This window comes from Coenobita brevimanus, chromosome 77 (assembly GCF_032717465.1).
Source record: "Coenobita brevimanus isolate Jiangsu-jjx chromosome 77, ASM3271746v2, whole genome shotgun sequence".
Classification (NCBI taxonomy): Eukaryota; Metazoa; Arthropoda; class Malacostraca; order Decapoda; family Coenobitidae; genus Coenobita; species Coenobita brevimanus.
Window position 1 is genome coordinate 4,726,904 of NC_137030.1, and position 52,345 is coordinate 4,779,248.

General features: G+C 40.0%; 1 protein-coding gene across 1 annotated transcript; it reads right to left on the minus strand.

Annotated features, from left to right (window-relative positions):
• Nucleotides 1–24,202: 24,202 nt before the first annotated feature.
• On the minus strand, nucleotides 24,203–51,125 carry LOC145408430 (testis-expressed protein 2). The gene is made up of 11 exons (XM_080279159.1): nucleotides 51,096–51,125; nucleotides 48,104–48,251; nucleotides 46,834–47,978; nucleotides 45,410–45,524; nucleotides 41,964–42,087; nucleotides 36,681–36,814; nucleotides 35,998–36,187; nucleotides 35,573–35,723; nucleotides 31,320–31,328; nucleotides 27,023–27,205; nucleotides 24,203–25,195 (listed from the first exon to the last, which is right to left on the minus strand). Exons 1-11 carry the CDS (start codon nucleotides 51,123–51,125, stop codon nucleotides 24,203–24,205), a joined length of 3,222 nt encoding a protein of 1,073 aa, XP_080135285.1.
• Between the last annotated feature and the right edge of the window lie 1,220 nt (nucleotides 51,126–52,345).

A 52,345-nucleotide genomic window follows, 5' to 3' on the forward strand; every position in this document is an offset into this window, starting at 1 on the left:
CATATAGTACTGAGAACTTAAATCACAAGAGGGGTTGGGATACTTTTGGCTGGACCTTAAATGCTAAAACTGCAAAGCATCATAATGCAAAAGTTTCAAAACAATGAAAATACATCACAATATCAGGAAACCTAAGACCAACCTCCTATACTTCAATGAGAGCAACTACACAATGAAAACATGTCATAATTTAAATTTAATCATATATATAACTGCCATACTTCACACCAAAAAGTCACAAATTGAAAATAAATAATAATTTCATGGCAAGCCTAGACATACGTCACAAAATAGCACATATTTTAAATGAAAACAATCACATACTGTAAATAATCAATATATACAGTATAAGGAAATATCAAACTTAACTCCCTGATAATGCTTCATTGCTAAAACAATCATACAATGATAAGTAATCATAATTCCAAAGAAATGCCAGACCCATCTTGAAAAAAATCCCAAACTTCAAAGCTAATGCACACCACACTGGGCAACATAAGCAAACAAGAAACACATTCCCTAGAAGTGAATGGAATGTGGCAGGCCCAATGGATGTACAGCAATTTTATTAAACTTTCTATATCTTTCCAGGTGAGCAAATCAATTTTAACTTCACAATAGTTAAGTCAAACCATCAGTGTATTTTTGAGCAAGTAAATCAATATGAAAAACAGAACTAAGTTAGCCCTTTATAGTCCTCACACCTTCTCTGACCTGGAAAGTACAAGTTTCACCTCTGCTACTACTCCTACCCTTGGGTGGAGAGATGCTGTAGTCAGGGTTTCACAAAGAATGAAAACCTGTTGTCTGGTATTGTTGCTGTTGTGGCTCCAGGCTCATCTGCATGTGAACCTGGTGGACTGGAAGCTGAAGCTATCCTCCTCCTGCAGTACACCATCCTCCTTCCTATGGGGTATTTCACTCATGCTCTCTTACGTCAGTTCCCTTCCGTTATCTTTATTGCAATGTTGAATACCGTGTATAAAAATGCTTTGTCAGAAGAGATTATGAAGAACTAAGTAAAAATCTGTTAAACTATTGGGTACTGGAAAAGTCTCAGTGCATTAGAGGCAGTGTAAGGTTTGACTGTGAGGTGTATGTATGAGTATGTCTGTGTATGTGTGAGTAATTCTGCCTACCTGTTCTTACCAATCTTTTGTTTTGTGTGTGTTTGGCTGTCACATATTACAATATGTTTGGAATCTGATGAAGATTTAAGAGAAATGAGGACAAATTATGAACATGTAACTAAACAAATGACTATACAAAGAATCACACACATACATCCCAATGAAAAAGTATCAATAAACAGTAAAAAGGGAAGAGTCTGAACCATTACTGTACATCTCAGTACCATTACTCAACAATTAGACCTAATGAAACACAGATAACCCATTCTAAAGTGCAAAACTACCCAACCAATTCTAACCTGTATTGTATAAGACTCTACCACAAGTGATAACGAGCGCTCGGTGCATTGACAGATAATGCTACATACTGGTACGACTATAATATACTATTCTGCACAAAATGTATACCAAGTTACATATTCAGTACAGAGACTGAACAGCAGAGACACATAATCATCACCACCACCATCATCATCATAAATGCTCAGATGAAGTTGCATCCATTGCGCCACCTCTCCATGCCTTCCCCCGTGCTACACGGGCATCTGGTAGTACTCATGACTGGAATGTCACACTGTCATATTGCAGAACTTCTGCCCATCAGAAATATTTCATTTCCCAAACTGTATCTCTTTGGAACTCACTTCCCCAGAGTTGTTTCCCCCTTAACTTCAAGCCACAGCTGTTCAAGCCCAACTGTTACAGATTTTTTATGAATGGAGAACACCAGTCATCTGGTGTATGGATTATTTTTATTTAAATTTGTTTTTCCTTCTTCTGTTCTGTAAAAAAAAAAAAAAAAATGCTAATTCATACTTAAAGAAAAAAAGTGTGTACAGGTACACCATAACAGAGTACATCATCATAACCCTAATTCTCAGTAAAAAGCGGACTGGGTATGAATCTTGCTTATGGCAAGGAGCTGAACAAAAGCCTGTTCATAAAACAATGGCCCAACAAACTTACATTCTAATCCCTGTTGTTAGAAAGCTTTGTATCCACTATAGTAACATTAGATTCATTTATTGTGGCCTTCCAAAATTAAGACATTCCATTATTCAGTCTTTGGCTTCTCAACACATATTAGAATTTAGTGCCTGTGTCTTCCTGATGGGTCAACTATTTCAGAGGGAATAATTACTATTACCTTTTTTTTACCTTGCTATTATCAGGAACTTCAGGTTGGATAGTCAAAAGATTAGAAACATCATCATCATTATAATCATCCAAACTACTTTTCCCACTTAAAGATGAGTTAATTTCCCTTGGATCATAAACAACCTTCATTAATTCTATCAATACAGTGAAATCTATTATATCTTCATCTTGCTTAAGGTTAAGAAAGACTCCATCTATTGAGGAAAGATTTACGCCTTTCACTATAAGAGGTTTCACTGAACCAGAGTATCATTATCTGGTGGTACCTAGGGTAGTATAAATAAGGACATCATCATGGCGAATAGGTTAATGTATGGATGAACTTGTATGTACATCATCATGGTGAATAGGTAAATGTATGTGCGAGTTTGTATGTATGTGTACCGGTGAATGTATACATAAGCATGTATGTATGTATACTGTTTTTAACCCCCTTACAAAAGAAGTCTATCCTAAGGTAAATAAAGCTGACTGATGGGAGCATGATGATATTAAAAAAATTATTTAATCATTTGAATGGGTAAATAAAGATTTGGTAAGTTCTTCACTAGAAATCTATCCAAAGCTGAATAAAAGTCTGCATTGCTTCTGTGGCTTTCTAGACAATTTAGACATAAAATTAAGCATTTTTTCTTATCAACGGTATGTTTAACTAAGGAAACAAACAAAATAAGTTCCATAACACTGAAGAAACAAAATTTAATCACATGCCTATTGTCAATATTATAGATTCTTCCACTTTCCAAAATGTATTCTTCTTGCTGTTGTGGCCCTAGGCTCACCTGGATATGAACATCCTACCTGTTTAGAGAAATTAAACACAATACCCTGTCAAATCTTGGTATCCCATTTACTCTTTTTAAAAAAGCTAACCATTCTGAGTTAGAAAAAAATATTTAAATTTCTGTAGTTGTATGACCAACTAATGTACCCATTTTCCTCTTGTTGAAGAACAGAGAGAGAGAGAGAGAGAGAGAGAGAGAGAGAGAGAGAGAGAAATATGTAGTCTCATCAGCAATTCAAGTACTGTACATGATATCTAACATCCTCTTCATAAAAACTGTGCTTTCCATTACAAAAATATATATACTTACAAAGCCTCTAGTGTACAAAGCAATAAAAAAATAAACAAACAGAAAAGTACTACAAGTAGGAGTTTTTGAGCCCTCTAAAGTCCAAAGGTAATGTGGTGTGCGAGATGATGTGGTGTGGTGTGATGTGGTGTGAAAGGGAGGTATGATGTGTTCTGGTGTGGTGTGAAAGGATGGTACAGTGTGCTGTGGTGTGGTGTGATATGATGTGGGAGGATGATTTTATGTGGTGGTGTGAGAGGGAAGTATGTTGCGTTGTGTAGTGTGATGTGGGTGGGTGACTTTGTGTGGCATGTTGTGAGAGTGCAGTATGATGTGGGTGAGTGAATTTGTGTGGCATGGTGTGAGTGCAGTATAATGTGTTGTGTGGTGTGGCTCTGATAAGTAGCTCAAGTCCATGTGGGAGTGAAGCAACTCATGTGTGAAAATCTTAAGTGAAAGACAGATGGACAGAGCTGCTTCTAGACATGTTCCTCCATCTAAAAACCAATTTAAACCATCTTAGCAAGCCAGATTATAAAACTAAATCTATGAAAAAGCATTACCCAAGAACCAATAACTGCTACATTGGGTAGGTATATTAGTTTTTCTTCAAACTGTAAAAATAAAAGAAAAGTTTAAAAAGCATCATGTATTAAAAATAAACATATCAATATCAAATGAATGTAACAAAAGGAATACATGATACAAAAAATTACACAAAGTGGAAAGCAACTTAAAAAATATTTGGATATACTTTGGGTACATGACCAACAAAAAGCAGTGCAAAGAAAATGGAAATAACAAAATCAGTAACTGCTATAAAAGAAAAAGTACAAATTACAAAAGAGCTTACAAAAAGAAAATCAGTATGTGCTATCAAAGAAAAAGTACAAATTACAAAAGAGCTAACATAAAACTTGGATAAACTCTAGGCATGCAAATGAGAAAAATGGTAAAAGAAACAGCCAATTCAAATTTATCCCTTTAAGGTGTAGGGGCTCGAGGTTGGCTGAAAGCAAAAATACAGTAAGCTCACTATAACGGACTAACAGAGCCCAAGCCATTCCGAAAAATACAAAACTCCAATAAAAGCAACATCCAGACTTTTTCTGATATATGAGACATTAGTCCGGATTGCACGAATGGTTTTTAAACTGTTTTGACTACCACTGTGGTACTGTATTGTGTTATAACTTCATTACATTAATCAAATGGTATAATATATATAATAATACTGTACTGTACAATGATAAACATGTCTTTTATTTACCTTATTGTGGTGAACATAACTGAAGTGGTCAGGCAGTCCGGACTGCATCTGGCTTTATCACTTTTTCTGATATACTGTATAGTAATTTAGTCTGGTAGCTCCTCGATTCCGCTAAAAGCGAATTCCGGTATACTGAAGTCCGTTATATCGAGGTTTTACTGTAAATGGTGCCTGATGTGTCTGTAATCTACATGCAGTACCTTCTAAATAACTACTGTACACCCTTGATAAAGTTGTACACCAGGTGGGTATCTGCAATGTTTATTTACGTTAAACTCTTCACTACTATGATGCCCATGTTTTTCTTCTTGTTACTGAGATTTGGAGCATCGCTTTGTAATGATGGAGTTTGGAACAGTCTTCATCAACCCTTGCACTACGACAATTTTTTTTTTTCCTTGGAACTGACAAATAATTTTGGTCATATTACTAGACACCCTGGTAGTAAATGAGCTTCAAACACTGGCAATACTAATAAGAATAAGTGCAAACAGTGCTCTTTCTCTGCAGTCTACAATGCAAATGCATGTATAAGGGCTTGTTAACTTCAACATAACAATGTCATTTTTTTTTTCCTTACAATTTTACTTAGCTCAGGGAAGATTTCTTGTAGTGAAGAGTTCAAACTGTCTACATTTACCCATTCATTAAATTTTTCTGGACACTTTCACATGACTATTTAATTCTTAGCTTAGGGAGGACATTCTCTAGTGAGGGGACCGATGCTATGCAAATGGCATTAACTATAATATCCCCCTCTGATTACAATACTATTCTAATCATAACTCAAAACAAAGAACATCAGTGTAAGGTTCTGAAAGGAAATGTGAGTGCAAGACGCATCATACTACATTATTAACCCATTCATTATGATGATGCTTGATTTTTATTTTCTCTTGCTAAAATCAGATAATTCTACTTAGTTATGGAGACTTTCTGCACTGGATTGATCAGATACAGCCTTCATTAACTCTTCATAAAGAGATGTCTACCCTAAGTTGAACAGAATCAATTGTTGGCAAAGACAAAATAAAAACGATTTCACTGTAATGGAGGTGCTAAGGCAATTTGGATCCAGAGAATAGTACAATATGTTAAAGGTCACTGAACATCTGCTCCAAAGTACTCTATTTAACTCTTGGGCCATAAAAAAAATATAAGTACAGCGAAGAACTACATATTCCATACATTAATCCCTTTAATACAATGTCCTTGTACCTTATCCTTATTAATGCCAGATGCTTTTACTGATTTTAGGGGAAACTTCTTGCCCTGATGAAGCCAAAAACAACTACCAATGACCCCCTCAGAACCTGGATGTCTTTTACTTCATTGCTGCCCCTGCCTAATGGCTTTATTCAGCTTTGAAGAGACATCTCATAGAATACAGTATCAATAGTGTACGGGGCTTGTTAACTTCAACATAACAATGTCACTTATTTCAATGTTTTTTTTTTTTCCCCTTAAATTCGTAATGGTTTACAGAAAAACAGCCTATTAAATTCCACTGCTACCTATAAAGTCAATTTTCCAGCTTCCCCAATGTACGGATCAAGTTGTACAGAAACAGTAATGATATACAGTACTACAACACATCACTGACATATAATGGCAAATGCTGTATTGCCCTTTTACATGCAGTCCTAATCATAAACCAGGGATGTGTTTCAAAATATACAAGCGTTTTTCATACACCTGGTGCTGTAAATGTGAAACTGCAATTCAGCCTTACAGGTGGCAACGGAAATTTATCATGTCATTGTCTGTAGCTTCCTGTGGACTTAACTGCACAGCCAACATCAAAAAGGGTAGCTTACGACTGGGATTTACTGTATTGTAATCTTGCCATAGCCAGATAATGCTAATCAGTCTTGCAGTGAAGGAATCAACAGCTACACACAGTGCATCCCACACATTTTTTATTTTGTTTATTATTATTATTTTTCTTTTAGTTTTACGCCATGTCCCTAGGCGCTGCCCCTGAGCAGAGGACTTAGGTTTGGAGCGAGTAGCACTTTATGACTGGATGCTCTTCCCGATGTCCACCAATGACCCTTGGGTGGACTCGAACCTCTGACTCTTAGGCCAGAGTGGAGTGCTCTAACCCACTGAGCCACAGCTGGTCCTATCTCATACATTAGCAACTACAAAAAAATCCCTAGTGCAGAGACGAGAGCCGACTCCACTAGCTACTACCTCCCTCGCTACTCACCACACTTCTCAGATTCTACGAAGCGACTATGTTCGGAAAATCACAGGAGTTGTAGCAAAGCGTATCAATAGCTGATGCTGGCAGGAGATGAGAGGAAATCACATTATTATTATTTTTTTTTTCACCTTGTCAACTTTCCTACTAACAGCATCACTGAAAGCTACTTCCTGGTATATACAGAAATAATTTCTAGTATTACGTTTAGGTTTTTCTACAGAGTATTAAAAAAGTTACTGTGCAGCAGATGACACAGCTACAACTCACACATATACACCTCACAGTCATTCCTCAGTCACAACACACATTCCCCTACATCCATACCAGTACACCACATACTGTCACACCTCATACAGACACACAACACAGTCACAACCCACAATGCCACACAACATGCCATCACACCAGAGAATCACACACCACAATGCCACCTCATATACTGTACTGTCATAGCACACACTGCTGAATCTCACAAAGCCACACCTCAGTCACACATCCTGTATCCTACTGCACAACAGCTTTTCTAGCACCCTTTATGACTCAACATCATATCACATGACATGTTCTCTCATTATTTTTCACTCTATTTACCCTCTATTCCTCACCAGAATCATGATTCTACATAATTCACTTACAAGAATCTCCATTAATCATAAAGAATACAGCATTTTTATCACATGTTTTCCCTACTCCAATTATCGTCTACTCCTCACCAAAATAAAAATTCTACAGATCAGATAGCTTATTCCACTTACAGTAAAGGGATCTCTGTTAATTATAAAGAATATATCCTAATTTACCTCTACAGCTGTCACCCCCCACACCTCCCATTATAAAAAGACTAATAAGTCTAAGTTCGAGTAGTGAAGAAAAGAGGAACTCATTACACAGTTAGGTGACTTATGATACTCTTATGAAATGATACAAAAACTAATCTACCACAAGCTGTAAAGACATCAAAGTTCTTCATAATTTAAAAATATACAATGAGCAGTGACACAGTCTCCCCAAGTCCCTTATTACAAGCAGGCTACAAGTTTCATGAAATATTTAAATCTAGACATTCACTTTCTTGTCACATCTTGTAGTTCATTCATTGTACAGTAACTTGGCCCAAATTTTTGTCATTTTTAAGCTTATTTCACAGATCAGTAGCAGAAAAAGACAATACTATGGTTCTACATTCTTTCCATTCATTGTGACTAGCATCATGGTCTTGTGTTAATCTCTTGTTACAATTCAGCACTAAAGATGGAGAGAGAATAATTCTAGGCCAAGTTAAAATGAACAGAATCTAGTGATCTATATTACATACTACAATTCCTATAAAGATGTCATCTCATTGAATGTAAAAGAACACATGCCATATTGCTTGAAACAGGAACCCTGCCTGTAAATGTGGAACTGGATGTGACTCTACATAGTACGGTACCTAGGTAATTAGCTTGACCTGCAGAAAGACTAAACACCTCATTACTAGCTTTCAACAACCCTGTTCCTATCACCTTGGTTAATTCAAATCTTTTATCTCGTCAATGTACGGATACCTTTTGTATAATATTCTTGCTTTTCTAGATAATTTTACTCAGCTTAGAAGGTCAAATTGCAAGAGGAGATAAATACAACCTTCATACTACCTTCTTACTACTAGGTGGCTCCTCTAAGCTGAATGTAAATTGTCTATTAGCAGCAAGAATAAATAATAAAAATACACTATCACAATGAGTGGATTAAAAGTTCTACTGTGTACTCAAATTTATCACCATCCACATCCTAACCCATTATCCCATTACTTCAAAGGGATGGGAAGGATCCAGGAAAAAAAACAAAAAAAAAGCACAATTAAGAGAACTGACAAGGCAAGTTATCATTTTGTGTATCACTTCAAACCCCTGAATGTACAAATTTATGAGAAGCTACAAAGCAAGTTTCAAATTCCACAAAAATTCTTCATTCCTTTATATATAAATTTCTAAGTTGTACCAGAAGTTTAGGTTAAGGCATAAATTAAGTATATGGACATTACATTACAACTAATGACTGGTTTCCTGACTGCCAAAGTAACCAAGACTGTACTACTGTCATCCTCATTAACGGTAAAAGAACCAACACATTACGTGTCTTTTGAATCTGATCAAGTAATTTCCCACTCTAAATAGCTTCCAAATTCACACCTCTAAATGCCTAAACGAACACAAGAGTTACAAAGGTACTTCCTTTGTGATTTTGTAGAATTAACCTTGTTTCTACATCTTACACCACTGCTACAAGCTCAAAAGAAATTCTAAAGCAGGTACTATACCATCAATTCTAAATACAGTTTGTCGTCATTTTAAATCAAGACTACTTTCTAAACTACACTTTTCTCACCTTTACTTGGCCCACATTTTCATCCTTCTGCAGCTTATCCCACACAGCTCAATGGTGGAAAGTTACGATTCAGTCAAGCTTTTCATCCTTTTGTAGCTTATTTCATATCACTCAATGGAAAAAAGAATGTTATGGCTCTACATCCCTTCCATACTGTTTCTTCATGATTAGCACTACAGTATATTCTAGTGCTAATCTACTGTTACAACTCAGCATTCAAGATAAGTAATGTCAATTTTAGGCCAAGTGAAAGTGAAAAGAGTATAACACAATTTTTTCCACATAACTGGTACTGTGAATTGGAGGACCTGACAAATCAACTTTATACATAGCTACAGAAAGACAATAGGCAATTGTCATATAACTTACTGTGGACTTTATAAAAAAAAAAAAAAAAAAAAAAAAAAAAAGGGGGAAGATTTATAAAAAAAAAAAAAAAAAAAAAAAGGTACAATATTCAAATGCTATCCTACAATCCCAAACCAACAACTACTGTGCTTTCTTGTTGATTTCTATACCTGAACCCAATTACCACAAATGATGCTACACCACCACCACTGCCACCACAAATATAAGTGTTCAAGGAGGGACATAAAGTGTTCAATCGCTCCAGGTAATATAGTATTTTTCTAGTTTTCACATTTTCAAACATGACCAGCACAATCACCAAAAATTATCATTACTTTTTCGACTTTACATTTTGAAACCTGAACTGTAGAGTCACTTGAAAATATATTATAACTATGTACTGTACTTGTTCTCTCTCTCTATTCTGAAACAGTGAATGCAGTTCCTGAAAATATCTATGTGAGTGCCAGTTACTTTTACCAATACAATTAAAAGATGTTATTTTTACAAAACTTTATGTATACTACTGACTGGGAAATATATGCCTTATTAAAAACACAAGCATCAACCTTGAATCACCATGACAACGACACATTTTGGAGCGGACGTTGCAGGTGTACTCTAGTTTCCACAGGAGGCTTTGTAACACCTTTTCCCCTACTATTTATTCTAGTTTTACACTTTTATCACTTTTTCAACATTCATTTATAATTTTTTTAACATTAACACAGGTCATATTAACATTATAAAAGATGACACTGAGGTGCAACATGAAGAATAAATTGATGAGGAAGATGTGAAATACCCAAAGCCAATTAGAGGACAACCACTAGTGTAAATTCTTAAGAAAAAAAAAAAAAGTGTGCACATGGAAGTTCTGAAAATACACTGATGGAATATTTTTTGTAAGCTTTACAGTTCGAAGGGAAAACAGAATGTGTAAATGTAAAAAAAATCAGTGACAACCAACCACACTTTATCCCCTTTAAGGTGCAGGGGCATGAGGTTAGGCTCTCATGGTCAGTACACTAAAGGATGAATGACCAGCCTTCTCCCCTTGGAGGGAGAGGATAAAATCCAGCCACCTCTTCGAGGAAAAAAAAAAAATCCATTGACCTCTTGGGGGGGAAAAAAATCCAGCCACCTCTTCGGGGTAAAAAAAAAAAAAAAAAATCTAGCCACCTCTTGGGGACTGAATCTATGCAAAGCCATCACTCCAACCATGTCATTCTAACCACTATGCCACCAGGCATAAACGTACAGCAGTGATAACAGTTACTATATGAGACTAGACAAACTGCAAAGTATAAAATATAGTGACTACATAAGGGAACTTAATGTGTATAAAAAGCTACGAATATCACTGAAGGGAAAAAAATGAGCTTAACAGACTTGGATTTGCTGTATATCAAATCAGAAAAAAATAAAATAAAATAAAATTGTGCAGAGAATATTGTACATGAGAAGAAAAATATTGTATAGCACATCTTACAAATAATCACACAGCCTATGCAACAACAAGGACACACTTTTTCAACCCTGTCATTATTAGGATGCATTTTAAATTTATTTCCACTATTGCAAAATGCTTTTATTAGCTTGGGGAAGAGCTCTTGTAGTAAATGAACAGAAACTAGAAAGCACTCATAGAGTGCATACCTCCACCAATGCCACTGCCATTAAAAAGGACCCAGATTCGGATTCGTGAAGATAATATGTGGAATACATTGGATCTGGATCTGCCCCCAAATTTAATCAATTGTTCCTTGACCCATGGCCCACTCTTCCACATAATTTTACTGAAATTCACTGAGAACTTTTGGAGATATGTGGACAAACAAACAGACAAACATAGGCAAATACATAACATCCTCCAATTTCATTGGCGGAGGTAACAACTGAGCTCCTTCACTATGGTAACATTCTTTTTTTTTTTTTTTTATCTTTCTACTTGCAGTCCAGAATTTTTTTTTTTCTTCCTACTTCCAATCCAGAATATTATTACTGTATCTTTCTGAATACTTCTAATCCAGAATATTATTACTGTATCTTTCTCTTTCCAGTCTAGAATATTTTTATCTTTCTATTTCCAATCCAGAATATTTTTCTTTCTATTTCCAGTCCAGAATATTTTTATCTACTTCCAGTCCAGAATATTTTTTTCTTTCTACTCTGAGTCCATAGACATAGACAACATCAACTGTACCAAGGCCAACCCGGGAATATTTAAAAGAATGCATGGTGTCAGTTTCATGCACATATGTATGTATGTAGTTACCACCTGAAAAATTTATATTCTGCTTACAGAAAGCTTTAGATTAATAAAACTTACCCAAAAGTCTCTACAGTAATTATCCTTTCAGCACAGTGGAGGCTAAAAGAATCCACTGCATAAAAAAAAGGGGTAGAAGTGGTCTCCTTAGTAAAACTTTCAGTATAGCAGCAACATTTTTACACCAATCTAAACACCATCATAAAGGTGTGTTCATCTCTGACCTCTTGTAATGACAGGGATAAAAATGCGTGTCCTGAGGGAAAGGAAATGCTACATAATATGCCTCGTCAAGTAATACCAGTTGCCTTGTAGTGAGGTAGGTATTGCACAGGTGATGAGCATGTAAAGTAAATCAGGTAACAAGCCCCCCTAATTCGCTGATTTTGTTCTAAGTTAACATAATATTCTCAGCTAACAATTACCACATGACAAAGTAACGAGCTCCAGCTTCACTAACATTGGTGTAAACTAATTCAAATTCCAAGCTTAAAATTACCTCAAAATAAGGCCTAATAATTGACCAACAGGGTATGCTAATTTTAAATCAGGTAACAAGCTCAAAAATTCACTAATATTGGACAATTACCACAAACTCTGGTAACAGGCCTAATATAATACTTCACAAGTATATTTCTGCAAATGAACATGACATTCCTGACTCATATTTCTTTCCCTTCCTGCAATAATTAATCTACAATAAAAACTGTGTATAAGAAATGTGCAAAAATCTAACTTACTTTTCAAACCTTCCTTTTTAGTGGCAATGAATCTGTAATGCGAACTGCTTCTATGTAATGTAAAAAAGCTAACTTAATACTCCAAACTTATAATTATCTTTCTTCTTGTGGTGAAAGATTTACATTTGAACTGTTCATAAGATTGCCTCTCCTATCTACACAGGTGAAGACTGTTTGCTGAAAAGCATAAAAATGACTAATTATAATGAGCTCACATTTACTTTCTTGTATTAATGAATCTACAGTTAAATGCTTATACAACTACTTTCCTAAGTTAAAATTATTGGCCAAAAATTGTATACAACAGCTAAAGCAATACTTTCTGCTTCCATTTTCTCATATTCTAGTTATGTGTCCAACCATATGACTTGTTTATGTGCTTCCTTTCCTGTATGCTTAATCTAAAGTACTTCCAGAAAGTGTGAAAAATAGGACATATAGAAAATAAATGGTACTGCAAAATGTGCAAAGGATCAACAGAAAGCTCAGAGTTGTCAAGCACAAATACTAAGAATAATCTAGTCTTATCTATGTTTAGCCATCTTTGCTAAATCATACAATGTATCATCATGAAGGAATATATGGACAGTACAGCATATAAAATGGAAACTCACTACAGCTACACTAAAAGGTTATACAGAATCAGTTCTTGCTAATTTCACATGAATGTTAAACCATTCCTGTGATAGCTTCCAAGTCTTGGCTTTAAGATCATGCTAAGTATGGACAAAAACTTGCAAGGGAAAATTTAGAGCACTGAGCTTTTCTCTACCTCTCAGCATGTTTTTAGGGCCAAACAGATTCATTACAAAGGAAGAAAGTATAATTCTCCTGAAGATGTCTTAAGAAACATGAGAAATCTTAGCACTCTTAGTTATACTTTCCTAGTGAGTTTGGACACCATACTTACCATGCATAGTTGTGATATTTTCCTAAAGTGATATGTCATGATGTGGTGACTAATAACGCTAATGCTAAACACAATTGTAAATAATTAAAACAAATAAACAAAGCACATTAAAGGATCTTCTACCCAGTGTGATCATTTCTGAAGACGGTGAAACTCTGTACGAATCTCTGATGAAATTTGTTTTATTTTTACAGTGCAAAAATAAAGTCTCCCCTACATATCCGTGCCACTAATTATTCAGTATCAATTACACAGATGCTCTGTCTAGCACAGAAGCACTTTGTTAAAGCTCTTGGGATCTAAAACACAAACATCTACCACACACACAAACACATACATGCAAAAACAAATACATACCACACACACACACACACACACACACACACACACACACACACACACACACACACACACACACTCACACACACATGCACATACAGTATATACCAAGTTGCCTTGTCTAGTACAGAAGCATTTTGTTAAAGCTCTTGTGATTTAAATCATACACACAAACACACATATTCAAACACAAATACGAAAACACACACACATCAGCTACTCACTATTCATGTCTCTACACATCACTACTAAAAATGTAAATGGAGGGTAGTGGTAGTGTAAATAATAATGTTGAATATACTGCAATGCATTCAATAACTGCCTATTAATTCATCCATTACTGATGGTTTATCTAGAGTTTGTTAGTGTTGTTAACTAGTAAAAGTTTACATAATGATCTATTACTTGCATACACATGTAGCTGGATATGTACAGTATAGCATTAAAAGTGCATATAACTGCTTGTCACATCTGCTGAAGAGAAACTTGTAATGGATATAAGATTAACACCTTCAATCCAATGACATGTTTTATTCTTGCTATCACCACAAATATAACTCAGCTCTGGAGAGATTTTTCAAACAGCAGTTGGATACAGTTCTCATTACACCCTTCACTGCTAAATGACTGTCCAAAGTTGAATATAATCGTGTGGAGATAGCAAGACTTGTGAAAAAAATTTCATTTACTACAAGGATGTCATTTCTTACTTCCTTCCTCTTGCTGCCAGGTGATTCCATTCAGCTCAGGGCATATTTTTCACACTGGAGAGGTTAGATATAGCCTACAGTAACCCTTTTATTTAATGAGGTCTCCACTAAGCTGAATAAAACCATCTGAAGGTAGCAAAAATCAAACAAAAAAACATCCACAGGGTAAAGGGGTTATGCACTTACAATAAAACATCCACATATGAAAAACTAACACACAGGCTACCTTTCTCTTTGCCTACAGTTTTATACAGGGATGATATGTGTAAAAGGGGTAATGATCTGTGTCCTCACTTTTTTCTTGTTCATCTTACATTAATGGCTGTATTATTGAAACTCAGATATACAGCAACTCAGAGGGAGGTGTTGAGCAAGCTCCAAATTTTCAATAGCCTTTTATAGAACACTTGCAAACATTAGTAGTATTCAGCCTGCATCCTATATTAGAGTGTGGTCAGCAATGATTTAGAAAGGTCTGGCATATTCTATCACCATCACATGCCTCAAACTTTTTCATTAAATAACAGAGGTCTGTCTACACCTCTGCTTTCTCAGTTTCAATAATACACCCTTAAGTCTCAACGCTGCAATGTGGTATATACAGGCAGTGCCCATTGTAAGTCAACCTTTTCTTACGCCCTTTTTTGTGTGTTCAAGTCCTCAGTAAAGTACAGAAAAATGGCTGAGTAAAGCTTCATTCCTACCAATAAAGATAGAATGCCACTGTGCTCAAATTTACAATTCCATACATGTACAGTTTCATTTCATTTTTGAAGGCTCCAACATCCTTGCATGTGTCAGTCTTGGTCATCTAATGGAGGCTCTCCATGCTGCTTAGTCTCTGACAGCTTCCCTATTCAGTCTCTCATCCCTGAGGTCATACTCAATGACCTCGTCCCAGGTATAAATATATATGGGACTGGAGTGTATTGGTGTTGTGATGAGGATAGGCAGATTGAAATGGTTTGGGCATGTGGAGAGGATGGAGGATGATAATTGGGTGCAGAAAGTGAGAAGTGTTAATGTTGGGGATAGGGTTGCTAGAGGTAGACTGAAAAAGACCTGGGACAAGGTCACTGAGTGTGACCTCAGGGATAAGGGACAGAACAGGGGAGCTGCCAGAGATCGTGCAGCATGGAAAGCTGCCATTAGGTGACCAAGACTGATGCATACAAGCATGATGGAGCCTTCAAAAACGAAACGAAACAAAATGAAACAATATATACATACATATATATATATATACATACATATATATATATAATATATATATATATATATATATATATATATATATATATATAAAAATACATACATACATAATACATATATATATATATATATATATATATATACTGTACACACACAGACACACTAAAAGTCCTGTAATCCGAATCGCAGGAGACAGAGGGTTTTTCGGATTATTGTTTTTTTCGGAAAACTGGGAGGGACCTTTGAAATCATTAAAAATATGTACATTATCATTAAATAAACACTTAATATGATATGGGCTATTGTTTTACTCACCAGAAATGCACAGAAGTGTAGCTGAATAGCTGCAGACAGGTACATCCATGTTAAAGGGCAAGTCCAAGCCAGATAAATCCTTTGATAAAGCCCAGAAAATTTTGAAAAATTTCACCTTGAATCATTCAGAGAAAATTTCACACTGAATCATTCAGAGTACTGTATTGGGATTTTCAGGTTACTGGTGGTTGGCCTGTAGGACTTTTACAGAATATATATCACCATCATCATCAGCCGTTTGAATATCCACTGCAAGACCGTCCTATCCCAACCGAAGTGGGGACGATACAGACTCTGTATCTCTACCAAGTGGCTTAGGCTGTCTGGTACGAGACTGTATGTAGGGTGAGAAGTGCTTGTAAGTGTGACTGTAGTGTTGGAGTGGCTTTGGATGTGTGTGTAGTCTGTGAACCAAGTGTAATTGGCCCACGCAAGCCGACTGGATGCAAGCATACTTTATAGTATGTGACACTGGTTCAACCACAGCATCCCTTGTCCGCCAAAGCAATACATGGCCAGAAGAACGCTCCCAAAGTTTATTACTCTGGTAGAGTGCAAACCCTCGTTCTCTCATATACGAAAACGCACACTCTACCACCAGTGGCGCAGCCAGGGGGGGGCCACGGGGGCCAGGCCCCCCCCCCCCGGAATTTCTACGTGTGTTCAAGAGTAGACTGAGAATCTTAAATGTCGAATACTTATTTAATTCAGGGTGTAATACTCGGTATGTCACATATTTGGAGAAGTGAAAAAATGTGCAATTCTGAGTTAAAAGTCTTGTATACACATATACTTTTTAAGACTTACTTTACTTTAAGTGAGACACAGATATCTGAATTTACACACTGGGAGCCGTTGGCACCCGGACGGGTGAGGAGAGGAAGCAGGCAAGGAAACAAAAAACGTGTGCCAATCTGCAAAATTTTCAATTTTTTTATGTACTTTATGACACATTATCTTTAAAATGGGAAACTCTGCTACTAGTAGGTTTATGTAATTAACTAGTTAGAAGTACCTGTGGGCATGTAGGCCTACATGTGGCAGAAATGGCAAGAAAAATAAACTATCGTGGCAACATTTACCATCCATCAGCTATGCATCACTCGTTCATCAACCGCCTGTGCCATCTGTCGACCCTCATCAGATCATGTTGCACCAGTGACCAATCCATACAACTTGCTAATTACACTACTTGCACGCTGTACTGTGACAAGAAATGAAAAGACGTATTCCGTGGGTTTCCCTGGATCACTTTATGAAATGGAAGCAGCTGCAGCAATCAAGTACTGTTTATTGGGATTCATGATTTCAAGTTCTAAAAGGTCAGTTTATGTTTAGCAAATGCATTACATTGTAGAGGATATTATTACTGCCAGTACTAATAACAGATGATAATGTCATCTACGTAAGTGTAGGTGCACGCAGAAACTGGAAGCCAATGATTGCTTAAGATTTTCCTTGTGATATATTTCAGGCTTTAGCTACCTGTGCCCTGTGTGGCAACCATCACTGAAGTAAACTAATCATCACTGAACTAAGTGATGTATTTAACAGACAATGGATTTTCATAGACACTAGTGTTGAGTGTGGTGAGTTGGGACAATGCGGGACACAGGGTGAGTTGGAACAGTGGGCACTGCAATGCCAAATGCCAAAATATTTCCATTTTATGGTGCCCATTCAATAACCCTACCCCAACTTTACAAATGTTGTTAATACTAGGTTTCTCTAGAACCACGAATAGTGCATGAAAAATGTGCAAATATGAAAGGGTAGCATTTTGACCTTTGTAGAATTTCATTTTTGAAAATACAGTACACATACTTTGCCAGTTTTCCTCTCCCACAGTCAGTTAAAGGTCTACTTTTTCATGGGTGAAATCTTCAATTGTTATAATTTTTGTGATTTATCCAGAAAATGCATTTTTACAGCACAGCAGTGCTTGAAGAATTAATAGACAATTGTCCCGACTCACCTACCATTTTTTTTTTTTTTTAACCCAAGGTGACTTGGGACAACAATTTCATTCGTGATTTTCGCCAGGAAAACCTGTTTTTTTTTGCATAATATACTACTACTATGTTTTATAGTTTGCTGTATTTATGGTGGTTTTGGGTGTCAACAAGTAGATATATCTCATTTTCAGGTTCCAGGCATGCCCTAAAGAGAGAAAATACTATGATGTGGATTATGGCAAAAAAGCCTATACTGGTACAGTGTTAAAAGTAGGGAAAAGGAGTTGTACAATGAAATTTTTGAAAAGGAGAGGAACTGAGACATGCAACTGGCCAGTTTGTGATGATATACTGTATACTGATGATTTTCGGCAGTACTGTATATCATTGGTGGACCTGTCTTATTGGCAGGAACTGTACTATTTATGATGCAAGAAGTGGACAAAGCCTCTTGTGATTATAAAAAGCATATTTTCAGTTAAATTTTTCAGCATAAACAGCTACAGGCAACATAGTGGAACTCTAAACTACGGAATATGTATTGTGCTGTGCGTCCTTCAGTGCGGGGCATGGGGGGGTTGGCTAAGTTTATGATGGAAGAATTGTGAGGTAGGATGGGATTGGAGTGCATTGGTGCTGTGATGAGGAAGGGTAGATAGAGATGGTTTGGGTATGTGAAGAGGATCAGGGATGATAATGGGGTGCAGAAATTGATTAGTGCTGATGTTAGGGGTAGGGTTGGAAGAGTTTGACCGAAAGGACCCAGGACAAGGTCACCGAGTGTGACCTCAGGGATAAGGGACCAAATAGGGAAGCTGCCAGAGACTGAGCACCAAGGAGAGCTGCCATTAGGTTACCAAGGCCGACGGATCAAGCATTTTGGAGCCTTTAAAAATTAAACGAAAACTAAACGAAATTCAAATTGATTAATTGGATAAATGTTTCTTTTTATGTTTTTTGAGCAATAATGCTCATTTAATTTTGACATGTAGGGAAGAGTAAAGTGATGGTCTTTGAGAGAGGTGAAGTCAGTGAATGTATAGCGAGGTTGGATGGTGAGGAATTGGAAAATGTGAGTACGTTTAAGTATTTGGGTAGTGTGATGAGTAAGGATGGAGGTTTGGAGGGTGAAGTGCTTGAAAGGGTACAGCAGGGAAGAAAGGTTGCTGGTTCCTTGAAAGCAGTGATAAGAAACAGGGAAGTGAGCATGGAAGTAAAAAAGTTACTACATGACAGTATTGTGATACCAACTCTAACGTACGGAAGTGAAGCTTGGACGTTGTTGGAAGGACACAAGTCAAGAGTGAGAGCAGTGGAAATGAGTTATTTAAGAGGAGCTTGTGGAGTCACGTGGAGAGACAGGCTGACGAATGAGGATATAAAGGAGCGTTGTGGTGTTGATGTGGATGTGATAGGAAGCGTTGTGAGGAACACACTGAGGTGGTTTGGCCATGTGGAGAGGATGGAGGGTGAAAGACTGACGAAGAGAGTGTATGTGAGTGAGGTGGAGGGTGGAAGAGGGAGGGGGAGACCGAGGATGAGATGGAGGGATGGGGTGGAGAGGTATATGAGAGAGGGGTGTGTGAGTTGGGAGCAGGGTAGTGAAATGGCGGGGGACAGGGCGACTTGGAGGCGATTTGTTTGTGGCCACCCCAAACGGGATTGAGGCGTCTGGCAATAGATAGATAGATAGATTTTATATAAGGGAACAGAAATAAATCTAACTTTTGTGCTACATTATTTATCAGCTAATACATTGAAATTAGTGGCCCTTTACTTTAAATGAAATATTAAGTTAAAAAGTGGCATGTCCCAGCTCAGCCAAGTATACCCCAAAACTGTCCCAACTCACCCCATCATGTCAGGGGTGAGCTAAAAGTACTTTCACTATCAGTGTACAAAATGTGTTCAAACTGAAACACTGAAACTTGGTATGATAAATCTATGTCATATGGAGGTACTCATACTGCAATATGAAACAAATATCTTTTATAGTTTTTGTTGGGGAACAAAATATATACTTACCTGTCCCAGCTCACCCCATTCGTTGCTAACTTTTTTATAAACAGTAAGTAGGGGAATGCCAGTGCCAGGAGTCAGATTTCACCGACTATTTAACAGCACCTTTTCTGCGATTAATATCTCGCATTTGTCAGTGGGTCGTCCAGCAATCGGCAGCAGGCGGCTGCTTCAGGAGCATCAGTTTTTATATTTCTCATGGTTAGTCATTATGCCCCCCACCCCCCGAATTATATTTCTGGCTGTGCCCGTCTACCACTGTACCACAGAGGCTCCACTGTATATTATATAGTATATATACCAGTATATATATATATATATATATATACTGTACAGTATACTGTATAAATGCATGTGTGTGATTTTTGGAACACATCCCTCGCATGATAAGCACTGGCTGTAATGATTATACATTAGGATATGCTTCAAAATATCACAACTTTATACAAATGGTACCATACTAAAAACTGAGAAAACTAGCAAATTAGTAAGGAATGGAGTCTTAGTTCTTTAGCTGTAGTTGGTGTACTTCAGTATTTAATTTCTAGCTAACTCTATTAGATATTCTTTGATTGTGAAAAAAACCCATGCAGTCAATGGTTTCATCAACTACTTTCAGTAACCCTTTCTCTGATACTGGTGCACCATGAGTTCTTTTACATTAACATGGGCCAAATATTTGCCCTTTTGCAGCTTATTTTACATACAGGTCATTGGCAGTAAAAGACAATGCTGCTGTTCTACATAATTCTCACGGCACTTCTTCATTACTAGTACCATATTTTCGTTTTCGTTTTCGTTTTTAAAGGCTCCAACATGCTTGCATGTGTCGGCCTTGGTCACCTAATGGCGGCTCTCCACGCTGCACGATCCATTGCAGCCTCCCTGTTCAGTCCCTTAACCCTAAGGTCACACTTAATGACCTCGTCCCATGTCTTTCTCGGTCTACCCCTCATAACCCCACCCCCAATATTAACACTTCTCACCTTTCTCACCCAATTATCATCCCCCATCCTCTCCATATGTCCAAACCACCTCAATCTACCTCTCCTCATCACAACACCAATACACTCCAGTCCCATCCTACCTCTCAACTCTTCCATTGTAAACCCAGCCCCTCCAGGCCTTGGACGCAGGGACGCACTGCACATCCACCTTATCATTGTCATTTCTGTACGTCTGAGCCGGCGAATGTCTTCCTCCTTCACTACCCAGGTCTCACTGCCATACAGCATTACACTCCTAACACATGCTGCATACAAAGACCCCTTAGCACGTAGGGAGAGCCCTCTCAATTTACGTGTTAATTTACTGTCACAACTCAGTATTCAAGATGGAATGATAAGTTTAGGCCAAGTTCGAGTAAGAAGGACATACAAATATTTAGGCTGATATCATCTGAATGGTTAATGGGCTATTTTTTGTAATTTACGGTGGACTTGATAAAAAAGATGAACTTTAAAGGGGGACTCATAATGAGACCTTACTGTACTGGAAGCTACAAAACCTCACTCCCTGTATACATTTACATGGAAGATACACACATATACACACACACATACACACAAAGTAATACTGGCAAAGTGCGATGCTGCTCGAGGCACTGTAAACCTCCCACATGGTACGAATCAGGGGTGCCTTGAACCAAGTTATTTATCCCCTTCAGTACAAAGACACCTTTTGTTATGTTAAGCTTACTATTACACAACTATTCAGCTTACACTACACCCCCTCATGGTTAAGAGGTTGAAAATATCTTCATCTTTCAATTCCCAGGGGGGAAAAAATCCTAACTACTTGCTCACAAAAGACTGTAATATGTCTTCCTTTCTACTCTGTCCCCATTTAGATGACCTCATTCACACTAAAAACAAGAGGTCCCATAGTGAAGAGGCATTGAGATTTATTATAGTCTGATGTGGGTATGGTCATCCAGCCCTGTTTTATCAGTGAGGTTTACCATGTTGTTGACTTGAATGCAACGCAACATTAGCCACGGAATAGCTAACCCTTTCAGTACTATAACATCTTTCTCACTTTGGTCTTGCTATAAATGTAATTATTTTATGCTGCTTAACTCCTTCAGTCCAATGACATTTTAACTATATCCTTACAATATCCATTTTATTCAGCTTGAGAGAGACCAAATGGAAGGGTTTATATATTGCCTCCATTAACTCCTTGACCACTGGATGTCTCCATTAAGTTAAATAATGTAGCCTGAACATAAGAGTGGCAGAGGAATTGAGTAACAGAACTGAAGGGGTTAAGAAAGACTCCACGGGCAAAAGAATATGAAACATCCAAATAATCTCCACTAGAACCTTCTGTACAATGGAGTCTCTTTATAACTCTAGTCATGGTACTGTCAGATAATTAACAGCAGTCCTTGGGATGTGTACCAAAATATCACAACTCTTTACAGGCAATTAGTTTTGTCAACCGGGGGGAAAATGGTAAAGCAGTTTGAGATTTAGCAACAGAACTACAGTAGGCAATTCTGGGTAAGCTACTGTACATTTAAATTTTGTGGCTGCTAATGTAGGTTTAAATTTTGCATACGCCACTGTGGATTTCAGTTTTTGTGAAGGCTACTGTATACGTAACAGCAAAAATGAGCATCAGATAAGGCAATTTATAATCACCACTTACTACATATTCAGCACAAAAGATCCTCTGGGACTGAAAGGGTTAAAGCAACAGGCTGCTTTGTGTTCTTCACTTCAGACATATGAGATTGAATATTTCATGAGAGTTTGGAAGCAAGCATTCATCACTAACCTAGTCACTTGAAAATATCATTCTCTCTGGGTATCAGTTGAATTATGAATCTATAGCTGTAATCTCATCAATTTAGTAAGCTTAGTAGGTTGGTGGAGGGTTAGTGCCCCTCCCTGTAAAACAAATAACTCAGAGTCAAATGGCCACCCCATACGGGATTATGGCGTCTGGCAATAGATAGATAGATAGTACCTTAATTTCAATCATCATCATCATCAAATTGTCTCTGGTACTTCCAATTTCCATCATCATCATTACCTTGCTTCCTCCTGAGAACATCTGAACAGGGTATGGCCATAACAATATCACCGCAAGGCTACTTTACTGTACACACCTCACTCATTTTTTCAAACACTCTTCTTCCTGTGTATAGCACTAACACACACTACACTGATAATAAAAAGAGGTATAGTATACAGTAAATTAGACATGAAAGAATACTCTAATGTACTGAGCAAAATAAACTGCTAAGGAGGGGTAATACAAAGTAACTAATTACTTAGTAAAGATAATACTTGCCAAAAAATGGACAGTATTCCCTTCAGCTTAGAAGGCCAACTATAACCTCTCCCTTAGCAATTTATTTTCCACACTTCACCTTTATATTCCCTTACTGGCTGCAAATATCTTTTTAACACATACACAGCTTGCATATATATTATCTCACACAAGAGAGTATTACCAAGCCATATAAAGAAGAGAGCTGGTACAGAGGAAGTGATGGGAAGCCTCTTTAACCTGCAAACTACAGCATTAGGATTTCCTGTCCTTCCTGTGGTGTACAAAAAAGCATCAGTTTTCTAAGTTCATCAAAAATCCATTTTCCTCTCTTGATGACAAAGAGATCATGTTGAACTGTGGGCAAGTCTGATATATTAAATTTCTGGCCTGATTCAAGTAGTTATATTGTTGCTATTCAATGCATATTAACTGAAACACACTGCAGTTCCCGGGTTGACCAATGAGAATACAGCCCAATGAGACACTCATGTAAATGCAGTTCCGTGTGAAGAAACTGGGGGCATGGAATAAAAAAATAAAAATTATGCATGAGAGGCTAACTACAGTGATGGAAGAGGATACATGATGAACTGAACTTAACCCCTTCATACTGTGATAGCTTCATTTTTAGTGAATGTTTCAAACCTTATGATGATTTCAATCAGCACAGGGCAGACATTTTGAATGAAACAGATGAAATACATCTTTAATTACACCATTAAATAAAAACTCCTTTCTTAAGCTGACTCACAACATCTGAAGGCAACAAGAACAAACTAAAAATAAAGCTGTCACGATACCAATGGAGTTAACAGGCGACAGACTCTAACTGTGGGGAACAGACGTATGACAGACTTAATATTAAAGGAAGGGGATGCATGACTGACTAACTAATGTGGGGAGGGAGTGAATTTGACAACAGGGGTCAGTACACTGGGGGTGATGTTGACTGGCTTAGAGGGTGCAGAATGGGGCAATTCACTAGATGCTGTACTATGTGCTGATGACTCCCAGGGTGGCTTCAGGGGCTGTGTCTGGCCAGGGAGGAGTGGTGACATTATAGGGATTACTATGTCATCCATGTTGGGGAGGATGAACACCTTCTCGAATATGACCCTGAGTTGTTTCTGAATGAACTCCACCAGGAAGGGTAAATTCAGGACCCGGTCACCCAATCGTGGCCTAGCTACCATAATCAGTTCAGGGGAGCCTCGGAACCCATACCAGAGGCGGTCAGCTGGGGGCACAGGTACATTAAGGGCCAGGGTACCGGCTAACCTCCGAACCTCAACACTCAGCTCAATCCTGGTATTACTTACTCCCTGCAGAGCCCGCTGTAAGAACCTCCACTCAGCAGCCTGTTGGAAGTACCGAGAAGCTGCCACAGTGTCCACCAACTTCAGTAACTTGCGCGAGGTTGGGCCGCTGCCTCCAACTGGTAGCCCAGCCTCTGCCGCTAGTCCCCCCTCCTCCTCTCCTTCCTCCTCACTTGATGACTCCACACTATCATCTGTATCTGTGTCAAAGTGGAGATTGCGCAGCAGACAATCAGATGAAGGGGAGTGAGAGTAAGCCTTGTGACCTGCAGTTGTTGTTGCAGGTTCGCCAGGGCTTGGGGGTGATGAGACGCTATGTGTTGTGCTTTCCAGTCCGGTGGTGCGCTTTAGCTTCATCAGATCCAGCTTTGTTTCCAAGCTCATGGTGAAATTACCAGTGTACTCTACCTCAAGGTTGACCCACAGGCCTTGGGAGTCCACCTGAGGGCTCCCAGCAGCACAGAGCTGTGGTGTGGCAGAACCCATGTTGACACCGCACACTACAACCTCACCCACAAAGTACGGCACATGGAGTTTGCTGAGTTTCCGTTGAACTCTCTCCTGCACCTGTCAGTTGGGAAATAAATACCTGCACTCAAGTTTTCCCACTTGCATTTACAGACCTTTTAACCAACAAAAGCAATAAAAAAAATAATGGCAAATTCAAATTACCCAATTAGGACTAAAGAGGACCGGCAGTATAGGAGGTCCTATGACTAGGATATTAAAGGTCAGGTAATTTACACCACAGGACACCTTCCTACATCCCTGGTAGCATTTATGTGATGGAAATGCTGCCAGAGATGTAATATGATCTCAAAAGTATATGCTGTGCAAGAAAGGGCAAATACATCGTGCACCCCCTGCACTCTACATATCTGACATTGAAACAACTGATCAAAAGGCCAAGCCTTTGACCTCTTCCTTCAACCCTGACCTTTTACCTTTTTGATCCAAAATTTAATTACTTGTTCCTCTGATGGTTGTCAATCATTATGCTATATCTGGTAAAAAGCCAGCAAACTGTTCTTCCATAATCTTGCTAACAGACAGCCAACCAAAAGCATAACATTCCCATACGACTAAACATAGGTGTAATAAAACTGCTGGACAGTATCCACAATAAAACATGTAAATCATGACTGCATAAAAGTGTTAAGTAGACATGAGCTGTAACTCAAGGTATATGGAGCTTCTCTGAACACCTGTATTAAGCTTGGCCAGAACATCTGTACTAGTCTCTCTGTTGGGTAATTTGGTAGATGTGGGGCAGCAGGCAAGGGTGTTATCTATACTGAACACTTGTACAGGTTTAGCTACTATACTAGAACATTTTCTGGTTGAAAAAAGAAAACACACACGAATATTTAATGATGTGTGTGGATGGCTTTCCTTGGGAGCTGGTGTTAGGATTATGACAGCTTGAATGATGTGTGAGTGATAAGTCTCATTCCCAGCATGCAGGTTGGTGGTTCTCCTACTTTGTGTTCTCTCCTTCCTTAAATTCAGATCTCAACTGATCCCATCTCTTAGGTGGGAATTGGTGCTGGGATGGGGATGATGATGATGATGATGATGATGATGATGATGATGATGATGATGATGATGATGCATTCTAAATACATAGACAAGCAAAGAGATATTAAAATAAGTATCTATATAAGAAAGTCAGTGGGAAAGTACTGTAGGTAGGTAGATATATACAGCAGAAGAATATCCATCCATCATCCAATCCTATGTTGCCCCATGAGAAACGCAGGAGCCCGGGGCTGGGTGAGCTGGTCCTGGCTTTTAAGATGAGAGTGACAAGCTTCACTCATCCCTGCACAGCATTATGTAAGCAAATAACCCCAACCATCCCTTGGATATAAACCTACACAGGCTCAATCCGACTGGAGCGCTCACTAAACCAAGAGATGCCATAATTTGCTTACCACACGGTGTAGTAAATGGCTTCCTAGTGTACAGGAAGCCATTTGGCTTGTCACTCAGTATAGAGTCACCCATAGGCAGAAGGAAGACGAAAGAATGAAGGAAAGAGACAAGAGGAAGGAAGGAGGAAAGGAAAGGGCAGACACCCAAAGCAGCACGACATTGAGTGAGTGGATGGTGAGTGTCCCATAAATTGACTGTATTACCTAACAACCAAGTGCAGGATTTAAAAGTAATTTACATAAATCCCCTCAGTACACTTGTTTCTTTATCCTCTTCTTACTTCTGATTTTATTTTGCACAGGGGTGAACAGTCATGTTGATGGAGTTATCTTAAATGATATTACACCCAAACCATCACTCCAAACACACACACACACACGCACACACACACACAAACACACATACACACACACACACACACACACACACACACACACACAGATCTAGCATTATCCTTACCTTATTAGCCCAATATGGATTACGCAAGAAGTCATAGAAGAGTCTGCCAGCAAGTGCATTGATCCAGGCAACATTGGCAGGTGTGGGTGTGCCGTCGCTCCCCGGCCTCACCCCTCGGCCCCCAGGCTGGTACAGGAGCCGGGCCATGTAACGCTCAAAGCTCAGTTCAGGGGGCGTTGGTGGCTGATCCTGTGTGTATGTAAATGACAGGACTGGGTTAGCTATACCCTTAGCACTGTAACTTAGCCCAAAACTGCCATCACCCCATCTTGAATGCTGGGCTCTGAGCTGTAACTGTATATAAACACTGGAATATGATGCTAGTCAGAAAGAAGTGGGATGGAAATGATGCCAATCTATAGTACCGTTTTATTCTGGCACTAAACTACATGAAATAACTTGCAAAAGGAAAAATATCTGGGCCAAATTAAAGTGAATCAACTATAATAATAATAACACAAAAATGCATCACAATAAGGCTGAGGCAAGAAGAAACAAATACCACCAAAATATATCATGATAAAGATGAACGTTTCGTTTCGTTTTTAAAGGCTCCAACATGCTTGCATGCATCAGCCTTGGCCACCTAATGGCGGCTCTCCATGCTGCACAATCTATTTCAGCCATCCTGTTCAGTCTCTTAACCCTGAAGTCACACTCAATGACCTCGTCCCATGTCTTTCTCGGTCTACCCCTCATAACCCCACCCCCAAGAAACGAAATCTAAAGGTGAATGTAGGGAAGAGTAAAGTGATGGTCTTTGAGAGAGGTGTAGTCAGTGAATGTAGTGAGGTTGAATGGTGAGAAAATGGAAAATGTGAGTACGTTTAAGTACTTGGGGAGTGTGATGAGTAAGGATGGAAGTTTGGAGGATGAAATACTTGAACGAGTACAACAAGGAAGAAAGGTTGCTGGTTCCTTGAAAGCAGTGATGAGAAACAGGGAAGTGAGCATGGAAGTGAAAAAGTTACTACATGACAGTATTGTGATACCAACTCTCATGTATGGAAGTGAAGCTTGGACGTTGTTGGAAGGACACACGTCAAGAGTGATTGCAGTGGAAATGAGTTACTTAAGAGGAGAATGTGGTGTCACATGGAGAGACAGGCTGACAAATGAGGATGTAAAGGAAGTGTTGTGGTGTGGATGTGGATGTGATAGGAAGCGTTAGGAGGAACACACTGAGGTGGTTTGGCCATGTGGAGAGGATGGAGGGTGAGAGACTGACGAGGAGAGTGTATGTGAGTGAGGTGGAGGGGGGGATAGGGAGGGGGAGGATGAGGATGAGATGGAAGGATGGAGTGGAGAGGTATATGAGAGACTAGGGTGTGGGTTGGGAGCAGGGCAGTGAAACGGCAGGGGACAGGGCGACGTGGAGGCGATTTGTTTGTGGCCATCCCGTATGGGATTAAGGCGTCTGGCAATAGATATATAGATAGACAGACCTTCCTCACCCAATTATCATCCCCATCCTCTCCATATGCCCAAACCATCTCAATCTACCTCTCCTCATCACAACACCAATACACTCCAGTCCCATCCTACCTCTCAACTCTTCCATTGTAAACCCAGCCCCCCCAAGACCTTGCACGCAGGGACGCACTACACATCTACCTAATCACTGTTATTTCTGTACATCTGAGTCTGCGAATAACCTCCTTCTTTACTGCCCAGGTCTCACTACCATACAGCATTACACTCCTAACACATGCTGTGTACAAAGACCCCTTAGCACATAGGGAGAGTCCTCTCAATGTCAGGAGAGGAAACAGCTCCCTGAACTTCTTCCAACCACTTCTCACCCTAGCCACAGAGCTAGTTCCAGCCCCACCTCCAGCACATAACAGGTCTCCCAGATAACAAAACTCTTCCACACACTCAAGAGATTCACCAGCAAGTTCAATCCTTTCACTCCTGACAATCTCCACCTGCTGTCCCCAACACGCCATGCACATAAAATCAGCATTATCTCACAGTCCACCTCTGATACCACTACATCTCTTGTGCACCCATTTATCACAAACACCGCATAAGATGGAATTACTTCCCACGCCCTTGTGGCAAACTGCACATGGCCACTCTCCCTCGTCTTTGACAGTACCGCCACCAACCCTAGATATATCACTTTTGTTTTATCTGCATTTACCCTTAAGCCCTTGTGCCCCATACCAGCTCTCCACTTCCTAAACCTTTCCTCCACCTCCCTTTCGTTCTCTGCAATCAACACCAGATCATCAGCATACAACATCTCCCACGGGAGTCCGTTTCTGAAGTCATGTGAGTGGGCTTCAAGTACCATGATAAACAACATGGGACTCAAAACTGACCCCTGATGCACACCAACATTCACGGAAAACTCATCACTCAAATTTCCATTCACTCTTACCTGGGTGCGGACACCCACATACATAGCCATAACCACCCTAACCAGCCACTCCTCCCAGCCAAGCTTTCTCATTGCCCACTTCACCACCTCTCTAGGCCTTTCCCAAATCAACAAAAACAAAATACAGATCCCTTTTCTTACCAATATATTTTTCCTGAAGCTGTCGAACAATGGATATGGCATCAATGGTCCCCCTACCTGGCATAAACCCAAACTACATCTCATCAATATTCACTCTTTCGCTAATCATACCTTCTAAAACTCTCTCCATTACCTTCATTATCTGATCTAAAAGCTTTATACCTCTATAATTTCTTCTTTCCAGGGCATCACCTTCCCTTTATAAACATTTACAATTACACTCTTCAGCCAATCATCTGGGACAACACACTCACAAATAATCATATTTATCAGGTCAGTGACTAACCTCACCCCTGTATCTACTGAAGCCTTCAACATTTTGGCAGGCAACCCAGACGCACCTGCTGCCTTCCTCACCTTCATCCTGCCTATTGCCTCACTCACAGTAGCAGCATCAATCAAAGGCCAAGGGCCAAACACTGGATCTGCTGGCTCCAAACCTTCCCTGTCCCAGTCAAACTCCTCATTCAACAACCAACTATAATGTTCTATCCATGAATTTTTAATAACCTCACTGTTCATTAAACAATGCTAAAATGAGTTTCTGATATTTGCCAGAAAAAAAAATAAAGTGCTATAAAGTACAAATTTCTGCTTGGCTGTTACAGTCAGGTCCCAATATTCGCAGGGGTTATGTGCCAGAACACCCCATGAATACTGAATTCTGCAAATATCCTAAAACAACTGCAGAAGTCACTGATTTCAATGTTTTAGCTATTCCTATTACCTACAAACCAACTGTAACACCTGTAACTGCATTTTATGGTACTTTAACACATCCTAAAAAGACATTACATGATTATACATTTCCAATTCTGGGTACAGTACAGTATAGTGTACTGTATTGTATGGGGTACCCACACATGTTGACGATGACAATGACAATGAGAATTTGCCATGCAGTACGTGATGGACAATGAATAATGAATGTTCCGTACTGCACGGCAGGATAAGTTCTTGTTGAGCTCTGGAGTAGCACTTGGTGAGGGTTGGTCAGCAAGGGCAGCTGGGATGGAAGGTGGAGTGCTGTCCCACAGTCATGAATGATTGCCCCTCAAACAGTATGTCAAGCAATTTCACATTATTCTTGGGCGAAACCACATACTTCTTTCGCTTGGGCTAATGAGCCAGTGCACCTTGAGATGCATGCTTAGGACCCATATTTTCTGAGGGTTATTGGATAAAGTAGCACTATTACAGTAAACACAGCCACCAAGCACACATGCTGAACGCAAGTGAATGCTCAACCCATGAGAGGAACTGAGGGAATGAGTGTGGCAGAGTATGCCTGGGTCCCCTCCATATCCAACCAACATGATAGGGAGAAAGATCACACACAGGCAGACGCTTTCCCTAGGAGCCAATCATAAGCAAGTTCTCACTGCAAGAGCAGAGCGGAACTATACTACAGCACATTACTGAGAGAGAATGGCGGGAGATCTGAGTGGTGAAATACCAAATGCTTCTGCTGCCCTGTGCTGAACAGCACATGCCTATAGTAACTGTACAGTACATACAGTGCAACTGTACGGGACAATATTTCTCACTGAAATCAAGCAAAAAAACCACTTATGAATCTCTAGGAACAACTGATACCGCCAGAGAAGGGCGGATTTGTGCTGCTGATGCCCTGTGCTGACCAGCACATGCCTATACACAGGTAAATGCACAGTTTAACTGTATAGGACAGTATTTCTCATGGGAAATATGTAAAACACTCACTTATGAGCCCCTAGGAACAGCCAATGCTGTGGGAAAAACAGGAAATACTGTACCTTCCTGTGCATTTATGAAATAATTTCCTGGAAATTCTGCTAATATGCAAACCAGCAAGTAGCGATTCTGAGAATAGCAGGGATTGACTGAACATTATACAGAACATCAAGCAGACCTAGTACATCAGCCCTCGTTTTTCGACCGATTGTTATTCAAAAATTTGTTGTTTCAACATTTATAAATCTATACCCTTTTTCGTTTTTGTTCAACATGGTTATCCCTGCCATTCTGACATTTCAAACCGCATGCCGACGGACTGACCAGCTGAGCTGCCTGTCTCCTGCACTCTGCCCTGCTGATCGGTTGCCTCTTCATCCGTTTGCATTTCTATTTGGCCTTGTGGAATACTACAGCACCACCACGAATCCACCCAAGACCCCTATTATTGCTCCTGTCAAGAGCGGTCATGTGCTTACCAACCTAAGTGAGGGTTTCGCCATCGCATGATTGATTGGGTGACAACCGTGCCAACGATTAACAAACGCTCTTAACACACAATACTGTTTTGGCGCCGGTTTTACATAATGCACATTTTAGTTTGCACAAGGTTATATAGGTTATAATCACTGGGGGGTCCTAGGGCCGAAGCCCCCAGTTAGGTTTCAGCACTTCCAGTTAGGCTTCCACTGCTATTTATGGTTTTAAATTGAATACTTTGAGTTTGTTTGGTGTGGTGACATCATGTCCACTAAGCGGGATTGGCAATAAACACACTATCAAAGGCATTCAGGTGGCTCGCTTTAACATCGCTAAATAGGTACACTGTACTTAGTTTGTTCTTCAATATTTTTTTGATCAAAAATCAAATGTCAATCATCTGAGATTTATGTAGTACTAAAATAATTTTCCTTGAGAACAAAGGTCTATAAGAAAACAGCTCAAATCCCTGTGTCACTTTCGTTCATAATTACAGGTATTTTTTCCATCTTTAATATTTTTTGAATGATGAAGGTGGTAAGAACCTAACCCCCAGATTTCTTAACAATCTTGTCAGAAAAACAGGTTCATTATTCGACAATTCATTATTCAACCACTTATTATGGAATGCATTCTTGTTGAATGGTGGGGGAGAGCTGTACAGTATATACCTTGGTATGGAGTGGGCAAAAAACACGTGTCCAACTTGGGAAGATGACAGAGGACATGATATATCTTTACTGCGTACATGGTGCCACCTCTCCATGCCTTCCCTCGTGCTACACGGGCAGCTGGCAGCGCTCATGACTGGAATGTCACTCAGCCATTCTGCAGAACTTCTGCCTATCAGAATTCTTTCATTCCCCGAACTGCATCTCTCGCTTCTCCAGAGTTGTTTCCCTCCAAACTTCAACCTACTGCTGTTCAAGTCTAACTGTTACAGATATTTTATGAACAGAGGACACCAGTAATCTGGTGCATGGATTTTTTTTTTTTTATTAATTTGTTTTTCCTTCCTCTGTTCTGTTATTTAAAAATAAAAAAAATTAGGAGGCAAGAATCCTGAACAGACAGTTCAGACATTTGGTGTAAGCAGAACTGTAGAAAGGTGGATCGGACGAGAGGCTGGTACGACGAACACTAGTGTAGTCATCGCTCGTGTCGCCCTAGTGTCACCACACCAATTCAGAACCAGGAAATAATCACAACAATGGAAAGTAGCACCTGCATGCAGTGCTTATTCCATAAGAGATGAACTGAATCTAAAATGAAAGTAATCCCTCTAATATCCGGACGCCCACTATCCGGACATCTCCACTAACCGGACATAATCGTCCCGGGGTCCAATATTCCCAAAATGGTCTGAAAACCGCAAAAAATTCGGGGGGGGGGGGGGGGGTCCTGCCCGTAATTTGAACTTGTCACGCAGGGCACGGGACAGCTTTGTTGTGGCGTGTCATTCCTCCGACGTCCGCTAGAGCGCCCCTGCATCCTCCCCACTTTAAGCCTGTTTCTCGTCGCGAGTGAACGCTCGTCGTCATGGCTGCCCACGTGCTCGCTTTTGTGGTGGTGTCTTACCTGCTGTAGGCACTCCCTGTGCTACTCTCAGACTCTGACAGTGATTAGATGCCAAGAACTTCTCCACTAGACCACACGGGAATTTACAGCGTTGTGCAGTGAAAAAAACAGTGCATTGTGTTAAGGATTTAGAGTTGTGAGTGAAAAGACAAAAATTTAATGGACTGTAACTGTAACATAAATTAACTTGAGTGTTTTTGGTTTAGAAAATGGTTTTAAGAGTGTAAAGACTTAAAGTGCAGAGTGCAACACTTATTTCATTAAGGTACAATGGAGCGCAAGTAAGACAAGAGTGCGCACTGTGAAGAGAATGGACTTCTGAGTGCGAATGACTAAGTTCAGTGCAAGACTTCATGAACAGTGTACTGCAAGTGCTTCAGGAAATCCTTCTTACTGTCAGAGTCTGAGAGGAGGCAGTTATTCATCGAGATGGCCATGGACTTGCTGTAAGTAGGCAGAATGTTTCCTACTGTACTCTACTGTATTTTCCATACTATACTTACCTCAAACACCTCATTTCACTCTTTTATATCCCTCATCGATGTGAATATGCTGTGTCTTAGGTGCTATGCATGTGCAGTAGGGAGGTGTTTTTCTGAGTTAGGCTAGGTTAGGGTCCATAACTACCAGTCCAGGAGCCAGGGACTTGTAAGTACCCAGAATGTTCAATACTGTATGAACCTACCTCAAAAACCTCATTTTATGCTTCTTTTGCATTTATTTCAGTCTTTTATGTCCCTTATTGATGTGATTTGGGTCTTAAATAGGTGATATGCATGTCCAGAGGGAGTTGTACAGGTGTTTTTCTGAGTTAGGCTAGGTTAGGGTCCATAACTACCAGTCCAGGAGCCAGGGACTTGTAAGTACCCAGAATATTCAATACTGTATGAACCTACCTCAAAAACCTCATTTTATGCTTCTTTTGCATTTATTTCAGTCTTTTATGTCCCTTATTGGTGTGATTTGGGTCTTAAATAGGTGCTATGCATGTCCAGAGGGAGTTGTATATGCGTTTTTCTGAGTTAGGGTCCTTAAGTACAAGTCCAGAAGGCTGGGGCCCAATATCCGGACAGGACCACTATCCGGACATGTCTATGGCTCTATTACATCAGATATTGGAGGGATTACTGTACACGGAGAGTTGTGCGTAATTATGGTCTTCTGGATTATGTGTTCGAACTCCAGCCTGTGGGATTCATTTTGCCACTCATAGCAAAACATTCATTTATCAATAAGGAGAAACCCCATCATTACATGTAACAATGTTGTTTGATGACAGATAATGACAATCACAGCTTATAATTACCAACTTAAGCCAAGCAGAAGTTAAGTTAATTAAGAAGTACTACCAAAATCTGGACATGTCTTTAGTTAATTGAGCTGCAATGTTGCTAATATGGTGTTAAAAGAAAGAACAGATAAGAAACTGTTCATATAAATATTAAGTAAAATTAGTAGCTAGAAAAACACAACTATAAGTATTAATTTCACTTAGTTATGAAAAATATACGGTACTTGCATCCACAAGCTCATCACCCAGAGGAAATGGCAAATCATGCAAGTGCTACCAGCCGTCCATATGATGCAAAGCAGAACGCACCAAAACTTTAGCCTGTCAGGAAATGTTTTCATCAAATTTCAGGACATGACTTTTGTCTTATTGTACATCATTAGGGGTTACTGGAGACTGTTTCTAACCGCTTCACCTTCAGGGGTGTCTAGCAGAGGTTAATACAGAAATAATACAAAAATTTTCATAATAAAGATAGGCAGGATTAATAGTTATCTCTGTTGCTCAATTCTGAATCCTTGCCCGTCAGGTTCTTAACAGTGACAGAGTACTGCATGGACAGAGAACAAGAAGACAGATACAGTCCAGATGAAATAATGAATACAGGAGTACCAGAAGACTCATAATAATGATATTATAAAATAATGGCATGCCAGAATATGAAGTAGCAGGAAGCTGAAATAATGAAATGTTGAAATAATGTGAGGCCAAGATAATAAACACAACAGTACTGAACAGCTAACTAAAGGAATCTCATAGTATAACAATTCTCACAACCTGATTCAGTTCCCTTCCATGAAAAAAAAAAAAAAAAAGGCTGAAGATAGAGACAGAAATAAGGCCAGATACAAAGCAAACAAAATAATATCAGAAAATGGAAAAATATATTATACCCATACATGGAAATGTTGCTAACTTAAAAGACAAGACACAATCTCACACTGTCTCTATTTGCACCCACCTGATTCTGGTCCTTGTCCTGGGTCTGAGGAACCTCAGGAATACCCTCCATAAGGATAGTGTCACCGGTGTCCAGTGATGCCGGCATGTGGGTGGGTGACGTCTGGGGTTTGGGGACATTTACCTGTGATGCTGCAACCAGCCGTCGGAACCTAGGGATGAATTTTGTTGTTTTAATTTGATCTTGTTTTCTGATGTTCCAAAACTGCTCCTGCATGGTGGTATGCTCGCACACAAGTATGCACATGTGTGCACATGTACATGCACACACACACACACACACACACACACACACACACACACACACACACACACACACACAAACACACACACACAAGTATTTATCCATATATTATATACAAAAAACACATAAACAGGAAAATGAGAGATGGTAAAAAAAAAAAAAAAAAAAAAAAAAATGCTCACCAATCATCCTTCTCGCGGTCACATCGTGCAAAGAGGTAAAGCGAGGTCTCCTGGCACATGTCTCGGGTGACCTGTTCAAACGACCCCATATCCAGGGAGGAGGTCATGAGGTCATCCTCACCCGAAGATTTGTTGTTGTCCATGCTCCAGTTGCCCTCGCCACTCTCGGAGCTACCTTGTCGCCCTAGGTCTGGGATGCACAAATTGAATACCATTATCATGTGTAATGATCATCCTTATTGGGCAAAGTTCATCATCATTAATGTTCAAGGCAGTCTTCATTATAAGTACAGTACCTAGCTTTTGTTTCTTTGTCCATTTTTGCTTGTTATAAATAGCCTTTTTGACATTCTTTTTTATTGTAAGATCATAATAAATTAGAGGAAAAAAAAAAAAAACTATTAACATAAGGCATCCCTCTCCATCACAAAATAATTCTGAAGAAACAACACGTATGGAGAATTCCCTGTGGAACGCTACACAGAACATTCTACTTGGGAAAATTTTACAGTATCAGTTTATGATCATTGTTCTAACTCATGCTACAACACTGAAATTTTAGTAAACTTACAGGGGAAAATTTCAGTCAGTTCTCAGACGGAGCCACTATGCAGCTAATAATCAAAGTACAGTACTGTACTATATCAGAATAATAATAACGCCAAGTGAGTACTGATGCTTACCAATGTTTGGGTAATGCAATGGACTACCTTGTGCCGAGCCTGTGGGGGTGGAGGCAATGGATACAGGGGAAGGGGAGCTCTCCTTCGACCCCACCTGTAGCCGGATGCAGATTGGGTACTTGCGGCTCCACAACCTGACACATACATAAACATTATTATTTCCATTTAAACACTACATTCTTGGGCTGTACAGATGAACATTATCATCATTATTGACATCAACATCTCTATTAACACATTATCACTGTCAACATCATCAAATAATATTCATTATTGTTACTGCTGACAAAGTAAATCAAATCATCAAATCAACACTCTGATCATAATCCTCATCATCAATAATCTTCATATTATCATCAATATCCCTATCAAATATTTGATAGGAATGGACACTACAAAAGTAAGAGAAACTATCAACAAAATCCCTAGTGAAATGCATCATACGTAAAAACACTACCATGAAAAACGGAAAACTGACAAAAAATAATGTAGATATTATGGGCCCAGGGGATAAAGACACATCATCATCATCATCATCATCATCCGGACCTCCTTTCCTACCGTAGCAATGTCCAGACAGGCCAAGTTTGCCCAATATACTGGGCCACGCTTCCATTCACTCATCATTCAAGCCCTCGGAATCCTGGCTCTATCTGATACACCTAATATCTTCACCATATTCTGTAGCTTCACATAAAAGTATCCGATTGAGTCAACAATAAAATTCTAAATATTCAGTGCTTATCTATCTATCTATCTATCTATTGCCAGACGCCTCAATCCCGTTTGGGGTGGCCACAAACAAACCGCCTCCAAGTCGCCCTGTCCCCCGCCATTTCACTGCCCTGCTCCCAACTCACACCCCCCTCTCTCATATACCTCTCCACCCCATCCCTCCATCTCATCCTCAGTCTCCCCCTCCCTCTTCCACCCTCCACCTTACTCATATACACTCTCTTCGTCAGTCTTTCACCCTCCATCCTCTCCACATGGCCAAACCACCTCAGTGTGTTCCTCACAACGCTTCCTATCACATCCACATCCACACCACAACGCTCCTTTATATCCTCATTCGTCAGCCTGTCTCTCCACGTGACTCCACAGGCTCCTCTTAAATAACTCATTTCCACTGCTCTCACTCTTGACTTGTGTCCTTCCAACAATGTCCAAGCTTCACTTCCGTATGTTAGAGTTGGTATCACAATACTGTCATGTAGTAACTTTTTTACTTCCATGCTCACTTCCCTGTTTCTTATCACTGCTTTCAAGGAACCAGCAACCTTTCTTCCCTGCTGTACCCTTTCAAGCACTTCACCCTCCAAACCTCCAATCTTACTCATCACACTACCCAAATACTTAAACATACTCACATTTTCCAATTCCTCACCATCCAACCTCGCTGTACATTCACTGACTTCACCTCTCTCAAAGACCATCACTTTACTCTTCCCTACATTCACCTTTAGGTTCCGTTTCTTACACACTCTCCCAAACTCATCCACCAAGCCTTGCAGCTCCCCTTCGTCTTCACTCAACAACACAGTATCATCTGCAAACAACAGTACAGGGAGTTTCCAAACACTATCCTCTCTCACCAGGGCCACTCCAATATCCACTACCCTACCTTGTACCTCTTTTATTACCCCATCCATGTACAGATTGAACAACCATGGAGACATGACACATCCCTGTTTCAAACCAACTTTCAAAGAGAAAAATTCACTTAGTTTACCATCCACACGCACTGCAGCCTTCGCACCATCGTACATACTCTTCACAGCATTCAACAACTTTCCATCTACTCCATATATTCTTAACACTTTCCACAATCCTTGTCTATCCACCCTGTCATATGCTTTCTCCAAATCCATGAAAGCCGCATACAACTTCTTTCCCTTCTCTAGAAACTTTTCCACTAAAGATCTAAGAATGAATATCTGATCTACACAACCTCTTCCCTTCCTAAAGCCTCCCTGTTCTTCTCCAACTAATTTCTCTGTTCTTTCTCTAACTCTGTCTATAAGTATCCTACCATACACTTTTCCTATTATACTAAGAAGACAAATGCCCCTATGATTACCACACACTTCTTTTTCCCCTTTTCCTTTGTACAAGGGAATAATTATACCTGACTTCCAATCCTCCGGGACTCTACCTTCCTCCCAGGCCAATCTGCACATCTTCCACATCCATTCTACTACTATCTCTCCCCCATGCTTCAGCATTTCACCACACACTCCATCAATTCCTGGGGCTTTCCCGATTTAACTTTCTTCATTGCTTCCACAACTTCTATCCTACTGATTTCTTCCTGTCTTCTCACCTCCCTAGTTCTCCCAGCCATTCCCCAGCCACTTATACTCGCATTACTTCCATCCTCTACGTTCAACAATTCCTTAAAGTGTTCTCTCCATCTGCTCACTTTTTCTCCCTTCTCCACTAGTAATCTACCATTTTTATCTTTCACTCCCCTGCTAACTTCACTTCCACCCTGTCTTACTCTTTTCACTTCTCTCCAGAACATTTTCTTACAGTCCCTCCACTTTACACTCAAATTCCTTCCAAATTCCTCATCCACTCTCTTCTTACTCTCTCTTACTAATCTTTTCACCTCTCTCTTCCTTTCCACATATAACTCTCTCTTCCACCTCTCAACTTCTTCCACGCCCCTATTTCTCATCCATTCATTGTATGCTTTCTTCTTTTGTGCCACTGCCTGTTTCACCTCTTCAGTCCACCACGCTGTTCCTTGCACCCCCCTCCGTCTTCTCTTCCTTCCACACACCACATCACATGCTGCACATATTTCTTCTGTAAATATCTTACACACCCCTTCCACGTCTCCCATCTGCTCCAATTCATATTTGCCCAATCGTTCCTCCACTTCTCTCTTATACTCTGCCTTTTTCTCATCCTCTTCTAACCTTTCCACTCTCCTTGCAACTACTCCTTCCTCTCGTCTTTCCCTTCTTCTATTCCTCCATCTTACTTGCATCCTAATTCTGGCCACGACCAAGTAGTGGTCAGAAAGTCCACTCCCCAACCTCTATACACTCTTGCATCCTTTACACATCTTCGCATCCTTTCATCCACACACACATAATCAATCATTGCCTTCCTTTCATTCAGTTCACCACCCACCCTTCTCATCACTCGCCATGTATACCTGTGGATCATTTTATGCCTGAAGAGGGTATTGGCTATTACCAACCCCCTCCCAGCACAAATGTCCACTAACGCACTCCCATTCTCATCTACCTCAGCAGGCACACCCCACTCACCAACTATTCCATCCACCTTCACATTACCAACTTTACCATTCATATCACCAATCAAAAACACTCTCTCATTCCTTCCAAACTTTTCCATGCACACTTCCACATTTGTCCAGAACTCTTCTCTCACTCTTCTAGCACGATCTTGCGTTGGCGCATACACACACACAATCGCCCACATTTGTATTCCAACTTTCAACTTTACCCACACAATCCTTGACCCAACTGATCCATACTGTCTTATGCTCTTCTTCCATCTTTTACTCACAACTATACACACTCCTTCCTTTGCCCTCTCATTCTCATCTACTCCTGCACATATACCCCATCCATACTCCCATTCTCTCACACTTTCTCCTCGCCATTTTGTTTCAGTTATTCCACATACATCCACTTTCGCATCCTCAAGCACCTGGACAATCTCTCTCTCTTTCACTTCATCATTCGCTCCTCTTACATTCCATGTACACATTACCAAGTCCTTTGTCCGGTCCTGGGTCGTCAACGTTTGGTCAGTCCTTGTCCGAGGCTTCTTGTTTGTTTTTTTAGTTAGTTGTTTTCCGGGGAGGGGCACTAACCCTCCGCCAACCCTTTTAGTCGCCTTTTACGACAAGCAGGGATACTGGGGGAGTATTCTTGAAAAACCCCCCTACCCCCAGTGCTTATCACACTGAATTAATATAGAACAATCATTTATATAAAAATTAAAAGCATATAGCAAATGAACAACATCAAAACTAAGCACCCTAATTTGAATGATAATCATCCCAACCTCTTTCTCTCACCAACCGATAGGGTGAGGTAGGGTCCGCAAAACTAAGGAAGAGACAACAAGATAGAAGGATACTAATCAATACACTGTCCAGTGAAATGAGCCAAACAGCAGACCCTTGCCATAACGGACTAACTGGTGGAAGCCTGAAATGAAAAGGCCGATAATTCTTTATATCTGATGGTCCCCACTAAGGCTGGATTTCAAGCATATGTTTGAAAATAAATGAGTACAAGAGCATATTCTAGTACTAGAAATGAAAACTATACACATTTTACACTAACGTGGCCCATAATTTTGCCCTCTTGCAGTTTATTTCACATCCCTGTCACAGCACTTCTTCATGACTAATATAGTACTGTATTACTACAGAGTAGTCTGTTATTACAACTTGGCAATCATGATGGGGAGAGGGCAATTTCAGGCCAAGCTGGAGTAAAAAAGGTAAGAAACATACATATTGTGCCTCATTGGGACCCTTTTAATGGACACTTCGTTATACTCGATAGGAGTCTGGTGGCCTTTGACGTGTCCGTTATATCCATTATCCGGTCTACCGAGGTCCATTGAGTGTACTGTATCATAAATCATGGAAATGATGAAAAAAAATAATGAAACATCACAACAAGCAGCCACATTTTATCTCTTTTACAGTCTATGGGTCTGAGGTTAGACTAACATGTTCCAAACCATTTATGTGTAGGAGACCAACCAACATTCTTGGTAACATTATGTAACTGAACAGTCACCTCTGGGTGCTTCAAACTCTTGCACGTAAGACAAGGCCATCATTTCCGCAGGTGTATTCTACCACTAAACCATGAAACATTGAAATAATATAAAACAGAAGATAAGAAAATCATATATTACATAATCATCATACCATACTTCAATGTGCATGTGATATTTTGCTGCTTGATTTAACTACCAGTATGACAGTTTAAATACAAAATATTTTTCCAGCAATTAGAAAAAAAAATTAATTGTGTAAAATAAATACAAACAGAGCACAGACAAACAAATCTATTTCAGAAGCAGCTATTTCCATCAAACTCCAAAAGCATTGCTTAAAAAAGCTAGCTTACTTGTCTACAAAACACATGGAGACACTCAAACCCACATCTACATACACACATGCAAGCAGGACACACACACACACATATACACATACACAACACATAAACCATTAGACCACAAGACAATTCATCAACCCAACATTCATACAAAGTGACGTACCATCTGCGTGGGAGGTTACGAGGGAGGAGCAACACCTGACAGCCGGCAATGTCGTACTCCCGCTTTAGAGCGAACCCCATGCTGCGGATCTCTTCATTGTTACGTGCATGTTTTGGGACCTTGCCTACAAGGAGAGAGAATCAGAAATGAGTTGTTAATTGTTCTGGTTTAATGAAGTAAGAATTAACATCTGGGATTATTGTTGGTCAATACACTCTTTCGAACCCTGCCTGTGTGAGGAGAGAAATGGATGGAGATAGGTAGTGAATGATTAGTCTGTTTTGGTTTAGTGAAATAAGAATTAACATATATCACTACTGTTGTCCATACAACAGTAGTGATATCAGAGGAGCAGTGACCATGGAAGTAAAATAGAAAAGAGATAAAGATGCAACAGTGTGGAGAAGAGACAGAGGTTTAAGGGAGCCAGTACGAGGAGGAGAGTTGATAAGACGAAAAGCCTTTGACTCCACCCTATTGAAAAGAGCTGTATGTGGAGAGTCTCCCCACATGAGAGTTGTACCCTAAACAGGGACGAATAAAACCCGTGTATAAAGTCAACAACTGTCCCGAGGTAAAGAAGGTATGGAGTTGGCTTAGCACACCTAATCTCTTGGAAGCAGATTTTACACGAGATGCTATATGATCTTTCCAAGATAAGTCCCGAGTGAATGAAACCCCGAGCATGTTCAAGGATGATGCAGGATTAAGCTGAATATTATTAAACATTAGTTGGTACTTCTGTGGAAGATTGTGTTGGGTTGATGGGTGTAAAAACTGAGCCTTTGATGCACTGAAAACAACCAGATTATTTTTACCCCAGTCAGAGATATGAGTCAAGTCAGACATTAGGTGTGCCATAGCCTCATCCCTTGTTTGTTGAAGTAACTGCTGAGATGGACGTTGCGGAAACCAAATGGAAAGGTGAAGGGTGGTATCATCAGCGTACGAAAGGCTAGGGTTAGATGTACAGCTTAGGTCATTGATGACTAAAGGGAAGAGAGCTGGTGATAAGACAGAACCCTAAGGAACACCACGGTTAATAGATCTAGGAGAAGAACGATGGCAGGCCGAACCGGAGCGATAGGACAGATTAAGGTAATAAGGTTGTGATCGGAGGAGCCTGACGGACAGGAAAGATTAAAGGTGTAAGGAGAAGGATTAGTTGTAAGGAAGAGGTAAAGTACGTTGGAGCTCTCTCCAAGGCAGTCAGGGATACAGGTAGGGTGCTGTACAAGGTGCTCTAGGTCATTAAGGATAGAAAAGATGTAGGCTTGTTCACCAGGTGGATCAGTGAAAGGAGAGGAGAGCCCAAGGTGGTGGTGAACACTGAAATCTCCTAGAATGGAGATTTCAGAGAAAGGAGAAATGGATGGAATGTGTTCCATCGTAGGAGTAAGGCAGTAGAAGAACTTTTCATAGTCAGTAGAATTAGGAGATAAGTAAACAACGCAGATATATTTAGTCAGAGAATGACAAGAAAGACAAAGCCAGAGAGTAGAGAATTCAGAAGAATCAAGTTCAGGAACACGAGACCAAGATAAATCGTTGCGTTCATATAATGTACACAACAGCCACCTTTGGCTTTGAAATGAGTATAGAGAAAGTAAGAGGAAACGGAAGAGGGTTTGCTGCCAGTTGCCTCAGACAGCTGAGTCTCTGTCAAGAAAAGAAGTTGAGGTGTAAAGGAGGAGAGGTGGTGTTCGACAGAGAGAAAGTTAGAGGAAAGGCCGCGAATGTTGCAGAAATGAAGAAGTGAGTCAGGCAGTGGTTCCAGGCATCTCTCTGAGTTGTCACCAGGAGAGAGGCGGATGGTGGGGGAATTTATGGTCCCCCCCTTGGGGACTCCAAGGCATGATTGATTGATGCCATTTTCCTTTTTTAAATTTTGAAAAGGTAGTGTAGTGTGTGCTGTGCATGTGGTCTGGTGTTGACAGCTAGAGAAACTTGTACTGGAGAGCATAGTGGCCTACTCTCTGTGTTACTGAAGCACTGAAAAAGTTCAGCAATGGGGGATAGTCAGGAACTAGTCCTGAGGGCTGATGAAAAGGGAGCTCCAGCTCTCCCTGTCATCAGCAAGCCCTGATCACCTGATGGCATCTCTCCATGCTGCTCGATCTCTGGCAGAGTCCCTTATCCCTGATGTCACACTCCACAACCTCATCCTAGGTCTTTTTTGGTCTGCCTCTCACAACCCTAAACCTGATGTTCACACTCTCACCTTTCACACCTACCCGTCATCCTCCATCCTCTCAACATGCACAAACCATCTCAACCTATTCCTCATCACAACACAAATATATTCCAGTCCTATCTTTCCCCTCAACTCTTCCATTGGAATCCTATCCCCAGGCACATAATTCGTTCATTTTTATCAGTTTCCTCCTTTAAACAATTCCTATGATTTATGAAATGTTGTTCATCTGCATTCAACCATCAATCATCATCATCACCATCATCACTCAGCTTTCCATTAACAAATACTTTGACATTTAACAACATGAGTCAAACATGTGATGAACATAATGATACAGCACTCTCACTGACTGATAACTGAGATAAAAATCTAAACGCTAACACACATTTAAACACCTGATAATGTACCGTGCGTCATATACAGTAAGTGTGCAATCTGATCATGATAGTGATTGCACAGCATTGTATTCCTGCTAACTGATAACAGAGATGACAAAACAATCTGCATCATATGATCAAGAACAATGGCACTGAGTCTGCCATTATAGAGTACAAGCTTATCTGGGAGTCAAGTACCCAGAACGTAGGAAGTGGTGGTTAAAGGGTATCAGTATTTGATTTCCAGTTGGGGCAGGAAACAGTCTGAATATCTAAATTTCATTAAATCTTGACAGACCTATGCAACCCATCAATGTACATAAAACATGCACATTAATACCACCATACCAATCCTCAATTGGGTAATCATACCTGTAACATGTTTCAATACGGATGGTTAGTGGTTAATGTTCAGGTAGTGTCACTTCAAGGTGTGCTGCACTACCAATAGACTGTGCAGGAGGATTGCAATTTTAACCCCAAGAAAATTGCAGACTAATGCAAACATAACCAACAAAAACAAAATTGTCATCTCAACGTCAGCTAAAATACAACCTAATCCCTAACAGAAAAACATAAACAAAACACAATCTATACAGGAATGTGATGGCAAGCAAACCTCTGCTGTGATCTATAGTGAGTTTTGAGTCCTAGAATGAGGAGGAAACAAAAATCACACAAAAACATAAAAAAAACTACCTGTGACCTCAATATTTTAACATGAAAAATAAGCTTCTGCGGTGATCCATGGCACGTTCAGGTCCCTCGGGGTAAATAATAATGGAGTGGGTGTGGAAAATATAATAAAAATCTACACAATACAAACAAAACTGGCCATAATATCACTACTTTGGCACAGTATACAAACTTGCCTCTGGGATGATCCATGGTGAGTTTTGATCCCTGGAGGCGGACGAAGACGGAGTGGGTGTGGGAGACGTGGTAGGTGTCAGGGCTGTATTCTCCCTCTAGCTCATTCATCCAACCCTAAAGAGGTTAGGTTTGTCATCATCATCATCATCATCATCATCATCCCAAACTTTTTCTCTCACATAAGGCTGGGGTGAGGTGCAGTTCAAAAAGCAAGGGAAAAAAAAAAAAATGCAATAGAGTGAAACCTAATAAACAGTAATGTCACACTTATCAATTATCACACTGCCATTATCACTATTACATTATCATCATCACTACCAGTGGTCACAGTAATTTTCATCATCACTGTTATTAACCTCTTAAATATGGTGGTTGTAAATATTATATTTCTACTATCACCAATTTTAATCAGCACAGGAGAGACTTTTTAAAACAGGATTGGATAACGCCTTCAGCATCTTAAGTTAAACAAAAACATTTTTGACAGTAGCATTAACAAACTCTAAAAAGTAAAGAACAAAAACAATAACAACAATAATGACTAATAATAATTGAAGGGCTTAACATTATCATCATCATCATCATCATCATCAACAACATTATCACATTACTGTCATTAGCTGTCCCTTCCTCATTACAGTACAGCATTAACAGCATCATCAGTCATTATTATCAGCATCACATATCGTCACCCTCATAAAGAAACTGCCTTAGTAATTTTTTCTATTTTTCGGGAAATTGAGAAAAACCTGTCTCATTTTCTTAACTTTCAATGGCTTAGGCAGAAACTTGAGGCGCATTTTAGACCACTCACACCCTAGACCAGGCAAAGGCAGCTATATCAATAGGTGTGCCACGCGATGAAGAACTGATTTAGGCAAAAATACAGAAATCACCGAAAAATGACTTAGGCAGTTTCTTTATGAGGGTGACGATATTCTACATTATCATAATCTTAGTCATCTAAAACATACTGAAAAAAAAAAATGAGGTTAAAAAAAGGGTGCTCAGTGAAAGAGGCCATATCCTATCATTAATTCATAACTTCAAAATAAACGAATGGGATTGACTCAATCGGATACGTTTATGTGAAGCTACAGAACGTGGTGAATGTTTTTGGCGTATCCGATGGAGCCAGGATTCCAGGGGCTTGAATGATGAGTGAATGGAAGCGTGGCCCTTTGGACTGGGCAAATTTGGGCTGTCTGGACATTGCTACTCCTCACCCTGCCCTTGCGTGGCATAGGAGGTCTGGATGATGATGATGATGATGAAAATTTCCAGCTCAATCTCATTTCATTGGCCATATTATTTACAAGCAGCCTCATTCTCCAGTTTCATGAAGTTAAATGACAAAATATGAGTACTGGTGAGGGATGCACATAAGTAAGTTCCTGAAGATACAAATACCCAAACCACCAACCTTATACAGTTGTTTGTCCTCATAGACAGGGAGAGTGAGAAGAACTGGCCCATCATCGGTAAATCTCTCCTCTGGGGGCGGCGGGAGGAGGAACTGCAGGAGACAGTAAAAGAACAATCCCGACACCATCAAGCCAACCATCAGACCTGCCAGAAATGAGGGGATCGGGAGGACAACAGAAAGCATGAACACCGTAATCGAGAACTTGGTCAGGAAAGACATGGACACTGGGAGCCCATTTATTAGCTCAACAATCCGCTCCCTAAATGTCTGTTCTTTGGGTGTCTGTGGTAATGGGGTCTGTGGTGTTTTTCTCTTCGGGGAGGCTTTTGGGGTTGGCTGCCTGGATGTTTCAGTGGCATCTTTATTCTTTTCCACTGCTGTCCCCACCAGTTCCTCCTCCAAGAGAGATGAGTCCTCATGGAAGACATATGCATCTTCCTGAGCTTCTACGGCCCTGTCTACTTCCGCCTCATCACATTCTATCAGCATATCCTCCCCTATGCCCTCATCTCTCCCCAGTAATGAGGTAAATACTGACGGCTTGTTCTTCCCGCTATCCTTCCCACTCTTGGCGCTGTCTTTAATGCTCCTTCTCCGCAGTTCTGAAAGCTTGGGTCTGATGCTCCCAAGTTCTGATTTGATTTTGCTGGTGTGTTCAGTGATGTCTTGAACAATGCTGGTTTTGGTCTTTGGAGGGGAATCCGTGACATTGTCCTTAGAAGCCTTATCCTCATCCACTGTTTTCTGCACTATGTCAATGGGCTTCCTGTCCTTGGAGGGGGACCTATCACCACTGACAGATCCACCATCACTCTCATTTGACCCATCCCCACTCGTACCCAGCCGATCCTTATCCTTCTCAACCTTGCCATCCTTGTCCTTTCGGATCTCATTAATCTTCTCCTCGAAGGTCTTGGTGATCCGGGACAACAGGCTTCCACTCTCTGGTGGTTTGTGTGGTGGTGTGGACTCTCCTAAAGGGGCACTGTTGCTGTCAAGGCTGGAGGAACGTTTGCCAAAGGAGCGACTGAGGTACTCCTTGACTGGAGAGGTATCTCGCAGGGACTCAGCTCTTGGTGTGGCTGCATTTCCAGTCTCTAGGGTGGTGCCCTGTGTCACTTCTGGCGTAAGGTCCTCCTCCTCTGAAATGAGATATACAAGGTCACACTTGTAGTTATTACCATTAACAATACATCTCTGCAATGTTTAATACAGTAATATAAGAATATCATAATGCCATTAAACAATTAGTTAATTTTATACCAACCTTCTTCTGGATCAGAAACCTGCGTGACATTCTCGGCAGATGGGTCAAACCTAAAGCTGATGGACGGAACGCTCTGATTGGATGGGCGTCCTTTGAGCATGGAGAGTGAGATCTTGGGGCTCCCGTCCCTTCCGCTCATGGTGATGGCCTGCACACAAAAACAAGGGCAAGATTACAGATTCAGAAATGTGAAGAAAAGTATGGGATGACTGTCCTAAAGCACATAATATTACAACCAATGGTCTAGTGGTTAAAACATCCTACACAAAGTCACAGCCTTCACAGGTTATATCCCCATGAGGTAACTGAAGGCTTTTTGATCACTTAATGCCACCAAGGGAAGCAGACTGGTCATCTACCCTTACATGTGCTCAACAAAGGTACTATGGCCTCAAAACTCCTACACCTCAAATAAAAATGGAACTGGTTGTTTTTATTTTATTACTAGCAGTATTTCTGTCTTCAATTTCCATATTACCCTTGTGAGGCATTGAGCCCAGAGGCTAAATCACCACTGCCAAAAACAATAAAAGGTAGATAACCAGCCTATGTCCCAAGTGGCATTAAATGACTGCAAAACCTCTAGTCTCTTCTTAGGAACTGATGCCAAAGCACAAGGCACCTAAACTACATTTTAACTGGATCCTCAGACACTATCAGTGCTACAAGAAGATTAAAATACACACAAATAATTAAGGGACATTATTATGATTAAAACAGTAACGGCCGATTCTAAAGTATTGTACCCCCCTTTGGGTTGCAGGTTTTGGACAATAAGTTAATGTAGTTCTGAACATTTAAGGTAATGGGAGAAGAAATGTAAATCTAAAATAATGAACATGTCTGGACCAGTACACTGCACAACTATGTCTCTCCATGTCTCCTACCTCAGTTACGGTACCTTGCCTTACAAATGAACAACTTTTTTTAGCTTAGTTGATGGCCGAGCGCAGTCAGACTGTAGGGTTGATTTGCTAATAACCATGGAGACTCACTCCTACCTCATAACTAAGACTTAACAAACTTCATGCAGCCATGCACAGCATTGTATTCAAGTACCGTAGAGGAAGTGGTCAAGTTCCCTCGTGTGAAATCAAACCAACTACAACAGTTGTTTACATTCTTTCAAAATCTACAAATCAACGTTGACTGGCTTGCATGTTATTCATGATGCACTGTACTGAGCACTGTGAGGTCTTCCCTAGCAAAGCCAAGTCCTTTACTGTACTGTAGTATCCTTAGCCAGTGCAATAACCGACTGTTCTTAACCCTTTTATTCTGTTACAGGATGTCTTTTACTTCACTTTATGAACTGCCACAAGATTACATTCACCTTAGGAGAAACCCTCTGTCTGTACGGGTCAGAAACAATCTCTATGAATCCCTTCAATCAGTGGATGTCTTTTCTCATTTCCTCTCATTACTGCCACATGAATTTATCATTTTACTCAGCTATGAAAGACTTGAAAGAGTAAAATAGCTAAATAGGTCCTATTTTTTCAGGAAGAAAAAAAAAATCTCTTTACTTTTTCTGACAAGAAGTCTACACAGGTGGTGTCGTGCACCCTGGGAGGAACTGCTGCAGCATCCATATGGAAGCCAAACCTCCTCATACTTCCTAACACCTCACCATGGTAAGGACCCTGGTCTGACCCCAGTGAGGTGCTTCCTACAACAAGGAGGTGCTGGATCCCTATGAGGTGAATGGACAGTACTGTACCTGTAGGACAGCCCCACAGAAGCAGTTTCTTACCTGTGGTCAACATGTCTGCTCAGTCAGACAGACCAAGGTTAAGTAATAAGAGTATCAGCATAACTCAGTCCCAGATTTTTTAAATGGGATAAATTCTTCTACCAAGCAACCCTAGAGAACTGCAACTGCATAGAAAAAGGCTAGCTAACAATGGCACATCTTACAGTATTTCATTAATGACATACACTGAGCCACAATCATGCAAAATAGCTACAGCATACAAGTACCAATCTCTGACCTCTTGACATACCGCATATTTACAGTCACATACAGTACAACAATATTATCAACATTATCAATCAAGCTGTCTATTTTTCCATTGCCTGGAGCCATATCTTGTAATGTTAACTTGATGGGGCGGGGAAAATAGAAAAGACCTCCAAACCCGCTTCAATCAATGACACTGTTATATTCAGTTTTGCTACCATTTCACATTTTGTTTCACTTAAGAGAATCCTTGTAGGAAAGTACCAGAAAGTCTCCCTTAACATCTGTTTCTATCATAATGCCTTTACGGTTGGTTAATTATTTTCTTCCAGCCACCAGATGACTTTTTACTTTAGGAAGATCTCTTTTTGTGGAGGGATTAGGTTGCTTACTTCAACGGCAGTCATGCTTTCCAACTTTATCAGTATCTATAAGTATGGTACACATTATAATCTTATCCATCCTTATCTATATCATTATAATTCATTACATGTACCATACATATTCATTTACTATATTCATCCACTACAGTTTATTCTATACCTGTCTACTATAATTAACATAATCTTGACTCTAGCCTGTAAAGAAAAAAAAAAAAAGTGCTTGTGAGGTGCAGCCAAGATTTTGAAGGCCCGAATGATCTGTGAATGACTGTGTCGGTGATTTCATTAAGAAAGCTGTAAAGCATATCCTTCCACAAACTCTACATCACGTTTCCTTAGGCTCAGAAAATCCTTAAGACACACCAAGGTTAAAATGATGATGATGATGATGATGATGATGACAATAATGGCAGTGGTGGTGATGATGATGATGATGACATTAATGGTGGTGGTGGTGGTGGCAGTGGTGATGATGATGATGATGATGATGATGATGATGATGATTATGACACACTTTTATCTATACCAGTACTATATTAATCCAATCTACTGATGATGATGATGATACAGTTCATTTTACACCAGTACTGTACCTATCCACTCTAATCTATATCTACTCTAATACAAACACGAATGTCAGTCCACAAACCTGAATATCCCTCCACAAACTCTGTGGCATGTTTCCTTTGGCTTAGCAAATCCCAAACACACACACAGCAAACACCAATGCACTCAAACACACACACACAACTGACGGTAGGCCAAACACACACTGAGACAACCAAGCATAGTGTTCCCTTTCCCTAATAGCTGTGTGTCAGGCCCATTGTCTGTGACTGATAAGATAATGAGGCACTTCACTCTTGGTCTAGGCTTCCCATGTGGTGCTTGAGTATATCAGGTGTACATAGGTTGTGTTTGGCTATCATCAGAATCATCATCATCATCATCAACTTTATCATCATCATCAGCTAGACTTCTTTTCCTACCTATATATGACATGAAATAGGGTCCAAAGAGCAAGGAAAAAAACCTGATAAAGGGAAAAAAACTAACCAAAACTCCGCCAAACTGAATAAGCCACATTGTCATTCGCTCACCATTCAAGCCCCTGGAATCCTAACTCCGCCTCAAATGCATTAACATTCACACTCACATGCTTCATTCATCACCCTTCAAGTTTAGTATGGTATTGAAACTTATCTGATGCTTCTCCTGTGACTTAAGTAGTGACAGATGCTGATTAAGTATGTATGGCACTGAAACTATTTTTAATGCTTTTCCTTTGGCATATAATGATCAGGTACACTGTTTCTCTGGCTTGCATTCTCGTCAGTTAAGAAGGCTCCCTAACACTTCTTCCTCAGCTATTTATTTTTAGGTATGGATGGTTATTATCCCTCTGAATGTTATATATGCAGAGTACGTCAATACTGGAAAAAATTAATGATGCAGAAGATGGCAGTAAAGTGTAATAAACAACCTCACTTAGAAAAAATGAGGCACGTTGTTGGAAGGACACAAGTCAAGAGTGAGAGCAGTGGAAATGAGTTATTTAAGAGGAGCCTGTGGAGTCACATGGAGAGACAGGCTGACGAATGAGGATATAAAGGAGCGTTGTGGTGTGGATGTGATAGGAAGTGTTATGAGGAACACACTGAGGTGGTTTGGCCATGTGGAGAGGATGGAGGGTGAGAGACTGACGAAGAGAGTGTATGTGAGTGAGGTGGAGGGGGGAAGAGGGAGGAGGAGGCCGAGGATGAGATGGAGGGATGGGGTGGAGAGGTATATGAGAGAGGGGGGTGTGAGTTGGGAGCAGGGCAGTGAAATGGTGGGGGACAGGGCGACATGGAGGCAATTTGTTTGTGACCACTCCAAACGGGATTGAGGCATCTGGCA

Bases quoted from the DNA above. Each gene is read 5' to 3' on its own strand.
- LOC145408430 (XM_080279159.1), bottom strand. From the start codon at position 51,125: ATGCCACAGAGTTTGTGGAGGGATATTCAG. The intron at 47,979-48,103 runs GTTGGTATAAAA...ATCTCATTTCAG, and splicing joins GGTTTCTGATCCAGAAGAAG to AGGAGGAGGACCTTACGCCA. The intron at 36,188-36,680 runs GTAAGCATCAGT...TGTGCATCCCAG, and splicing joins ATTGCATTACCCAAACATTG to ACCTAGGGCGACAAGGTAGC.